Source organism: Hakea prostrata, chromosome 7, assembly GCF_041222555.1.
Source record: "Hakea prostrata isolate BN-2017 chromosome 7, UWA_Hpros_2, whole genome shotgun sequence".
Classification (NCBI taxonomy): Eukaryota; Viridiplantae; Streptophyta; class Magnoliopsida; order Proteales; family Proteaceae; genus Hakea; species Hakea prostrata.
In genome coordinates, this window is record NC_142606.1 from 66,289,343 (window position 1) to 66,361,431 (window position 72,089).

At 38.2% G+C, this 72,089-nt stretch overlaps 3 protein-coding genes across 5 annotated transcripts in view; all 3 read right to left on the reverse strand.

Moving 5' to 3' along the window:
• The window catches only part of LOC149011748 (putative magnesium transporter NIPA9), an 11,417-nt gene extending 8,356 nt beyond the window's left edge, over positions 1-3,061 (reverse strand). For 2 of the 3 annotated variants that reach the window (XM_089160885.1, XM_089160887.1), the window contains exons 1-3: positions 2,817-3,061; positions 2,475-2,573; positions 207-336 (exon numbers count right to left, since the gene is read on the reverse strand). In XM_089160885.1, the coding sequence (XP_089017011.1) occupies positions 207-336; positions 2,475-2,573; positions 2,817-2,927 (340 nt within the window). In that variant the 5' untranslated portion in view covers positions 2,928-3,061. Of the gene's footprint in view, positions 1-201; positions 337-2,474; positions 2,574-2,816 lie in introns of all 3 variants that reach the window. The other variant, XM_089160886.1, reaches the window with a different exon arrangement.
• A 2,306-nt stretch (positions 3,062-5,367) lies between these two features.
• LOC149011749 (uncharacterized) lies at positions 5,368-10,079 on the reverse strand. Its single transcript, XM_089164068.1, has 2 exons — positions 9,446-10,079; positions 5,368-6,659 (listed from the first exon to the last, which is right to left on the reverse strand). Exon 1 carries the CDS (start codon positions 9,773-9,775, stop codon positions 9,452-9,454), a length of 324 nt encoding a protein of 107 aa, XP_089020194.1. The 5' UTR covers positions 9,776-10,079; the 3' UTR covers positions 5,368-6,659; positions 9,446-9,451.
• A 22,308-nt stretch (positions 10,080-32,387) lies between these two features.
• LOC149011750 (disease resistance protein RPV1-like) lies at positions 32,388-52,087 on the reverse strand. The gene is made up of 4 exons (XM_089161203.1): positions 51,477-52,087; positions 35,043-36,114; positions 34,646-34,921; positions 32,388-34,505 (listed from the first exon to the last, which is right to left on the reverse strand). The coding sequence occupies exons 1-4, from the start codon at positions 51,629-51,631 to the stop codon at positions 32,886-32,888; spliced, it is 3,123 nt and encodes a 1,040-aa protein (XP_089017329.1). The 5' UTR covers positions 51,632-52,087; the 3' UTR covers positions 32,388-32,885.
• Between the last annotated feature and the right edge of the window lie 20,002 nt (positions 52,088-72,089).

Here is a 72,089-nt window from a genome sequence, read left to right on the forward strand (position 1 = left end):
TTGCTAAGGATCTTATAAGGGAGGTGTCTAGCCTGATCAAAACTACAGCACTAGGATGACCTTATCCTCAACAACATCCTTCATACAAGATGAGCATGTCACAGAGAGAAAGAGAGAAACAGAACTAAGGGAGAAATAAAAGATCAAATTGGGCCATTATTTCAGGTTAAGGAATAATTAAAACTAAAAAAATCAACTTACATTACCTATTGTGCCAACACCTGCAAAAGCAATCCCCACCCAGTCAACAATATTCATGACCTCCTTTAGATAAAAATGGGAGAAAATGGAAAGTATAGCCAGACCACAGCCAGACACCGGTTGTATTATAGATACCTGTCAAATGTACACTAGTTGAGGTCACCAGGGTGCAATAGCCAACTATATAATCAACCATAATTTAAATTTAATTCTCAAATATTCGAAGATCATGTAAAGAAAAATTATGAATTGAAGTTTAAAAGATAGTATAATGTAGAATTGTAGATATCAAACCCAACATTTAACAGCATGCCAAATTTAACAGTTAATACATTCAAGAAAATTGAACTTAGACACTGCAGAACTTGTCATACTAGGCAGAAAGTAGGAGAAAATATTGAGGATTTGATGTAGCTCATAAGCCCATATGTACCCATGGAAACAAGCCCTCAACCAGCAAAGCAAAGTTGTGGGATGCAAATGCTGGAAGGGGCAGTCTGGTCTAATGACATGGTGGGTTTTTGTTGGTTCAATGGAGCATCGCATAACAAGTCATACCACCACATAGAAGCATGGGTAAAGAACAAAAAATTACCAAAACACTTTCACATAAACAGAGTCACAGCCCCATATTTGGCTTTGTAGAAGTATTCCTTAAAGATCTATGGGGCACGAGATCAAATTACATGAGGATTTTATTTTAGAAACATTTAGAAGCTTACTTTGGTATCTATTTTGGATATTTATGCATGTGGCTGAATTCTAAAGCTTAGTATTTTCTAATTCTCGATCGTCTCTATTTTCGCTGAGATTATATTGTCACTAGTTACTCTATTTTCCATGAGATTATATTGTCACTAGTTATAAGTTATTAGTTTATATTTTCAGTTTTAAGAAGTTCCTATTCATTATATATCTTTAACCAAGCTATAAATAGGTCCTTTCATTACAATAGAAGATTAGACTAAAGGGCACACAGGAGCGAACAGAGGGGGCCAGGGCGGGCCCGCCCCATTAGTTAAGACAATGCCATACGGAGACCGGGCAGCGACCAGGATCCAGTAGCCACGAATGGAGCGTCCCACCAGTAATATCTAAAGATGGGCTATTAGGGAACAAATTGGGAAGGTTCCCAGACCACCACTGACCGGCAAACCATCCTCCAACCCAAACCACCAGAAACAAATTAAAATAATAATAATAATAAATAAAAAAATAAAAAATGGGTAGTTCAAGTTTTCTGACCCTAGTATTTGACTAAACAGATCTTGAAGGGAATTAAAGCATAAGAACCCTCTTCACCATCAATTATATAATCTTCAAGTTGGGTTTATGGGATATTTCAGGTTCTCTAGACCATCCATGAAACTCCTCTCACCTCATGAAAACCACCATTTCAATTGATAGTCATCAATTTCTGTTCATGTCCTTAGAATTGTGACCTAATTGCATATTCCATCTGAATACACACCACTTTTTTAATCTTTTCTAACTTCAGCACTCGGGCACCCAGAGTCTTCGTCCATTCCATTACCTCACTGCTAGAAACAATTTTATTGGCATCAACCAACCAGCATTTGGTTTATGGCGATCACAAACACAGTTCGGCTAGGACCAATCCATGCTGAACTGGATTGGGGTTGCTGAGGACTGATCTGATCCTCAATCTCAGTCCTTTGAATTGATACTAAAGTTCCAAGAATCAGTAGGATGCTCAACAAACAGACTAATGTTGAACTAGGGCTTGGTAAGCCCTGTCGTTAACTTTGTTCCAATGGGCATTAACCGAAGCAGACAGCTTAAGGTTGATACTAATAACAATCAAATTCATTTTCTGTAGCATGGTCTAAGTTTATCACTGGAAAAGCTGTCAGTTTCATGCAACAGATGAACATGTTGTAACTTGTCGAGTATAACCAAGCCCTTAAATTTGACCATTTCTACTACTAATGAACTGACGAGCTCCTAATTTCCACTGACTTGACAAACCTGTGTCCTACACATGAAGTAACACATATCAGACCACATTTTTCTTCTCATAAATGTCCCTCTTTGTCGTTTATTTTCTCTCCCCCGGTTAGAAACAGAAGAAACTTTTATTATCTTTTCATTACCCCCAGTTATTCATTATCTACTTTGTAACAAAATGTATACACGAAAGATATGATTGTGGGTATCAGACAGCCAAAAAAAAGGGTGATTCCATAAGCATTAGAAGATGATAAAACCAAATCATAATGGATATTTAATAGAATCATATCAACTAGACATACCGGAGATTGAGATAGCGCCTTCAACATTAACAGAGCTCCAAATATATCCATAACAAAACCAATAACCCAAGTCTTGTTGAATGCATATGCCCTGACTACCTGAAATACAAAAATCAATGATCATTTACACACTTAAATTGTTGTTTTGAAACAAATCAGAGCAAAAAATGCCCATAAGTTTGTGCAAAATGAAGGAATTAACGTAAAGCCTTGAGATTTGAATGCACCAATCATTAATAACTATAGGGGGAAAAAAATATATAGAAAATCTATAGAAGGAATTGCTACAATATTTCATGAACAACCCAAAGACTGAAATGGAATGAAGAGAAAAAGAGAAACCTTAAACTTGAGGGAGAGTGGAGGAAGGATGACAGTTCCTTTCTTCTGCAACACTTTGCCAATGTTATTACCAGCGGTAGCCGCTAAGGTTAGACAGATGGATTCCCACATGACTCTTCAACTCTCTCTGCTTCAAGATCAATTCTGAGCAATCCTTGCAATTCCTTCTGAAAGGTAATTTATAGCTACTGGAGCACGTCGATTGATAATGGTTCGTTCGTCTCTGCAAGATCTCCAATTTGGCTTCTCTGCTGTTGTTCCTTCTTTTTAAATTACTATTGGTTTAATGGGGCCCGCATGTCTTGCCCAACGTTTGTTCCATTTTCATTTTCCATCCCCTGACCCTGGATTTGAGGACTTTCGTGTGGGCAAACTGGAAAGTGGACGTACGAGAAGGAATATTTTGTTTTTGGAAGAAAGATTCTCTTAACATATTTCATGTGAAAAATATTATTTTTTTTCGGTTATCATGTAGGGTTGGTTGGGCTGTCTCAAAATTTTTAAATTTTGGTTCAGACGTTTGGTTAAAAAGTATGTATGTGAGTCATATAAGTACCATTCTTAACATTGATACATTTTAGTGAAGAGATCATGAGTTTAACTCTCATGGTTTATATGGTATCCCATGACTTTTTCTATGTAAGGAGTGCCCTTGTACCTCTCAAAAAATACCCAAAAAAATCATTTAAGGGATATGGGCACATTTTTTTATGGATAGTGCATGATGCTACAATATAATACTGGACTAAGATCTATCTTGAAAAGCGTTAGAGGTGGGAGTTTGGGACAACTCAAAAAGTGTTGATCGAGAAATTAATGACACAAGGAGGTGGTTCATGGTGGTGTGGGGTTACTATACCACAAACCTATGGTTTCTTCAATAGATGGAAACTATAGGTTGATTCATAGTTGTTGCAGAGGTCTTAAGGTGGCTCAAGCCATAGAAGGGTAGACATTGGCTAAACGGGATGAATGGCAATTGGTGGGGAGTAGGAAGATACAATGCGATAGGAAGGGACAACAATGGGAAGTAGGCGTTTGCAATCATGGATAGGGCGAGCAACGAGCCAATGATGCAATTTTATCATGTCTATTTTTGACAAAGAAATAGACTACTCATGTCACTTTAGATGGAATGACAAATGTCCATCAGTCACATCCAAAGGTTGAGGTAAGATTTAAAAGATAGATTTTTTTTTTTTTTTAAATTTAATCTAAAACTTTGGATGTGACTGATAAACATATATCCTTCATTCAGAGGAAAATGGATAATTTATTTATGATAAAATTCCAACCCACGATATGTGCTTCCTGAACTAATGGCAAATTGGCAATTGATGCAGGGTTCAGGAAGGCGAAAATGTTGGATCTACAACCCATCTAGTAGAGATTGGACTTCAAGACAACATTTCAGATGATCAAAGTGGTGTATCGGATTCCTTGGCATGTAAGTGAGTTGGTGAGCAACATTCAAGACCGTGCAATGGTTGTCAATGTTGTACCTTTAATCACCATGTTAAAGAGCACGCTTAATGATTATGCAAATTTTCCCGGCTCGATATTTACAGTGCACACAAGAGAATCATTTTCATCCTTCTTTTCCTCCAGTAGTTCTTGCTGCTATAGAGGAAGATGATCTGTATGGGAAGAGATATTATAGAATTTAATACTACAGATGTGTGATGTAAAGAGGAGGGGCCCACCAGGAAAAACACTTTTTGAAAAAAATTTAAAAAAAAAAGACTTTTTCACCAGTGGGACCCATTGGTTTTTGTGGTCGAAGCCCTGTTCCCCGGGACGGGGAGAAGATCCGGTCAGAGCTAGCGTGTACTTCACGAGTCCGGGTCCCCGCCCAAGGGAGCGCCCCCGCTCCCCAACGGGTTTTCCACCACAAAAACATGTGGGGCCCTTAACATCCTTCATGTTGAGCTTAAAGCAATTGTTGTTGGCCTGCTAAAAGCTCGCAATTTGGGGCACAACAGAGTCCAAATACGATCCGATTCTGAGTCAGCTATTAAGATGATACAGAAGATTTATCAGGTTCCATGGCATGAGGTTGATCTTGTGCAACAAATTCTTGAGCTGGCTAGGGACTTTATTGCATGTTCTTTTGAATATATTGTGCATGAAGTGAACTCTTGTGTGGACTTCCTAGGCTGGATTCTCGCAATCCACCCAAGAATTCCACCTTCACCCCCCTTTATCTCCCTAAAGCTCTTTCCTGTCTTATTAGGAATGATGCTAATGGAAAAAAATACTATCGTCTGTAAACCCTTGATTTTTTAAAATTTTAATATAAAGCTACATTTCTCCAAAAACATGTGGGGCCCACAGGGTAAAAATTATAAAATATTAACAAAAATCACCAATCCCTGTGGGTCCCACATGTTTTTGTGGTGGAAAACCCGTCGGGGAGCAGAGAGCGCTTCCCTTACGGGGTGCAGATCCGGACTCGTACTTCACTTCCTTGAAAAGAAACAACCCCAACTCTTGAATAATATAATGCCTCCATTTTCAGGCTATGAAGCTTTTTGTTTTTTGGCAGAATTAGATCGTGAAGATAGAGTACCAAGGTTTAAAAGATCCCACGTTACCATACTAGTTCATATGTATCTATATTGGATACAATCGATCCATCTCTTTATTGTGCACTAAAATACATTAGTCAGTACAATAAAATACTTGATACAGACAGTACGTCTTTTAAAATCACCTAATCAATACAATACTCAATATCGATACTTTAAATCTTGAGATAGACCATTAATGATTCAATGATCGATGTAATTCGGGATCAAATTGAACCAGAGCAGTATCACATTGGTAGACAAATAGTTACATTTAAAATCTATGAAGTCCTCTACCAAAATTATTTTTTGGATATATATATTTAATACATTGTGTTGTTAGATTTGGATTTGTGAATAAGAGAATGATTATCATTAATAATAAAAGACCACTAACGACGCATTGCAGAGTGAGGCATCAGGCAGCCCAGCATTCCGTGAAACCTGCCCAGACAGAACGCCACTAATGTAGCCATGTAGGAGTGCCTGTGAACCACCAGACAACCAAAAAGACCCACTCCACTCCACCATGTTGCCTGCAATTGCAACCCAACCATTTCAATCTGTTCAGGGCCAACACCTTTTTAAAGCAAACACCTCTCCAAAATGATGCTTCATTGGATCCTTCCTTGCCACCGTAATGTAACAATCAACCAACCACCCACCTCTCTGACATTGCCATTATTCCCAAGGCCCATAATCTGGAAAACTTAACTTCTTTTTTTCAGACTTTTTGTTACTGAACTGAAATCACATAGAAACTCACCTTCAGTTCCTTCAGTTCAGGTTCTCCATGTGAAATCTCACATTTTTGTAGAACCCTAGAAATTCCACATCATCTGAGCTTGTTTCATAGAATACATGTTTCATTTGACACCAAGCTGGAATATAGAACCACAACAAATCGCATCACCAAGTTAGCTGCTTGATTTGGTCAAACTGGGTTTCTAAGTTATTAAAAGTAGGGTTCAAATTCACTTGATACCAGAAGATAAACATTGCCCTATATAATCAGATTCATTATATGTATATATATATATTCTGCAGTACGGAATAATCAGTATGTACAGATTACAATATTTGAATTTTCCAATGCATGAACAAGATGCACATGGAGCATCAGGGTCTTGCAGATGAATCAAAGAAGAGTCAAACAAGAAAAAGGATAACTCATTTATTAATTTAAAACTTGGACTTCTATCAAGACTCTATATCCAAATTTCATTTCCTTGAGATCCAATCACCTTTACTCAGGCTTTAGCCGAAAACCCAGATCCTGCAATTAACTTTGACAAATCAGAATTACCACAATATGAGTAATGAATCAAACTTCACTGAAACAGGAACTGATAATAACTTGATTACCAGATTCTGCCAAAGCACCCAATCTCTATAGCATGACTTAATCTTTCTAAAGCAAGTAACCTTAACTTAGAAAAACTTCGAGAAAATGGAAAACAAGTATTGAGCAAATCACGGTGTCACAACTTTTTTACTGATGGATGAACACCACTTCCCATCTCATGATTTTCAGTTTAACTAGAGGTACTACAAATCCTTGATAAATGCTTTACCCCTATTATTGATTTGTCGGGCAATAACCCTTCAGGTAAAAGTTAAGCAAACAAAACTAAAACTGTCAACTCTCACTTAATCCAGCAAGAGAAAAAGGGAAAAAAGTATACTGCATATTTCTGTAACTCTAGAACAGTTGAAAATGGATCCAAACTTTCAGACTTTAATAGTTATCAGAATATCCAAAATAACTTCGATCTACATTTTTCATAAACAAATCAAATGAAGAAGTAATGCTTAGAGGGGTTTTAGGCAGTAGAAGATATTAGATTAAAATGCCATCAAGCCTTAATGTAAGCTTCAGTGCAGAGGCCGTGGATGGCAAAATAGCTTCAGTCATGCACATTTAATGCGCATGATGGTCAAACAAAATTTCGGACTGTTGGATCTGAAATTTCAACCAAGATCTCGATCCAACGGACCGAAATGTACCGCATGACGGTCCTGCACATTAAATGTGCAGGACTAAAGCAATGTTCATGGATGGAGAGGTTGTCAGAGTCCATCCCTCAGAGTCCATCCCCAGTTTTGACTAAATGCTTGGTCAAAAAAAACTGCAAGCCTTTGTCCCCGGTGGAATCAGGACAACAGAGCCCCAAATTTTGAAAATAGATAACAGGAGGCAAACTGTACTTAATTTAAGCATCTCTCTTCAAACAAAGAAATTTTACAAGTTGCTCTTTCCATTTAAGAAGAAGAAATCTATTGAAGAAAAAAGTAAAAAAATATAATGCTCAGCAAAACAGTAATCAGATAGTCACATAAACAGGTGGGATCATGTCTGGCATGCATATCAAGTAAATAATATATTTCCAACCTTCAGAAGTCGATGATCTACGTGCAAGTGCATGCATAAAGATAGAGAAGCCTGCTCGATGTGGGAATAGCCAATATCCAAAATTGAGAGAAAGGATGAACTGCAGGCTTCCCTCCACAATCTCCTACTCGGCTTTGTCATCTAATTAACCTTATGACAGCTACTTGGAGTTGGCAAATGCATCATTTCCCTCCATTTGACATAAATTAGTCCAAAAAAGAGAAGAAATCCAACTCTTTTAGTATGATAAATCATCTAATGACCTCAATCCATGAATTTAGGTAGTGGCTTCAGTAGGGTTGATTGGTAACCATTCTCAATTATTATCTTCTAAATGGATGTATCCCCATGGTCATCATGCTCCTGGAACACTATGAGTAAAGGATTGGATTTCCTACACAGCTCCTTTAGTTAGGAAACCTGCTTGGTCCTCTACTGATCTCACAAATTCAACAGAGGCTACACCACTATCCTGTATTTATCTAGCTTTTCCTTTCTGGTTTTTTCTGGGTTCTTTTTTTTTTGGGGCCGGGGGAGGGGGGGGGGGAATTGTAAAGAACTGTCCCTGTGTGAGTTGTAATTAACCTTATCATAAGAGCCTGACCATCATATATACTAGAAAGCAGTTACCAATCTTTTCCAATCTGATCTAATGTAGGGGTTTCTTCTGTTAACTCTTAAGATACATCAATGCCTATAAAAGAGTGAAGAAGACATGTTCATCAATTCAGATTCTTCAGGAAAACTACTGGCTGTGACAACAAACATATCTCTCTTTAGTCTGAGGCATGACCACGGGAAAATCATCAATCAAAACCATACATATAATTCAAGCCTTCTACCTAAAATTAATCTGCAAACTGTAGGATGCACACAATGAATCAGGACAACAAATATGAGTGTCACAGAACACAGGATGAATCACCACTGGTATCAGTGAAAAGGAAAATAGAGATTGACTGCTAACAGATAAGAATAAGATATCATATCCCATCCTTTAGAACTTTTCTTATAGAAAAGCTGAGAACCAGCCAGACCCTGGCCTTATGCTTGTGTAATACAAAATTTCAACCAAAAAAAGGGTCTTTTGCAGGAATTGATTAACTTAACTCAAAGAACAGATGTGAGACATGAGACTTACCAGAAGCCAAATCCAAACAAATGCAGCTCTAGTAGAGAGGGTTGAACAAATGATGTTAAAAAGGATTATAACTAATTCAATATGGAACCAATACCCTCCAAAATAAGAGGGAAGCAGAACCACTAGAGAGAATTTCTGGCCTGCACAACTAATTCCAGACTGACAAGTGAAAATATCCCCAAACCAACCCGGAAAAAATAAATACAGAGACAAAACTTCGCAGTAGCCAATTTTAGTGGAACAAGCAATGAAATCAAGCAACAACAGACAAGCTTCGAAAAGAATACCCATATTGTAGATACAACTTTGAATTACAAACAATAATGAGTAGATATCCCTACAAGAATCATAGTAGTTTCAGTACTAAATTTACAAAGCAAGAAGTTCATTAACAAGTAAAACTCATCAATAATTAATTGAAATGCCCTTGAATCGAGCATTCTGATGATTTCAGGCTCAGATCCTCAAGACATACAGAAGCTACAAAACCCAAAACACATAATAAAGAGAAACAGACTCGGAGAAATACCAACAATCACCACCATCCATTAACTACTTGGGTGTATCTTTCCTTGAGCCATCTAAAGCTCTTTTTGAAGGACCCCTTCGCTTTCCCCTCCACAGAATACACCTTGTAGCTAGCAACCCTTTTCTTCCTCTGCAGTTCAGGATCAGTAAAACTCCAATTCTTTGAGAACCCAGCAGTACTTTTCGCTTTCTTTAACTTGGGCTCTTTGCCCATCTGGGTTTGAGGTGCAGAAGAAGGCATAAGATGTACTGTAACATCTAAAACCATGCATACCATTAGCATCCGAAGTGGGTCTGCCTCCATTGTAGCTTTCCATTTGACTCCTACCATCCGCACATGAATTAGATCGAAAACCTTCCATGAAACTCAGACAGAAAGATAGAAAGATGGGAAGGAATTCCGTGTTCTGAACAGCAGCGGCGCAATAAGAGGAAGGAGAGAAGGGCAAAGACGATAAAAACGAAGCAAATTAAGACCACTAACCAGAATGTAATGAGCAGCTCTATATGATCCCTTGTAACGCTTTTATTTTGCAAGTCATGTATGAACTGCTGATCTGACGTTTTCTAAGGCCTTCACTTTCACTTTGCAAGTCATTTATGAACTGCTGACCTGAAAGAACTAATGAAGTGGGTGGATGGACGGATGAAACGGAGATTAGTTAAAAGTTGTGAAGGGTTGGATTTGGATTCTGGATTGACTTCTCTGCATTGTAGGAACAAGCAACCTTCACAAAATTTTCACAATCCAAAGGATTTTCGTATTGACCAACTAATCTGTCCTTTTCTTTTCTCAATCTTTCTAATACAATATAATATATTTTTTCAATGATTCTGATAATTTGATCTTACACAAGTTTTTTTTTTTGGTAAAACATAACCCTTTTTTTTTTTTGGTAAGGTAAAATATAACCTTTATTAAAAGGAAAAGATTATCTTTGATCTTACACAAGTTGATAATGATAATTTACCCAAATTTTATTTGCTAATGATAATGATTAGTTACTCCAAATAAAAGTGATGATGATTTTTCATTTTCAAATTTCATTTTAAACTTGTTTCCGGGATTTATATATTTTATTCCTTTTTATATGATCTTATTTTAGATAATTCTTTTATTTATAAAAAGATAAGTAGTATTGTATTATGCATGAATGTAAAATGAATCTGGATCACTTATCCCTAGGAGAACAATATATGCTCTCCTAATAGTTTTTCACCACACACTCTTATGGGAGCCATGTAAGTCCACTTAGGAGTCCCACTGGAGGTGGTCCAGACTCGAATCAGCGTGTGTGTGTAGGTTTACACACTTCTCTTTTGTAAGTAAGAGTATCAGTAATACCTTGTTAACCAAAACTTGTTCAAACCCCTCTTAAGCCCCTTCTTGATATTTCAACTTGAAGGGTGGATTAAGGTTTCAAACTAGTTGGTCTTGGTAGGGTTTGATTAGAGGCCCTACTCATCCTATGTTAATATAATTAATCTAGATTTAAACAAAATGATTTACCTAATTAAACAAGTAACCTTAAAGGGCTGAATGTATTCCCTGATACTTCAATTGCCATTAGTTCATCAATCTCGTCGACTTCAAAACTCCAAGTCTCTTTGACTACTATTAAAGAAAACGAGTGGTCTTATGTCAATAAAGATGACCCAAGAATGTGGGTCAGTATTAGATTCAATAAAGACCAACCCAGTGTTACTCGGCCGAAATCTTAGTCAATTAGGGTTTGTTCAAGCTTGAAAATACAGTGGCATGGTATGGTTTGGGCTGATGATCTTAGGCAAAAAAAAAGAAGAAGAAGGTTGAGTAAGGTTGACACCCCTAGTATATAAGAGTCTACTGGAAGCAATCCTCCAATATTTGTTCCTTTTTAGAGCATTGGCCTGGGGGAACCTAAGGTTTGGGTACAAGTCTTCTTCTTTTCTTTTTTTGTGCGGGTAAGGCATCATAGCCACTTTACGCTCCTTGATCATATCCTTAGGGGGTAATCTTTACATATAATTTAAATATAAGGTGGGGTTTTAGCCCTAGACATGAAGAGGTTGAAGTCTTAATCTCATACTATGCGGTGTAGGTCTTTTGTCAACTAAGCAATCCCTGAAGGTCATGTATTTTTTTCTTTGTTGGATCGAGGTTGAGGTGCGCCCATGCGTCTTTTATTAATTTGCCAACTAAGCAATCCTTGAAAGTCATGTATTTTTTTGTTTTATGCTAGAGAAGGCGTCTTACTGATGGTTGGATTAGTGGGAAACACCTTAATTGTTCATTGGTATTGTCCTACGTGACTTACAATCTACTTCCCCTCCTTCCCCCTTGCCTCTCCCCCCCCCTTCTCCCTCTTTTTTTTTTTTTTTTCATTGAAATCTCACATCTATCACTAGATGATTAATAGTACTACAATTGTAGCTAGAGATCAAGGTATCTAAGTTGTCTTTCAATAAAAATTGTTAATCTAGGGCTGCATAGAAAAAGTACTCCCCGAACTCTGGTAGTACGAAAGTCTTCAACATCAAATTCACCCTTTATAAATAACAACCCCAGCAATCATAGGACTAGGTCATTCCTTGCCCCCCCCCCCCCCCCCCCAACGCTCTCTCTTTTTTACTTAAATTTTGTTTTTATAGTTTGAGCAAACTTCACATGCTTCCTATGAAAAAATTGAAAAATCAAGTCAAACAAATATTAGATTTAGATAAATTTCACATGGTTCATGCTAATATTACTCAACTTATAGGTTGACCCCTTCCATTGGGTCATATATGGATGATTACTTATTTCATGTATTATATTAATTTTTTGAATAGAAGATAAGCTTTGGATATTGGATTCCTACCTAACGGGACCTACGCAGTTACGTAGTGAAAGTAACGCATGATTATGTATATTATGACCATTTCAAACTCATAATGGTGGAAACCTCATGTAGTAAATTAATCTATCTATGTTATTATTTATTAATATGAGAGATTAAATAATAAACACTATCACATGAGTCCAATAAATTATAGTTTTTTTTTTCCTCATAACAAGTAAATGGTAGATTTCAAAATTAAGTGAAAACTACTCATTTGAATAAATTTTCGTGTTCATTCGAAGTAATTAACCCATTTTTTCTTGGAACCGCTAGTGATTGATGGTGTTCTAGATCATGAACCTTTACTTAGAATAGAAGCAAGGCATTTATATTTTAAAGCACTATACTTAGTAAATCTACTTTCTTGACATTATTTTATTTGTGGTTCATTCAAACTAGTTTGCACATGCCTCGATTACATTTTTAGATAGTTTTTATACATGGTTTAAATATATGAGACGAGACTTTGCCCCTCATTCCATGGAGATTCATATATAGTATGGTTGATGTAAAATAAACATATGGTTGGGTTTGGTTTGCCCAACCAAGGTCAACCTAAGGGTCCGTAGGGAAATGACTTGGTCTCAATCGGCCCAACCATGATAATCCGGTATACACGTTTGACAGCTAGGTTTGTGCCGCCCTCATCCCGATGAACAGTCCAAGTAAGAGCCCTCGTCATGGGAAAGTCATGGAAGACTGGGACAAGTCCCCATGAGCATCGTGGATCCAAACTTCGTAACCCAATAGGAGTCTATCTGCCCAATGCGGACCAGACGATTGAGAAAGAAGCATGCCGATTATATCTGACAACTACCAATCACTCAGATGAGACTATATAAACCCTAGACCTACATAGGGAAAAGGTAATTGATCCCAACCTAGGTATTTGCTATTCTTGAGGCTTTGCAACTACGTAGAGTTTCCTTCTTCTTGTTGTGGGAGTACTGATTTGATCATCAGAGGTGGCCCTCAACCTCTCGAGGTCGGCTTGTTGTGTGAAACCCGGCCCTAACCTTAACCCGGATATTCTTTTGTTTGTAGGTCCGAAGACCCGAAGTAGAAGTGAAAGTCAACTATGGGCCATATCAGTAGAAGACATGGTGTTCGACTCCAAACCCATGGAGATTGATGATGATGCTCCATACTTGAAGACCTTGTTGGATTTGGAAAAGAGACTACATCTTGATGAAGAGAAGATTGGTTGATGACCTTAAAGCTTGGTTGGGCATGATTCGAAGGCATTTCTCCATGCTAGGTGAGTTATAGTTCATGTTGTGAAAAGCTCATTTGATTCCGATAAGAGTTAGGCTCTCAATTCCTTGATTCAGGCTTTGCTGTCAGCCTGGGTCAATGGGCCAATCGACCTAGCCAATCGACCCAAGGAGACAAAATCTGTGCAAGATCTTCTGTTTAGGTCTATGTTGCTATATTTATATGGGACTTCGTAGTTTTAGTTTCCCTTGCCTCCAAAACACCTAGAGAACGAAAGGAACTCCTCTCCAAGCCTCCAATAGTGTGGAAGAAGATCAGCTCTTGCAACTTTCAAGTTTCCTCTCTTGTTCTTCAATCAAAGGTTAGTAATCACTCTTGTATGGTATTGATCTACTCTTACTATGATTTATTCTTTAAACTGAGATTATGAAGAAGATGCTACAACCTTGCAAACATCTCTTTTAGAATCTCCATTCATTCTTTCATGCTATGATCTTCATATTCAATCCTAAACATGATTCTTATGATTTTCTTCATGAAACTATGATCATATTTTATTATGATTTCTCTAGCATTATAGATGCATCTTCATGATTATTCATACCCTTGATTTACTGTATTAATCTACTAGAATGAGATCTCATCATCTCTAGTTCTTCTCTTGAATTCATAGCTTGTTTTCATTGAAAACTATGTTTTCTACCAAATTAAAAAGTATGATTCTAAATTAGTAAGTATTGATTTTTATCGTTGTTTGATGTCTAATCTATGCTGATAGTCTTAGATTACTGTGTTAGACATTCTTTCCAAGATTCGTAGCATTCCGGATATTGTAGAATAGGTTTCAGATAAAAAATTAGATTTTGGATACATACTGTTCACTGGATCGACTGCTTGGGATTTCTTCGTCCGTTTCGATTCATTTGATGCTTATTCTTTTAGGATTGCTTCCTAATGATTGTATGATGCTTATCTAAGGTTTGTTTGTTAACTTTGGATCCATTCTCTTGTTCGTCCGGAATATCTTCGAATCTATTTAAGGTAAGGACAGTTGTTACCATATTAACATAGATTGCGTGAATCCTAGTTTCTAAATTGGGAATCACCTAGATTTTCTACTAATGTTGTAGTTTCTATTAAGATATGAATGCTGAAAGTACAGTAGGATTTTACTTTCATATTCCCTTTATGTACTTGATCATGTATGGACATTTACTCATGTATGTTGCTTATTCAATTGATCTTGTCTTTATGTATCCTTTCATATGATGTGATATCAGTTGTGCCCGTTATGACTGAATTGGGATTGTCATTGATTAGGTATGATTTGGGATTGGGGAATGTCCTTTTGACATTTCTATCCTTGGACATCAGTGGGAATAGTATGGGATATTTTTGATGGTGCCCTTTGACGCTTTCTTGGATTATTGGTTGTCATACCTAGGGCTATCTAGTGGTGTATGGTTAGAATGTCCTGTTATATCAAACTCGATTCGGAAGGGTATTGAGACTGAACGACCCGTGGTAGCAATGATAATTTGTGGGCGCTCAAGACCGGTAGCCAACCCGTGAGAGGACATGAATCACATTGTGGGGGCCATTCATTGGTAGGGTCGCGTTTAGTGGACTTGGGCTCACGGGCGCTCAAGACCAGTAGCCAATCCGTGAGAGGACATGAGAGCTTCCCGTCTACTATTTGTGGATGACCAATAAGGTTGATGAGTCCGTAGTCCGGGACTATGCTGACTCTAATGTGAAGGATACTAGAAAGGATCGCCCGGGGAAAGGAATGGACGTATATGGATCTGAGTTGATATAACCAAGTAGATGACTTGCATTAGGCTAGGCTTTATCCTGACATGCGCCAATACTTGACCAAATGGTGATGTGAGAGAGAGGTGACCTAAACCCCAACCATGGAATGTCTAAGAGGGATGCAAGACCCAACTACCATCGGCAGAGCCCAAGATACCAAGATGGTTGAGGGAGAGTGAATGACCTTCCCAAAGAAGTATGGTGCTATGACTTAAAACATGTCTGCCTATAGAGATCAGCATACATAGAGTTAGAATCATACATGCATTATCTATCTCATATCATATTGCATCATGCTATGTTTCTGCTATCATGTTATTTATGTTGTTATGGAATAACTTGCCTTGCTGAGTTCTCTTGAACTCACTCCTTTTGTGCAAATATCTTTTGTTAGATTATCCTACAGGTATAGATGACTATGATGGCCAATACGAGGATCTTTTGTGCAAATATCTTTTGTTAGATTATCCTACAGGTATAAATGACTATGATGGCCAATACGAGGAAGCACAAGCTGAAGAAGCGTACTACACGCAAGGTGTTGGCAGTTATGAAGATATCGGTGATGATCCTTCGTGTGATCATGCTACGTACCATGATTAGCCCTACCATGGAGTGGGAGCGTCCGAGCTTAATTTTTGAAGTCTATGTTTATGAAGATGTTCTTTATAAAGTAGAATAAACTCTAGCTTAGTTTGATTACTTATTTCTTTCTTTTCTTTTGGAACCAATTGTAATCTTCTTTTGACTTTCGAGCTACATTCCGCTGTGTCTATGGAGTGAGATTCCGCCTCACTCTACATTTTGATTATATATATATTGGTATCATTTCCGCACTCTGATGTTATTTCATTACTTTGCTTTGATTTATTAATTAATATTATTAACCTTGATTTAGTCTTGTTCTTGATTATATTATTGTGAATGTGGGAGGTTGATTTCCTCGATAATGATCTTCGGGGCTGTGGATCACACACTCGGGTATGTCAAGTAGGGTACCGGCTGGGTGGATGTGACATGTTGTCTTGGAGGTTCAAAGAATTTCCTCGTTATATCCTACGATGGTTGGCTGATTATCATAGACAAGTTGTCTCTTGGGCTCTTCAATCCTTTCACCAAAGCTCACACAATCCTTCCATCCTTTCATTGTACCCAAATTGTCATTTTGGTACAAATGCTCTATTAGTCTATCTTGTGAGCAAGTCCATCATCTTTTGATTTCGTGGTAGTTGCCTTGCTCGGTTATCTTCGTTTGTTAATATGCAAATGGAGATAGGCATGGACTGTAATTGAAGAATGATCTAAACTGCAATAATAGATGTCATATTCTATAAGGAATAGATTGTTACAATAACAGCCTACGGAGAAGTTTTCATATGAGAAGTTGTTGGTGGTCATAGAGATTCTAATATTGAGATCAATACTAAGCAGATATTGCAACTTCCATCATTCTATGTCGGCACATTGTTAAACGTGCATATTGGTTGTAATTGGCATATGTTATTACAATACCTTAAGAAGTATATATACAAGATATACACAAGTGTCTATCTAAAATGAAATGTACAAAGAATGTGTCTACCTAAAATGAAATATCCAAATAAGGAATTTACAATCAATTAGAAAGTATAGGATAAATCAATTAGCTAGCTAGCATAAATGATCTTTTGACTATCAATCAAATGGCTAGCAATTGGAGGGAGCAAATAAGGTAGATTACTTTTGACTATCAATCAATTAGTTAGCAGATTGGAGGGGGAAAATAAGATAGACAGTGACACGAGTTTTCATGCTAAGACTCCCCCTCAAGTTAGAGCGTGGAGATTTCGAACACCCAACTTGGACATAAGCTGGTCTAAATGTTCATGCCTAGGTGATCTAGTAAAAACATCAAAGATTTGTTGAGTCGTGGCAATTTTGATCGGCTGAATAAGACCCTCTTGGAGCTTCTCTCGTACAACATGGCAATCAATCTCGATGTGCTTTGTACGCTCATGAAAATAGGGTTTGCAGCGATGTGGAGAGCTGCTTGATTGTCACAATGTAAAGGAATCGGATGGATAATAGGCAATCCAATGTCACATAATAGATAAGATAACCAAGTTAGTTCAAATGTGGCAACAACCATTGCCTGATATTCAACCTTAGCAAAAGAACATGATACTGTATGCTGCGTTTTTGTCTTCCACAAAACAAGGCTAGATCCAAGGAAGAAACAGCAGCTAGTTGTGGATCGACGCGTCATTGGACAAGTGGCCAATATGAATCAAAAAATGCTTGAGGGGTAAAGTATTGACTCTGCAAAAAAGAACAAACCTTGACTTGGGGTAGCCTTAAGATAACGTAAAAGTCGATGAACAACATCTAAATGAGGTTGACGTGGTTGGTGCATAAATTGACTGAGACTGTTTACGACATACACAATGTCAGGCTAAAACAGTTAGATATATTAATCGACCAACCAAGCATCCATAAGTGCTAGGGTCAGCGAGAATGTCACTTGTTGAATCTGTCAATTGAAGATTTTGCTCCATCGGTGAATCGGCGGGACGAGAGCAAAAAACCCACAATTAGATAAGATGTCGAGGACATATTTATGTTGACAAAGATAAAGTCCCTTGGTAGAACGGGTAACCTCAATACCCAAAAAATACTTGAGCGTACCAAGATCCTTAATGTGAAAACGTTGGTGAAGCATGGGTTGGACAAATTGAATCAAAGTATTGCTAGAACCGGTGATGACAATGTCATCAACATGTAAAAGAACATGCACAATATCCTCATGAAGTCGCAGTGTGAATCAGGAATGGTTTGCTTGAGAGTGAGAGAATCTAAATTCATGTAATGTAGTGGAGAATTAACAAACCATTATCTAGAGGCTTGTTTAAGTCCATATAAAAACTTATGTAGGCGACACACTAAGCTCTCCCCCTTTCAAAGATAACCTGGTGGGGAACCATGTAAACCTCCTCATCAAGATCTCCTTCGAGGAACGCATTGTGAACTTCCATTTAGTGTAAAGCCCAAACACGTGCAGTAGCAAGAGCAAGGACACATACAGTTACAAGTTTCGCCACAAGGGCAAATGTGTCATGATAATCTACACCTTCAATTTGATTATATCTTTTGGCCACCAAATGAGCTTTGTAGTGCTCAGTGGTGCCATCTGAATTTTGCTTAATCCGATAAACCCATTTAGAGCCAATAGGCTTTTTGCCAAGTGGTAATGGAACAAATGACCAAGTGTCATTATTGGAGAGGGCTGAAATTTAAGATTGCATAGCATCACCCGATCTTGGCTTTTCATTGCTTTAGCAAATGTTGTAGGTTCAATAGCATCTGAAAGTGAAGTTAGGAAAGAAAACATGGGGTGGGGGAAAACAAGAATAATTTAAAAAATAAACCAAGATTACTTAGATTCAAGGTTTCCTTTGGGTCTCATATCTTCACACCCAAAGAAAGAAATTTCGTTCATTTTGCCCGGTTCGCTGCCCAGTGAACCGGGTGAAATGGCGAAATATCACTGAACTTCAGTTTCATTCCACATTTCTTTCTCATTAACTTCAGAGTTTTTCAGGTTTAGAGGTCGACGCCGCTGCTGAGAGTTCGCTGCTGCAACCCAAATCTGGCTCACAGTGTTTCTTTCTCTTTCTCTCTTTCTTTCTTTCTTCTTCTCCTTCAACAATCCGGCAAAAATAGCTTGTATGCTTGCAGAACAGAGGAACACACAATCCAGATGATCGACTGATATGAAATCGTAACAGTAGCTAGCTCCCTGAACTAGTCAGTCAGTCACCCATTACCTAGGTTTATTCCTCAAGAATTCTCAAAGGAAAGATGTCGACATAGACTCTACTTGTGAAGACGGTCCCCGAACTGAAAGACAGATTTGAAAGGTGTGTGAAAAGGGTTACAGCCACTGGTGATACTACTCCTGTGTATTTCTCTTTCTCTCTTTCTTTCTTCTTCTTCTCCTTCTCCTTCAACATCCGGCAAAAACAACACTAAATCCGGCGATTTTCGTTTGATTATAGTGATTTTCAGGCGATTTTCATTTGGTTCCGGCGATTTTCGCTGGTTTGCCCCCTGGTTTCAAAGAGTTTCGTTTCGCCCCCTGGTTTCGGTTCGCCGGGGGGCGAAATCACCGAATTTCAGCGATATTTAGCCGAAATTCAGCGAAAGTAAGTTCCTGTTCACACCCATCTCGTATCTCGTGTATGGGCCTTGTTATTTTCTTATACGACATATATTTCCTTTAGATTTATTGAAGGGATAATTATATTAAAATACTTGAATCACTTGCTACTAAAAGCCATTTGATTTGCTTTATCCCTTCACCATCTAGTCTTTTCATTCGAAGAGTGTTTCTCCACCTAGACCAAATAAAACTAGTCACACATCTATATTGTATTTGAAATATCATGAAATAACAACAGATGACTCTTCCACCTTCATGTATTTGAACTCATATCTTGTCACATGGGATGCACATCTATTTCCATTCATAAATCAATCTCCATCCCAACAGAGAATTACCAGGTCTCAACTTCAGATTCAATAGCCATGTCTTCAAATTCTCTCCTCCTACTTGTGCATCAATGGATTTTTCTAAGTTTTGCAGCAGCCTCGTCCTTCTCATTGTCCTCTCATACTCTTCTATATTCATCAATAACCCAATGGACAATGGACTTTGGCCCTTTGAACCTTCTCCAGGCCACTTAGTGTCTTTGACTGCGGGGGAATACATTTCAACTCCCCATATGCAGTTCTAAGGCCCCAGTCTCCCAAAGAGGTCTCTCCTTTCTTCCTTCAGCAAAGCCACAGTTGCAGCAAGAAGAGTTGGACATTCCATCAATGGCCAAGCTCAAGCCCCAAATGGCATTGTTGTTGAAATAGATTTACTTCCTACTTCTATTGAACAACAAAGCCATTTGGGGCTTGAGCCTGGCCATTGATGGAATGTCCAGCTTCTCTTGCTGCAACTGTGGCTTTGCTGAAAACCAGAAGCATTGTTGAGAACGAGGGAGATCTCTTTGGGAGACTGGGGCGTTAGAACTGCTGAAGAGTACTACATTCTTGGAAATAGAAATAAATATAAAAAAAAAACAAAGGCAATGCAATTCATTCATGTAAAAGAAGATGATCTAAAGAAATGTGGAAATCAGACACAGAGTTGAGGAAGCATACAGGAGAAGGTATCACCAAACTTCTTATCATGACTAAGCTGAATCATCTGAATAATTGAACAAGGTTTGAATAATTGATCAACGTCAAGCCCCACTGAGTGGGCTGTGTAACTGTGTAAATGATGTTGAATACCCCCACTGGATCACAAATGTTGTACCATAACCATACATCTCATTCGCAACACAAATAACAGGCAAGAGACTTTAAATGATTTGAACAACTTCCAATATCAAATAATTATGGAGTTCCAATGGTAACTAATTACCGATCCCATATTAATTCCAAAATGAAACAGGATAACATAATCCAAACGTAAATAGCAAAAGAATTTTTAATTAACGTTATCTTCAGATACTATCAAATTCCTAGTCCACTGGATGAGTTTCATATGAGCATAAATAGCAAGCACATAGGGTACCATGATCAGCATCCAATTGCTCGGCAGCTCTGTACCGCCATCCACTCCGCAATCCTGAGTAACATGTGCAGGGACTGCTACACCTATGCCATCATCTAAAAAGAAAGAACAACCACGAGTAAGCTGAGCAAACACATCCAAATGCATGAGCAAGCTGCAACCTGCATGCCATTACAATATATGCACAATAGTGTCTAACTATGGCAAACATATATGCTTGTTGGTTAATAGTCCATATAACTCAATTTGATAATTGAAGGGGAAATATCCTTACCTGGATTTGCTTTCCCAAATAGTATAGAAATCTACAGTAGATGTAATTTGGATCCATGTCCTCGTTCCTTCTCAATTCCGTTCCCGGTTTGATTCCACAATCTCTAGGAAAGGGAATAAAATTCACAGCCCAAATGCTTGGAGGATGGAAGAAAATAGAGATCAAACGTGGGGAGAAAATTCACACAGAACTTTCTGGAGAGGGAGGGAGGGAGAGAGAGCGAGAGAGAGAGAGAGAGAGAGAGAGAGAGAGAGAGAGAGAGAGAGAGAGAGAGAGAGAGAGAGAGAGAGAGAGAGAGAGAGAGAGAGAGTGAGGGAGCCGCCTTTAATTCTTTGGAAAAACTCAAGTATGAATAATCTCGTCTCTCTTCAGTGATACGGTGGGTACAAATATATAACCCTATATTTTGTAACCGCCCTAATAGTGACTTCCAATTTTGCCCTTGGGTATAAAATTAAATTAATAATTATTAAAACCCAACATCTCCCACTTGCACAAGGGCAAATGTTAATCTCTCTGTCACAGTGTGTCCCAGACACACATGTATATCCCAGATATACACATTCAATCTCTCTATCACATTGTGTCCCAGACACACATGTATATCCCAGATATACATATTTTGATCTCTCTATTTTGTATCCTAGATACATAAACCTCTTGTGTCCTAAACACTAACATCCACAAGTCATATTGACAAATGGGTTGTGTGACCGGTGATATACCTACACATGTGAGCCCCAAACTAGAAACCTTCCCAGAAGGCCAGAATGACACATCACTCAAAGAAACACATCAAATAAGCATTAGTATACCAGTGTCCTAGGTTTATTCAAACTCACCAGACTAAAGGTATCTCGATCCCTCTGAGAGATCATCTTCTTGTCCTTAAAATGTTCACTACTGTAACACATACAGTTGGCGTCAGCAAACACTTTTAGGGTGCAGTTGAATCAAATCTTTCCTTTCGCCCCAGACCATCACTACACTTAGGATTGACTCCTTTCCCGGTAATGCCCCTTTAGGTCGAATCAATCATGACCATAGATAACACCTCAAAGTAGCCACACCAACCCTTCGTTTCATGATGTCGTCGAAAGTCACTAAGAACACTAATGGACCATAAGGTCCAGGACTCACACAATGAAAGGAGCAGGGATCCATCCTCTCATTTCCAATGATTGCTAAGCACACATAGTATGATATACGGCTATGGTGGAGCATTCTATACACAATAGAATATATGTCCCTCTCAACACCATACAGGTCTTAGTTTAGTCCCAACCTCTTGCACCTAATCTGAGTTTCTTTATTGTCGCCACCTTAGTGCCATAGAAAGTACTTGCACCTGGCTCCTATAGGCAACATAATAGTGGGAGCATTCATGTCGATTCTCTTCACAATAGAGAAACTCATCTTGATTCCAAATCAAGGCAACATCATGATTATGAATTGACCTACACAAAGTCATTCACAATCCATCTCATCTCTGCTAGCCTCTAAGGCGCTAGAGGCGAATGTTAGTGTGAGTGAGCCATTCTCTTGCTTGTTGACATATCTTGTTTTATGCTAAAAGAACAATCACACAGAAAGTGGAAAAATAAATGCTGAAATGAACTCGTATTACTCAATAATAAGAAAGTTTCAGTACAAAAGTAAGTCACAATCTACGCAAGCCCAAGGATTTTTTACATGAAAAATAAAATATCTTGGCTATAGGTTTGGTAAAAGGGTCAGCTACCATCTGACTAGTAGATATGTGCTTAAGTACAACTTTTTTCCTTGATATAATGTCTCTTGCAACTTTCTTCCTTGATATAATGTCTCTCACAAAATGATATCTTAACTGTATATGTTTGGTCTTCCCATGATACTTGGGGTCCTTGACATAGCTAAGAGCTGTCGTACTATCACAGTTGATAAGGGCAGCCTCTTTGGATGTCATCACAATCCCAGTATGTCGAAGGAATCTCCTCAACCAAACAGCCTCTTGAACCGCAGCTGAGCATGCCACATACTCTGCTTCCATGGTCGAGAGGATATACAAGCCTGCTTCTTGCTACACCACGAAATGGCCCCGCCATTCAGCAAGAAAGCATATGTAGAGGTTGATTTGCGCTCATCAATGTCTCCAGCCCAATCAGCATCACTATAGCCAACTAACTGCAAATCCGATCCTTGGTAACACAGCATGTAGTTACTCGTTCCTCTGAGATATCTCAATATCCTCTTGAATGCTTTCCAGTGCTCTATGCCTAGGTTTGATTGGTACCGACTAACCAAACCCACTACATAACAAATATCCGACCTAGTACACATCATAGTGTACATAAGGCTACCCACTGCCTTGGAATATGGAACTCTTTCCATCTTGGTTTTCTCCTCTGGAGTCTTAGGACTGATATCAAGGCTCAAATGCAAACCCTTCTCTACTGGATTATCAATTGGTTTGCAATTGTGCATCTGGTATCTCGTCAAGACATTGTCAATATAGGTCTTCTGAGATAAACCCAGTAATCTCTCTTGCCTATTTCTGACAATCTTGACATCAAGCACATAGCTTGCTTCACCCATGTTCTTCATATCAAATACAGAGGGCAACCATTTCTTAATGGTTTCCAATAGCTCCTTGCTATTACTAGCCATGAGTATGTCATCTACATACAGTGTTAGAATGACATAATTACTATCATATCTCTTGGTGTAAGCATAATGGTCTTCCTCAAGCATGGAAAACCCATTTTCCATCATAGCTTGGTTGAAGCGCACATTCCACTATTTAGATGCTTGCTTTAAGCCATATATGGACTTCTTAAGCTTGCACACTTTGCGCTCAAGTCCATTAGCTTCAAAGCCTTGAGGTTGATCCATATAGATCTCTTCCTCAAGTTCTCCATTGAGAAAAGCAGTTTTTACATCCATCTGTTAAAGCTCCAAGTCCAATTGAGCAACAATGGCTAGTATGAGGCATGTGGAGGCAAACCTAGCCACAGGGGAAAAAGTTTCCTCATAATCAACGCCCTCTCACTGAGTGTAGCCCTTAGCCACTAAACGAGCCTTGATTCTCTCAATAGATCCATCCACCTCTCTCTTGATCTTGAAAACTCACTTGTTCCCAATTGCCTTTCATCCTGGTGGTAAGTCAACCAAGTCACAGACATGATTCACTTTCATTGACTCCAACTCTTCCTCTATTGCTTTCAACCATTCCTTTGAGCTTGTCCCCGCAAGAGCTTCCTACACGCTCTTCGGTTCATGCTCATCTATTGGAGCCATCTCACAATCTATCTCTTCAGGAGTTACCATGTAGGCTTCATCCTCTATGTCGAGACGTCGACGAGGAACTAGCCCGCGCCCACTATGGTGCAAGTGCATGTTAGATTGCTCACTCTCTGAGGTAGCTATCACATTTGCATTCCCACTCCCACTAGGATCTTATGGATGAACCCCAGGTTCATTATATAGAGTCTGAATCCCTGAAGTGACAAGATCACTATCTTATATCTCAAAGAATTCTGATGATTCTTTGTTAACTCTTGAAAGAGATGGAAAATCATTCTCCAAGAATGTTGCATCACTAGACTCAAGTTTCGTTATCCTGTTACTCTCATCTAGTCCAATGAAGACATGGCCCTTTGAGAGTTCAGAATATCTTACAAAGATACACTTTCTTCTGCTGGGTCCAAGCTTTCCATATTGGTGAGAAGTAGAGTGAACATATGCTGCACATCCCCATGTGCACAAGTAACTCAAATTTGGCTTCCTTCCGGTCCACAACTCATATGGTGTGGAAGGAACCGGTTTGGCTGGAACTCTGTTGAGGATATAGGTTGCAGTTAGCAAAACATCTCCCCAATAAGAGATGGGTAGGTTTGCCTGCGCCATCATGGATCTCATCATGTCTGACAAGGTTCTGTTCCTCCTCTCAGCAACCCCATTTTGCTGTGGAGTCCATGGAATAGTAAGTTGCCTAGATATCCCCTTTTCATCACACAACCTTTTCAACATATCGGAGAGATACTCTCTACCTCTATCCGTTCTAAGAGTTTTGATCCTTTTATTTAACTGATACTCAACTAAGCTCATGAATTTCTTAAAACATTCTAGAGCTTCTGACTTATGAGAAATTAGATAAATATGATCATACCGTGTATAATCATCTATGAATGTGATGAAATAAGTCTATCCTTTTCTAGCATGCACATTCATGGGTCCACATACATCTGAATGAATAAGTTGTAGAGGAAGAAAGGCTCTCAAAGACTTTTTGAATGGTTTTCTAATTGCTTTTCCTGCTAGACATAACTCACAGATTGGCAAATCGAATAGTGAACCTTGACCTAAGAGACCTTCTCTTTCCAACCTGTTCATCCTATCTCAGCCAAATGTCATAGTCTAGCATGCCACATATTAGAATCAATACACACAATATTTTGGAAAACAAAAGCATTACTAGGATTAGATAAATTATCAATTGTATCCACTACAATAAAACCATTATGAAGAAAACCATAACCATAAAATGTATTACCTAGATACAAAACCAAAGAATTGTTCTCAAATACAACTCTAAAACCATGTCTTAAAAGAAAAATAATAGAAACAAGATTTTGCCGAATGTCTGGAGCATACAGCACGTCATGGAGTAACAGCGCTCGGCTACCTCACAAAACTAATTTGCATGTGCCACTGCCATAAACCTCCACACTTGAGCTGTTCCCCATCGTTATTCTCCTACTTCCTCTTGGAACATGACAATATTCCATGAAACTTGAGCGTTCCCTTGTTATGTGTTGTGTTGCACCTGAATCAACAATCCACAAAGGACTTGATTCAGCAAGCATAGTAGAACTTGTTACATAACAAGATGAGGTATAACACACAGTACATACCTCCTGCTCAGTGCAATCATGAGCAAAATGACCAGGCTTTCGGCAGTTGAAGCAAATCAAAGGTGATTTCTTCTTGCCAGCTCTAGTCCCCTTTGAAAGCTTGGAGCCACTCTTGTTTCTGTTCCCGCCTTGGTTACTTTGCCTGGACCGCTGAGGTTGAGCTTTCTCTCTCTTGTGCTTAGAGCGTGCACCTTACTAGTGCTAGCTTTAGCGGCAAGTACTTCAGTGTGAGGGGCATCAGCCAACATCCGATCCTCCTCTAGCTCAAGGTGCTTGGCAGCTAGATCAAAAGTCTTGACATCATCAGCATGAGTCAAGAAGATCTTTATATACTCCCAAGTCTTAGGCAATGACCTAATGACTATAGAGACTTGTTCCTCATCAGTCTTTTGGCACCCACATGCGCTCAACTCTCTAATCATGTTGGACATGATGGTTATATGCTGCCTTATGGTGTGACCTGGTGCATCTTATAACCGTCAAAAGTGAGTCCAAGTTGGCGGCCTCTAGTGGTGGAAGTCCCTTCATACTAGAACTTCATTGCCTCCCACAAAGACTTTGCAGTCCTATGCTTCTCAAACCGAAGCATCAGGTCATTCCTCATTGAGCTTAGGATAGTAATCCTAGCTACCCGGTCTTTCCTCTTTCAGGCATTGTAAAGCTCAAGATCCATGCAATGCTGTGCAGTGGTACCTTCCTCAGGTGGGGACATGGTTTGGTTTATGGTTTCCAGCATGTCCTACTCTTCCAGAAGATACTGCACCTTTCGGTGCCAGATGTCATAATTCCTCTCGTTCAATTTATCTCCTTTCGTGAGGTCAACAACTATGCTCTTTGTAGCAGCTATTATATTAGAGACAATATATACAAAGATGAGTTCAACTATTCTAGCATAAAACACAACAAATCACACTAACATAATCAACCTATGGGATAAACATTTAAACCAAAGAGATGCTAACAAACATTCAATCAAATTCTCATGCAAACCCACATAGACTTATACACTAGTTTCATTCTGTGCAAGAAACATGAGTAATAGACCCATAATTAAAATAGTTTTAATAAAATAAAACATCCAATCATGTTTATGCTATGAGGTGGTTCACACAGAATGCTTCTACCATACTAGCTCCCACTAGGCCCCATTAGGCCCTCAATGCCCAAACATGACATTGATTGTCAGGCCACTAGTGTTCAGTAAGTTAGAAATATATTTGAACTGGACAGACCAAAAATCTCAAAAAATCCATCTCCTAGACGGACTGTTGTCTAGCTAGACGGAAAGTCCGTTTGGTACAAACTGACAATCTGTCCTTCCACTGTGATTAGACGGACGTCTATCTGGTCCTCAGTGACCAAATGGCGTTTCCCTTGAACGATTTTTTTTTTCAAAAAATGGAAAATCACATTTTTTCTTCAAAAAAATTTCCCAAAAACACCTGAAAAATCCAACAATCATTAAACAAAAAAAATGCATTCTCATGGATTATTAATTCATGCAAAAAGTTTTTCATAAGGGAAATTCACAAGGATCCTCCTACTTGGATCCAAACAAACAATAAGAGTTTCTTAAAACTCTCTCAATTCTCCTATGGGTTTCCTATTAAACCTTAGATCCTCCCATTGGGTCCATTCAAAAAAAATTAAACAATAGGGAGGAACCAAGAATCGTGGGAACCATGGCTCTAATACCAATGTTGGTTATACTCCATATAAATCAATTCGATAATTGAAGGGGAAATATCCTTACATGTATTCGCTTTCCCAAATAATATAGAATATCCACAGCAGAAGTAATTTGGATCCACGTCCTCATTCCTCCTCAATCCTGTCACCTATTTGATTCCACAATCTTTAGGAAAGCGAATAAACTCCACAACCCAAATGCTTGGAGGATGGAAGAAAACAGAGATCAAAAGTGGGGAGAAAATTCACACAGAACTTTCTAGAGAGGGAGAGAGAGAGAGAGAGAGTGAGGGAGCTGCCTTTCTCTGGAAAAACTCACGTATAAATAATCTCGTCTCTCTTCAGTGATGTGATGGTTACAAATATATAACCCTATATTTTGTAACCACCCTAATAGTGAGTCTCCAATTTTGCCCTTGGGCATATAATTAAATTAATAATTATTAAAACCCAACAATGCTTTTATGGGACCAGCCCCTTGGGAGTCTGTCTTCCTTCATCATCTCATATCACATCAGTCGGGGGTATGGGATCCAGTCTCCACTATTGGGGCCAGTCTGTTCAATGCTTCAATTAATGTAAATCAATGGGTGATTTAGGAATTCAGTTTGCACTCTTGCACACATCAACCGGTAGGCACAAGGGTTTGGTCTACACTCTCACTCACATCAAACGATAGGTTCAAGCAATTTGCTCGGCTCGTGCTCATAACAACAGAAAAGTAAATCAACTAGGGGTTTGGGACTAGCACGTTTTAGGGGTCTCTCTTAGCCATGCTTTTTATACGGGTTATGCATCCATCATGATCAAATGCAACAAAGTGTGTGGATATGTGAGTTTGTAGTCTACTTCCCCCATCCCCTTACATGAACATATCCAACAAATTTTAATTCACATGTCAATTCTTACCTTCACATCCATAACCAGCTCCTTGATCAAAATATAAAGTTGATCATACTGGAATTCGATAGAGGGGATATAACTTGTTTAAATACAACCATCCTTGTAAATTCATACCTACATGTGTTTCAATGCATGCATGCGTAGAGCATAATTAAATCAAAGTTTTTATCACTGTAATCATTAGTAACAAATATAAAACTTCACAAGAGAGCATAAACATAATTCTAGCACACAACCTCTCACTTGTGGCAATAGTCTGTGTACGTTAGGTTTCAAGTGTCCAATATTGTTGAAGAGATGAAAAATGATCACAGTATTTGAGCTGGAACTTCTAGGTGCGTTACAACGTCGCTTTCCTTAAGACGTAATTCGCCCTCACACCAAGGTGCTATGAGGTATTGCGAACCGTCTCCCAGGATACAAAGAAGCCCAACTTCGAGTTGAATCTCTTGAGTTTTGCTGAGCACTCGCAAAACTTAAGAACAGAGAAGACTTCGGGATTTTCTCTCTTCTACTGCTGTTGTGAAGCTAGACGTATATATAGGCATTGAGGTGCCTCTACTGAACAGTTCATGACTCTGTTCGTATGGGTGCACCTCTCTGTAGGGATACGAATGCTGACGTTCAGATATGAGCCGTCGGATCATTCGGCCGCACGATCTAACGGTCCATATTGAACCATCAAAACAATATTTATGGATCTACTTCTATCGCCCTAGATCTACCGTTGATCACAACACACGGTTTAGATCTGATCTCGCTCGAAGCGATGCAAGCGTGCTAAGTGCGTGCGCCACAAACGCCCACAGCCCACGCCGCGCGTGCGCGCTCGGATGGTATACCGTCCTCACTCATACACTGCACACACACTGGCGTGTCTCATTATTATAAGTTAGAGTTAATAGGTGGTACCTATTAATTAACCTGGATTCCGACACCTCGGTTTCCAATGTGGGACTATATAATAATACACTTTCCTAAAATAACTAAAGGAAAGTTTTCCGCACTTACAGATCCAACACATTTTATTATATTAAAAATAATACAACAAATATCACCCTACAATTAAAACCTTGGACATATTAAATGCATCAAACCTTAACAAACTTGTAGTAGAAATCTATTTCACAATTCCGGTTCATAGATTCTACCCTATTCTGCAAACCAAAACCATAAAATATGTATTGATGAATATGTCCTGGATTCAAATACATCTAAACTAGTATCAGTTATGCTAGAGTTTTAAATACACAATCCCTCAAAAGTTAGGTTTCAGATTCCCTAAACTACATTGTCTTGATTCATTCAAATTTTGCACCGAGTAGAAAGACAACTCCAGGACCTATACTTTGACGATTTTTCATATTTTTTTTGCTTGATTTATCACAGACTGTATACTTGCTTAAAGACTCAACATAAGAAGTTCAGATTAAAACGCATTACATAACTTTAGACATGATTTTTACAAATACCACGTTTGGAATACAATTTCAGGTCATTAATCTGGTTTTTGATAACTTTTTATCCTATCAAACGAGATTAGAAGGATCCAAATTTGGTGGAGATCCTCTTCTCTAAGTCTTATTCAAAATGTTTCAGATAATTAATCCATGTGAATTTGGAGATATACTTGTTCTCTCTTGATTTGACAAAACCATTCCCCTAACCTTACAGGAATTTCGAAATAATCCAAATCATCTGAAGCATTTTGTTCCCACAAAACAACTTCTCAGTTTGGACATGGGTATTGCAATCCATTTCCAATATAGGTGATAAACATGAATGCATGTGAACCATGTCATAGTGTATGTAGTACCGAACAAAACCAAGAGATGCAAGACTTAATGGATCTAGAGCCATGCAGCATGACAAATTTCCTATGCTGAAATTTGATTTGGTCCTAGTTCGATTAGGTTTTTGTATTGGAAGTGTTTTTGGCATAGTGGTGGCAGCTTCCTATGTAGAGGCAGTAGGAAGACCAAGAAGTTTTTGGTCCAAATCTACGTCCCTCCACACCTTCCCTTCCCTACCCCTCCCCTTCCCCTCCTATCTTATGGGTCTCCAGTCCTTGTGACTCATTTGATGATGACCCCAAAAAAAAAAAAAAAATAAAAAAGGAAGTAAAGTAATGAAATAAGTTTGTAAGGATTTTTCTTGGCAGTAGTGCCTACGTGGCACTGTTCCAAGCAGCGAAAGGTCAGGATTAAAAGTTGGGTTTTTGATTAAATCCACACCGTGGATTATTAGCACGTGCAACAAAAAACTTTTTAAGTGGTACTAACTCGGTTTAATTGCCTTAACAATTGCTTTAACCCGGACTGTGGGACCAGCTCGGTTCAAACCAAACCAAATATTAAAAATCCTCTTCTCTGGTTAATTGCTCCAAAGCAAAATCCAATTGAGCATTAGCTAAACGATTTTCATCGTAGGGGATTAATTTGGTTGGTTTGACCGAGCTGACCCGATCCGGGTTAAGCTTTTTTTGGATCTATGGCTAACGATTTCTCTGGGAAGAAGCAATGAAATTGGAAGAGGGAAGAAAACCCATGAAGGTCATTATATATATTTTGGTAAACAACACTTCATTTAGATAACTAAAAAAAGTACACAGACATGTGCATGAGTACACAAGGTTCGAAACGAACCAAGGAGCGACAGATGACCAAACTGTCGTACATGCAATAGACAGGGCCAGCCAGGGTAAGGGTTGGGTCAAACCCAAAATGGATCGCGTCCACAAAACCCTTAGAACAAAGACACCAGAAAACCACCAACACCCACAAAGGGGGACATACATACACCCACATAGGGGGACATACAAAACGCCTCAAGGGCGGACACAAAATCCTACAGTTGTGGCGATGGTAGCAATGAAAGTGCGGAGAAGGTTTGGACCTGCCATCCGGCTCTGCCGTATAGGCGTACCTGTCAAGCTCGACGCAGAAGAACTTGTACCCAAAGTTGGAGTTGTTCTCGCGTGTGCACCAAAGAAAAGCTGCAACCAAAGGAGCTGTTATGTGAAAAAAGAAAAAAGAAAGAAAAAGCAAAGTACTACAACCAAAACAACAAAACAAACAAACATAACTAAGGGGAAACCCTAGATCTGGTTATTTAAGCGGAGAAGGGAAAGAGGGAGAAGACGGAAAAGAGGAGGAAACGGAGACGGGAAAGAGGATTCCACCGAATGGGAAAAAGAGAATACAGATAGATAGAGAGAAAGAGAGACTGGGAGATTTTTTCCCCCCCCTCTCTAAACCGGTCGGTCACGGGAGAGAGGGAGGTGAGGAGCAGAACATGGTGGGGGTGTAGGTCGAGATAGCGAAACTGAGAGGTGGAGAGGTTGCGGGAGACAAAGAGAGAGAGAGACGGAGAGAATGAGAAACTTGAGAGTTTTTTTTTTTTTTTTTTCCGGAACCGATCACGGGAGAGAGGCGGAGGGAAAGTGGGAGGTGTGGAGCAGAATAGAGAGGCGGAGAGGGAAAGAGGAGTAGAGGTGGAGAAACAGAGGGAAGTGTGGAGCAGAATAGAGAGGCGAAGAGGGAGAGAGGAGTAGAGGTATCAGGTGGAGGTGGAGAAACATAGGGAAGTGTGGAGAACAGAGAGGCAAAGAGGGAGAGAGGAGGAGAAGCAGGTGGAGGTGGAGGCTCTCCACCTCAAATCGCGGCGGCAACGAACAGTGTCTTCAGAGCATCGCTAGGGTTGCAGAGAATGGTTTCGTGAGGTTCCTGTTTGTGAATATAAGATAAACCATTTAGAGTAGGTTCAGGTTGGCAGTTGAATGCGGTAAATCTGTGAAACAGAGAGCTGAACTAAGCATTCCTTTTTTTGAAATGCAAGCAACATCTTGGAGAAGGGTACTTGGCACAAAAACAGCCATCAAGATAGAGCTCAACTAGCAGCTTTGCGCTGACTAGTCTCTCTTTCCTGTCCTTTTCCAAACGAAAACTTTTCAAGGATCTGCTTTCCGTAAGACATTTTAAAGACTTCTTTTAAGATAACAAGGGGCCAGAATGCCAGATTTTACCGAGAAAGCAAAAGTAAAGGATGTTGAAGCTACTGAAATCGAAAACCAGAATTAAAAAGCCTCTGAGTCATCATCCAAAATCAACGCTTAATCAGACAAATAAACAATAATAGCTGAGAGAGAATTACCTTATATAAATACTTCGTCAACAGTTGCAACAAGTCTAAAACAAATCTCTGGATGCATGAGCCAAGAAATCCTCTTGTGATCTAAAATCTTTTGCATACCAACCATTTAGCTCGACCAATTTCTTTGACTGTGTCAAATCTGGTAATGTTACCAAGGATGTACACCCTCCAATATTCAAGATCTGCAAAGACTCCCACAATCCATTACCAGCTTGAATCTCAGTCAGTTTCTCCAGGTATCTGATTGATAGATTCTCCAAATATTGAAAATTTGAGAGATCCGGTAATCTTTCCAAGGACATGCATCCACAAGTATTCAGAGTCTGTAAGAATTCCAGTTCGTGCACACCATGAATCTCGGCTAGATTCTCGCAATCAACAATCGATAGACGCTTTAAGTTTTTTAAGTTGGACAGATGAGGTAATCTTTCCAGAGATCCACAGTCAATGATATCCAATGCCTCTATGAATTCCAACCCGTCAAAACCATGAATCTCAGTTAGATTCATGCAGCGTTGGATCTTTAGATAACTCAACTTGTTGGACAGATCGGATAATCTTGAAATGAGTGGGCATCTTGCTATCACCAATTCTCGTAGGGACTCCAATCTGCTGAGGCCTGGAATGTGGGTTAAATTCCCACAGTCACTAATCTCCAATGTCCGCAACTCTTTCAACCTTGAAAGATCAGCAGGTAATCTCTCTAATGATGTGGCGTCAATTATCCGTAACTCTTGTAAGCATTCATAGTACTCAAGGAGCTCAATCTCGGATAGTAAAGGACATCCAATGATCTTTAATTTCCTCAACATTTTTGAATCTCGCAGATGTGGTATTTTTCTCAATGAATTGCAGTTCCGTACCTCCAACACCTCCAGAGACTCCATCCCCTTGGCTTCAAATATTTCAAAGCCACTAATCCGTAAGTCCACCAAGGAATTGAACTTCTTGTTCAAGCTTCCTGGTGTAGTTGATGGTGTTAGTGTTACCAATGACGGGCAATTGTAGGCCCAAACTGCAGTCAAACTCGATGGAAGAGGACCTGAGATGCCTCGAACTGAAGCACAATTGCACATATCAAGGTATAATAGACCTTGGGGAAGAGTTGGAACCCATTCAAGGTTACTGCAGTCTTCAAGCGTCAACAGTTCGAGATGTTTTAGGCTTGAAAGCGTTGGGAGTGATGTTAATGATTCACAACCAGAAGCATCTACATGTTTCAGACTTGAAGGAAGATTTGGAAGTGATTCAATTTGGCGGCAATAACTTGTATCAAGCTTCGTCAAGTAGGTCATGCAACCCAATTTCTCCGGCAGCTTTTGTAGTCTGTAGCATTTATGTAATTCAAGACTTTCGAGAGAAGTCAACCGATAAAGTTCATTGGGGAGCTCCACCAGACTCTCGCACCATCTTAAATCGAGCCTTTTGAGTGATGTCAACTGGAAAATTTCACTCGGCAGATCTTTTAGTTTCCAACAGTTACTCATGTCTAATATGATTAAGTTCCTGAGACAACAAATGGATTTGTCAATCTCCTCCAATTTGTAACAGTCTTTAAGAATCAATACCTCCAGCAGTAAGTTTGTTGAGACATCAAGAGTTCTAGTTAATTTATCACAAAACGTGAGATCTAGAACTTTCAGATTGACAGCTGCCTACAAAATTGAATTTATGTATTAATTAGTATAATTAACTCGTGCAGGACAAAATAGAGAATTTCTGTTATTTTTTTCCCTTCCCACAAGATTTTACTATTAACGAATTAAATGAAGTAGAAAGTTTTGTTCTTCCAAACCTTAATGTGCTTCCAGCCAATCCATTTGTCTGAAATCTGACTGCTGTTTAGATCAAGAATGACCAATTTTTCTGGAGAGAAATTGGGGAGTGGATAACTTTCAAAAGGGAATTCATTCCATCTAAGCCATCTTAGCTTTGAAAAAGAATTAGTGATGTTCCCAGATAAATCTACATGATCAAGATGCAGTAACCTTAGTTCTGTCATTGCAGCAAATCCTTCACCCATCAGACATTTATGGTGTTTAACATGAAGTCCTTCAACAGTACTTCTTCCCTACAAAATGACAACCTCAATTAAGTATATTTTCCAAAGTTAACTTGAAAGACCAACGCTAAAAGAATACCTAATTGACAAACCTCCTCACAAACAATAAAAAAAATTATTCAATACCTACCATCTGTTTATTGAGTACTTCAGCGGCTTCCTCTTCAGACCATATCCGAGAACGCTTTCCCGCTTCATCTTTGTTTTCTTGATAAACAATATACCTTCCAAAATCTCGAAGCTGATCATGCATCTTTAGCTCATTATGTTCATTGATTGTTAGCATTGACCTTGCACAGAGAGTATCAAGCTCCTCTTGAGCAAGGAAACCATTCTTTTCCCAAAAATAACATGCAATGGCTTTATCCTCTCCAATTAAAAGACAAGCAACATCAAGAAAAATCTGTTTCTTCTCATCATCTAACTCACCATAACTTACTTTCAAGCTTTTCATGACATCAGTATTGGGAAATTTTTGCAATTTCTTTAACACGTTTTCCCATTTTGATTTTTTCTGTAAATATAAAGATGACCCTATAAGTTGAAGAGCCAAGGGAAGTCCTCCAGTAGTTTTCACAATCTCTGTTGACAGATCCCAATAATCAGTTGGAGGTTGGTCAGTTCTAAATGCATGGTGGCTAAAAAGGACAAGTGAATCATTTGAATTCATTTCATGGGGTCCATAAGTTATTTGGTTTGGGGCAACCATGGCATTTCTACTTGTGATAATGACCCTACTTCGAATACTAAATGATTCACCATCTCCAACCAAAAACTTTACTTGATCACTATCACTGACATCATCAAGTACAATGAGGACTTTTTTGTTGTGGAAGCTTTGCTTGATCAATTCAAATCCCTCTAACTTGCTAGTAATATTATGTTTTTCTTTGATGAGTTGGTTTTGCAAATATTCAATCCCATGTTTTTGAGCCTTGTCACGAACATCTTCAATGAATCTATGCTCTTCAAAATGACTGAAGACTTTACTGCAAACAGCTCTAGCAATTGTTGTTTTTCCAATACCACCAAGACCATGGACCACTATAATTCTTCGGTCATTAGATTCTATGTCTAAAAGCTTCAGCATCTTTTCAATATGAGATTGAATTCCAACTAGGTTGTTAGGAATAATGGAACGTCTTCTTTGCAATTCAATCCGAACTGTTTTAACAACTTCTTGAATTAACTTCCCTTCATACCTGCATAGTCGAAATAAAACTTAATAATGATAAAATGGTTTAGGTGATGAATGGATGAAGAATCCTTAATAGGGAAAAAACATTAAGTGGATTAATATTTGGGTCTCATTTGTATGCTTTTATTTTTGCATGAATTTTCCATCAAAATTGTCCATAATGTTCCAGTTATAGCATTTTATCAAGGGCTGCAGTAGGCTAAAGTTCTCCATCTAGTTGTCAATTCTGTTGTTTCAGGCTACCAGCTTTGGGTCAGTTAATCCCATCTCCTACTAGGTCATGGCTGATATATTTTGAGTCTCTTTTGTTGACAACATCTACCTTCAGTTCCTTTTTGTATTTACCGTAAGTTTGTTATCCAATTACCTATCTTGGAGGAGATTGATATCAATTGTAACCCAAGACAAAGAGAGATGTATAAATCTGTACTGAAATTCTCTTGTGGTTTTTTCTCTTTCAACAAAAAAAAAATGAAAAAGGAAATAAAGTTCATAATGAGAAAATAGAATGCAAGCAAGCAAAGCAAATAAACAATATCCCATATGTCAAATTTTGAGGGACCTTCACTGAATATATATATTTAACATGATAAAAATTCATATCAGCAAAGAAAGGGGAACTGGATAACACAATTACTTCTCTTTTAGTACATAAAAGAAATTGAAATTGATGTTATTTATTTAAAAGTATATATAATGAAAAACTTGGATGTTGATCCTACTTTGTCATGGCCCTTAAGATGATACTGGTTTTCCTCTTCTAATTATCTTTCACTTTTTATTGTTGGGCAAAACTCTTTTTGGTGTTAGTTATTATTCTTTTCTTTGCCTATTTAAAAAATCTAATAATAACCATTTTCATTCAAAAATGAAAAGCAGTTTTTTTTATAAATTTTTTGTAGAAAAATGAAAAGCAATTCGATAATAATAAAAATAAGAGATTATAAAATAAAAAATAACTTTTGATTTTGAATACCAAAGAATGGTTTTATAATTTTTTCTGAAGAAAAAAATCCTAAAATTAATGTTTGAAGTATTAGCATCGAGTATCGTATAGGTATGTGATCTTGAGAGACGATGCGTCGTATCAATTATTTTATTGTACCAGTCAATACATTTTGATGAAATCCTATAAAGTGCCCTTTATAGATGTATTATATTGACCATATCTAAATGAGTACACATCCTATCATGGGATAATTTTAAATTATGCCTAAAACCCCTAATAATTTTAAGAGTAAATATCACTTATCTCCCCTATTAGCTGGCAAAGATATCAAACACCTCCCTTCTCATAAGTTTTTTGGTTAAATTTTACTTTTAGCATTCAATAATTTTTTTAATCCCAAATTGCTCTCAACTAAAAAGATGTTTTAACTTAGAGCATATTGCACTGGCACCCTAAAATGGAGGTCTTAAAGCATTGACACCCCTCTTTATGTTTAAAAAGCACAAAGACCCCAAAATTGAATTTTCGCTAGATATATTTGTCAAAATTATCACTGAAAACAGTTAAATAACTATTTATTCTCAAAAGTATCCATATAATAAACAGTGTTTGAAAGGTTTTCAGTTACCAATTGGACAAACATATCCAATGAAAATCTAATTTTGGGGTCTCTGTACTTTTTAAACATAAGTGGGGTGTTAGTGCTTTAAGGCTTCCATTTTGGGGTGCCACTAGTGCAATTTGCTCTTTAACTTAAACTCCAAATTATTCTCAATTGCCCTAATAGTTAAAACCAAGGTTTGACATTTCGGGTGTAGGGGTACGTGCCTATTGACACCACCGACCCCGAATTGTCGCTGAAATTTTGATGACAATTGCAAGGATTTCGGTCTAAGTTTCTTTTTTATTTTTATTTTTATAAATAATAATTAAATTAGAAGGAGATATAAATATTATCTTATGATTTGATTTCTAATTATAAATTTACAGATTTAGCCCAATTTTACTTTATAATTTTAATTTTTTTTTTCCAGTTATAATTTCAATCAACCTTACAAAATTTCAGTTACTTCTTTATTTTAAGGTATAACAATTGGGATAATTACTATTGCCCCCTTATACTTTGGTTTTATTACTAATCAAACCCCCTTCTTTGTGAAATTACTATTGCCCCCTCATTTCTAATGGTGTTAAGTGGCTGTTAACATCAAATTTGAAATGTCTATTTTGCCCTTAAAATTAAAAAGTAAAAATATGGCATTACCCTCATTTATAGAAAATATATTGCATGTCAATTATATTCTTAAAATCTTATATTTTAGAATTAGTTTTGGATTTGGTGGGACCACATACTTATGATTGTGAAACTTTCACGTTCCACTTAAATTTTTCATAATCACCATGATGGAAGTTTTACAAACAAATTAGCATATAAGATCTAATTGATAGAAAATTTGGTAACATACATAATGGTCAGCATATATTTGGTGATTTTCAACTTTCAGCTTTGAATTAAATTTGATATTTCTTAATATTTTAGTTTCTATTTAATTACATCTTTTCTTTATTTGGTGATTTATTTTTAGAGAAAGAAAATCACATCTTTCCTTTATTGGGTGGTTTCTTTTTAAAAAGAAAAGTGAAATTAAAGTTAGTTTTTTCCTATTAAGGGTAGTACTATAACTTAAAAAAAGAGCAAATAAGTAAAAAGATAATTGCAGGGTTATTTTTGGGATTTTGAAAAAATATATAGATGCCACATCGAGGAGAACACGAGCTTAACGGTAGGGGGCATTAGTAATTGTAGACAAAGTTAAAGGTTGGAATAGTAATTTTAAAAAGTACAGGGGATAAAGTAGTAATAAAATAAAAGTATAAGGGGACAACAATAATTATCCCATAACAATTTTACATAATTTCAATTACATCTTTGTTTCTAATTGATTTCAGCGACATTTGTAGGGGTATCAGTCCATTTCTTTTAATAAATAGTAATTATATGAGAAAAATATACAAAGATTACCTTATGATTTGATTTCTAATTATAAATTTATAGATTCAGTCAACCTTATTTTATAATTTCAATTACATCTTTGTTTCCAATTATAACAACTTTACATAATTTCAATTACATCTTTGTTTCCAACTATAATTTCAATCAACCTTACATTTACAATTTGGTTTTCAATTATAATTTTCATCAAACTTATTGAACCTTACCATACTTTATATATTTTAGTGAATCAACTTTACCTTTCACCTTAACTTCGTAATAAATGACAAAAAATGGCCGAAAAATTTGTTTGACAAAAAAAAAAAAGGACGAAAAATTGACCGTTGATGATATATCGGCAACTTTTGGCAAAACTCATGATGGCCATGGGTTTCGTGTTGGGGGGGGGGTTCATCCGATATGGCGATATATCGTCGACTTTTTCTACAATGGTTAAAATCCTAAAGTACCGACAATTTTTTTACATGACACCCCCTATTATTGGGGTGAAACTAGTGTCCACTATCATGGCCTAAATTACATGGTACCCACTTCCAGGATTACAAGTTAGACACAATTAAGATTTTTTATTAAGTGGGTGTAAAATGACATAAATGCCCTTTGGGCAGTAAAATGACTTAGGTGCTCTCATACCCAACCCTTAGGTGATCCCTTCACCCATCTTCTTCATATACCTTGCTGGAAACCACTCACCTTTTCTAGAAACCACCACACCCCCTCCCTGCACCACCGGGCACCCCTCTCTCTCTCTCTCTCTCTAAAGAACCGACGGCGATGTTACCATCAGTCTCTCTCTCTCTCTCTCTCTAAAAAGAACTGACAGCGATGTTACCATCATTAAGTTTCCCCAAATCTCTTGAAGTATTATTTCCCTTTGTGATTAGTTAAATATTTATTCTTCTTGTTTTTCTTTTGCGTTTCCTTTTTTTTTATTGCAATGCAGTAAGGTTTATGATTCTATGCTTTGCAACTTCAATTAAGTGTAATGCAACTTCAATTAAGTTGTTACACTTCTAGAATGCATTTTCCCCCCTTCCCTTTTAGGCTTTGATGTGACTGTTACGGTCATGGTTCGTTTGATCATAATTGCTCTACTTCTTTGTATTGTATATGATATTTTGATCCTATATCTTTGGGTTAGAAATTTTAATTTGAGGTCAAGTGATAGCGTCGCATTTAATGTAAGCATGATAACATTTTATCTTGTGCTTATCATTGCTTGATCTACTCTTTGTTCTACACCTACATTATGATGTGATGCATCCAAAAATTGATCAATCCTCGGGTTCCTTCAAAACAATGTCAAATTTGGGCTGACTTAGCGGTCAGGAAGCCACCTCCAAAGGTTAAGTCAATAAGTGAATCACCATAGAGCTCCAGTGAGTTGCGGAGCTTAATTGAAAGATGAGAGTGGAGGGAAACGATTCAGTTACCTTTCCTTCATGTTGTGCGCAGTGGCGGAGCCACGTTGGGACCGGAGGGGGCCATGGTCCCCCCCGGATTTTTTGAAATTGTAAATATCCTTGTTTTTTTTCCTTATTTCTCTATATTTAAATGTGAAATACCACTATTTGGCCCCCTCCAAAAATTAAAAATAAAAATTTAAGATAAAGATGATGGGTACAAATGTCATTCATAATCTCTATCTAATGGTTATCATTCAATCCCTAGTTTTAAGGAATAAAATGTTAAATTCTAATAAAAAACTAACTCACGATCCATGAATTTCTCCTTATATATTCTCTCCTATTTTCATTTCTATTTATTCTCTTGTGAATCTCCTATTTTATTCCTCTTTTTTTTCTTTTTTTTTTCCTCAACGTCTCACAAAATATTGAAGTAGTTAGCAAATTTTGGAATTTTCTTAAATCTTCTCCACATCAGGTATTCACTGTCTCTTTCTCAAATTATTCATTACTCTCTCTCACACTCACGAATTTTCTATTAATTTACCTAATTTTTAATGTAGACTCTACATTAAAATATAATAATATATTCTGAGATGGGACCTACAGTGGGTCCCACATTGCCCACATACATTCGGCCCCCCTCCATGTTCAATCCTGGCTCCGCCCCTGGTTGTGCGTTAGTTTATATAAGGTTTACCTCCTATTTGTGCTGTGCTTCTTCTAAAAACGTATAATCTATATGATATTATGGATGGATCCTCTCTTTGCCCACCCTCTACCATCACTGATAATAACAATGTTGCAATTTTCAAGACAAAACCTGACTACCAAAAGTGAAATTGCTAGGATCAACTATTGATATGTTGGCTAGGATCAACTATTGATATGTTGGCTAATTGCTTCCCTCACTGAATTTGTTCGTATTCAAATTGTTGGATGCACTACACCTCGAGATGTATGGTTGTAGCTTAAGTGAATCTATTATGTTTCTTCACCGGCCACATTATGCAACTTCACCTTTAGATTCAAAATGTTAGAAGAGGTAACAGCAGTATCCATGATTAACTCCTTCGAATCAAAACTATTTCTGATCAACTTGCAACCACGGGAGAGCCCATGAAGAACTTGTGTCTCCACATTTTGAATGGTTTTGGAGTTGAATAATCTTCAATCGACATTCCCCCATCTCATATGGTGAACTACAAGGTATGTTATTAACTCAAGAAATTCATTTGAAAGATAATTGTCTAGTGCTGATGCATCTCAGCCTATGGCAAATCTGGCCAGTAGCCAACCTTATGGAATTCAACCTCCAAGACAGCCCTATAGAATGCTTTTTCTCAAAGGGGTAGATTTGGTCGTGGACACTTCCCTTCTAATTGTCCCTCTCAGTTAGCTTAGTCACCTTTTCAGGTTGGTGGCACTAGACCAAGAATCATCTGTTAGACCTGTAGTTGTCTTAGCCATAAAGCCAAGGACTATTATCAACACTTCAACCATGCAATTCAAGGTACCAAAAAAGCACATCCTTCTAGGAATATTTCTGAAATTTCTAGTGCATCTATTCTAGAAAATATTGGAGCCTTGATTCTAGAGCAACTTATCACATTATCAATGCTCTTGACATCCTTCATGTTGCTCAACCCTCATTGGGTTAGATTGTGTTTTGCCTACTAGTAAGACTGGTAACATCTCTATTGGTACAAGTTCCTCTCCGATATATCCGAATTCAATTATTTATATGCCCTCTTTTTGCAACAATTTATTATCATCTCAAAATTCACAAGGGATAACAACGTTATGTTTGAAATTCACCCTAATATCTTTTATGTGAAAGATCATACGATGGGGAGATGTCTCCTTCAAGGCAGCATTAAGATTGGATAGTATCAACTTCACTTGGGAAAATCCTCTTCTCTTGCAATAACCCCCGTGTTTCTAACTCGGAATCGGTATTGCAGGTCTGAGTACCGAAAGCTCCAGCTGGAAGAAGCCGTGGGCAACACGAATGGAAGCCCGTGGATCTGGATAGCTGGTGCAGAACTTTCCTTACTGGAAACCCAAAGAAGATCCAGTCTGAACCCAGATGGACTAGACAGATGGATTTTCAGCATGAGACAGGCTGAGTTGGAAGAAGCCTGTGAATAAGGTAAGAGCCCCCCACATGTTGGTTTAAGTTGAAATGGTGTTAGGGATCAATTGGGAGAGCAAAGCACCCATGTACTGAAAAGTAATATAGGGCGGTTGCTTGAGGCAGTTGATTGGCTACCCAACCACCCCAAGCGCTCGGTTGGTTGGACTGCGGGATTTAAACCCTTTTTTGCCTTTGACACCCTATAAATAGCCATCCACGACATAATTTTGAATTATTATATTCGTGGAGGCTGTTGTGGACCAAGTAAAGGCTGTATACATGTTGTTTGTGGTGAAGAACTCTCGATTTGCGAAGAAAGCTTGAATCTTACTTTGACTTTCAGATCTTTTAGAGGTTAGTTAAGCACTCTCTTACTTCACTTGCATTTTTTATTTTTAGAGAGTAGTTTCTTCCTCTAAATTCCTATAGTGGTGAGTTGGAGTGATTAGACCTTTTTCCATCGATGATCTTGATTAGATCATGCTAGGAGATGGATTTTTATATCTGAAACATGGGCTGATCTTTGTTGAAGAAGATGATGTGGATTCAAATTATTCTTCTTCTGTGATCTGATGTGTGGTGACCTTTTTGGAGTCCTAGGGATGAAATTCGGATTTAGATCAAGCCAAAATGAGAGCGAGGATGGGTGATCAAAAGTCTGAATTTCAAACTTGGAATTCCATTCAAGAGTGGAGCGGTTGCTTAGGCGGTTGATTGACCCAACCAATCGCCTTAAGCAACTAGCCTACTTCCAGAGGCTCTATTGATGTTGTTCTCGCTCTGTTTGGATCCCGACCTTGATGAAACTTCTTAATCCTAGGTGATCTTTGAGGTCTGTTGGAATGGTTATTTGAGAGATTGTTACGCTTTTCCGTAATATTTTTGCTAAGACAGGTAAGGTTGCAATTGCATGTATGACTAAATGTATGATATGATGATCTAATTTCTTTTCTAAGCATGATCATACTTTTATTACTTGTTGTGGTTAGTGTTGTACATGTCTATATATGAGTTTATTGTCATGAGTATTGATTGAAGCATTGTATCATTTTGCTTATGTGAATGATTTGCTTGTGAGTGACTATGATTAAGGGTTATCCGTGCTGTGTACTCCTAGCTTGGGATATTAGGGGCTGTGGTATGGGACACTGTCCTCTAATACCCCTAGAATTTTCATAGTTGTTGTCCTACATACCTAGGAGGTCTAGAGTGCATGGTTAGGTACCCCCACATGCTACTACCTTTCGATAAGAGTATTGAAGCCGAATAACCTGTGATGACAATGACGTGACTCTGTTTCATCCAACATCGGTAGTCAGTCCGTGCAGAGAATCAATGGTTCACTATTGGTCATGCAATGGAAGGTTTGCATATGTTAGGGTTGGGATCATGGTCATCCAAGAGACGGCTTGAGTGTTTTGAGGAGACATGAAACAATATGTGGATGACTATAGGGCTAAGGAATGGAGTCTAATAGAAGTAAGCAGTCCTTGAGGATTTTCATTCCTAGGTGGAAAAGGATATTATCGAGTTGGTTGGTGCCATAAGGGAGATATCTGGACCACATGTAGTTTGTTACCATAGGACCTTGCGTTGGGCTAAAATCCCTGACATGCACCAGTACTCATGCCAATGGTCGTGGTGAAAGAGTGTTGAACTAAACCCCAACCATGGTTGATTGATGAGAACTATACCCCCTTGCCTGGCTTCCCAACAGAGGTAGCCAGTCCATGAGAGATCAAAGTTACAAGACCTACCCAGAGGAGGACTGGTGTTCTAACTTGAAGCATGTCTACTTGAATAGAGACTTACATAGTTAGCTAATAGGTGCATCCATATTTCAGTAGATTAATGTTCCATCATTACTTATCATGTGATCGTGATATCGAAGCATATATGGGATTATTGCCTTATTGAGTTCGTTAGAACTCATTCTTGTGGATTATTTCTATTTTTCTTCAGATCACTATAAAGAAACAAAAGAAGTTCTATATGACTGAGAGAACTCCAATGAAGACCTTGAGGAGACGCCAATGGGAGTTGGTGTTGCACAACACGAAGCTTCTTGTGGGTGCATGGAGTGCTCTTATGGCACCTACTGATAGGAAGAGGTTCCAAGTGGTTCGTCATTTGGATAAGTCGATTATGACCCCATTTATTGAGAAATTAGTGTTAGTCATGAGAAAACAAGAACAAGAGTTAACTATGATGCTTTCCCTTTTTTTTTTTTTTTGCTTCTGCTAATACATTCTTTTTATTATTCCTTTGATTTCATTTACTGCTTTATTGAGTTTTGGAACTCTTTACCCCTTATATTAATGATTAAATTGTTCCTTGCTAATGATTATGGTATTGTGTGGATTTATTATTACTGACCGTGTTACTATGGATCACACCCATGGGTCATCGAGCGGGTGGGGTGTGACATCTCCTAAAGCATTGGTTGGAGAAAAGACTTCTTTTTTGAATTGGCATTCGTGTTTAAGGCATTCTAACTCTAAAGTCATTAAAAGTTTGATTTGAAGTTTTGATTTATCGATTAGTTCAGAAAATTTTGTTTTTTATGTGATGCTTATCAAGAAGGAAAAGTCACAAACTCCACTTTCACCCTTCTAATTCTATTTCTTATGGACCCTTAGATTTAGTATTTTTGGATGTGTGGGGACCTCCGCCCATTGAGTCTATTGATGGTTATCACTATTATGTTAGTTTTGTAGATGATTCAGCAAGTATATATAAGTTTTATCCTATGACTGTCAAATCTAAACTTGTTGAAATTTTTAAAAGGTTCAAGTTGCTTGTTGAGAACCTATTTTCTAGACGTACTAAACGTTTTCATAGTGACTGGGGAGAAGAGTATAGAATTGTCTCTACCTTCCTTTAACATATTGGAACTAAACATAGACTTTCTTGCCCTCACACACTTGAACAAAATTGGGCTGTTAAGCGTTGTCATTGACATTTGTAGAGACTTTGTCATAGAAAATTTTGGGTGTGTGCCTTTGAAACTGCTTTGTTTCTAATAAATAGATTACCCACCAAAGTTTTAGAAAATGTTTCTCCCAATTTCAAATTGTTCAAAGTAAGGCCTGATTATGATTCTATGAGGATTTTTGGATGTGCATGCTATCCTTGCTCAATATCATATGATAAAGACAAGTTGGAATTTAGGTATGCATTACATATTTTTATGGGATATAGTTCCGGCCACCAAAGATATAATTGGTTTAACCCTAGCACTAGGAAAATTATTATTATTGCTATGTTGCGTTTGATGGAAGGTGTTTCTCTTTCTCTGCCAGTGAGGTAAACCCCACACCAACCCAACCATTTCCCACAATTTTAGGACCACCACCTCTCTTGGGAACCCACCAAGGCCGAACTCCCCTCCTAGGGTTTCTCTTGCTGACTCTTACTTCCCCACACCACCTACTGAGTCCCACACTTCCAAACCTAGGCTTCCTCTCCTAGCCCCCATAATTCTATAGTTTCCTCTAACCCTTGGGCCAAATCAACTTGACCCCATGATTCAGCTGGTTGTTGATCTCTCTTATGAGACTCAGGAAACCCTACTCACCACCACCACCCAACACTCATTCGACACCCACCCCATCATCACTCGATCTAAGGCCAGTCCTAGGGCTCTCATCATTTCTATCATCAATATTAACCCTATCCAAGTTGAGCTACTTCCTTAATCACTTCAAATAAATTTCCTCATTGGCGGAAAGCTATAGATGAAGAGTTCACTGCTCTCTAAAAAAATGTTACTTTTCATGATCTTTTTTACGTCTCTATTTGAGCTAGTTTTTTCTAAACTTCTTTCTTGTTGGTTTAAATTTCATATCATCTCTATCTTTATCCTAGTCTATGCTTATTCTAGATTGTTTTGGCTTTCTATGTAGTGTTTTTATGCTTCTAACACGTTATCTCTTATTTGTGTGCTCCTTTGTTGCTGTTCCTACTTCTTGTTTCTTTGAAATTGTGTATTTCTATTTGTGCTTATGTCCCTATATTTGTGATTTTTGTACCCCTTCATTGATTATTGAAGGAAAGGCTTTTTGGCATGTTTCATTTTTACCCATCATGAAGTTTCTTTCATGGAATGTCTGGGGTTCAAAAAAGAAAATTTACAGTATGTAGGATGCTAAATTAATCTAACACAAGGATCCTGATGTCCTTTTTCTGTGTGAAACTAAGTGTGCCTTTCACTCTAATCTTATGGATTTTATAAATCACGCTTTTTTGCACGGGTCTCTGTGTTTGAATATGCTAGTTCAAGCAGTTTTAAATTTTGAATGTGTTTGAATGTGCTAGCTCAAGGGTCTAGGGGGGCTTTGGTCCTTGCAAAGTCTTGTATTAAATTTTCAGTTATTTCTCACCATTTTTCTTTCGTTGCTGTAAAACTCTATGACTTACATTTTGAATAGATCTCTATGTTTGTTTGTGGCCCCCCTCAGTATTGTCCTAGGAAAGATGCGCGGGTTTCTTTGCATTCCCTCATTTCTCTCCCCTCTTCCTTTCTTTTTGCGTGGAGACTCTACAACTCTGCTATGCTTCTGAAAAAATTGGAAGCCCCTTTTGCCTTCTCCTGCTTTACCTTATTACTTGAATGTTTGTTTGACTTCAACCTCGTTGGAATTGCTTTGCCCTGGCAAGAATTTCACCTAATCTAATAAGAAACCTCCCCCCTCATTTAGTGTGTGAACGTTTGGATAAATTTTTTCTGAGACATGATTCCCTCTGTCTCTTTCCTAATTCATCCCTATCCTACCTTCCAGCCATTGAGTGTGACCATAATCCTCTACTCTTAAAAACTAACCCTAATTTGATGATAGGAAAGAAACTCTACCACTATCAAGCAACTTGGCATCTCTACCTAGAGTTCTTTAAGGTAGTAAGTTTTTATTGAATTCCCTATGTTGAGTATGGCCTGGAAGGGAAGTTAGCAAATCTTTATCGTTTTCTTTGCAAATGGAATTGTGAATCTTTTGGTAATATTAATAATCTTTGTATGCAAATTGAATCTGAACCTGAAGCTATCCATGAATCCCCTACCCCCAGTTGGAGTGCTTACAATGCAAAAAAAGATAGTTTATCTTAGATTTACATTGCTGAAGAGTTCTTTTGGTCTCAGACTCTAGACATAAGTACATTTCTCAATGAGATAGAAACACAAAATTTTAACATTATATTGCTAAAACAATGTTTGCCCCTAGTAGAATTAATTTCTTAATGGATATGATGATGTTGTTGTTTCTAGCCATGTACAATAGCTGCTTTATTTGCAGACTTTATGTGTTCTCTTTACACATCATCTTCACCCCTTGACTCTTTTTTTTGTAGAATGTTTATTCCCAACACTTCAACCATTGTTTCATTTTCAACCTTGACTGAACCGCTGAATATAGATGAGATAAGAAGGGTTGTGTTCTCCCTGTGGGCTTGTAAAGCCCCTGGTTTAGATGGGTTTCAAGCCATTTTTTCCCCAAAAGTTCTGCAATACTATCTATAATGATCTCAATGTTTTTGTGAAGAATTTTTCTGGCAGATTTGCCATCAATCACACTCTTTTATGTTTCATTCCCAAGAAAAATGATGCAGTTTGTGTACAGGATTTTGAACTCATAAGTCTATGTAATGTAGTTTATAAAATTATTGCAAACTTGCATGCTTTATGGCTTAAGCATTTTTGTCAGGTATTATCTCTCCCATGCAAGGTGCTTTTGTGCCATATAAATGAGTCATTGATAATATTTATATTCGACATGAGATTTTTCATTACGTGTGAATTCACCTTGTGCTAAGTCTGGCAATGTTGATTTAAAGTAAGACATGTCTAAGGCCTATGACAACGTTGAATGTGAAATCATCCCTCGGGTAATGTCTTTTTTAGGTTTCAACCCAAAGTGTTATAGCCTAGTTGAGCATCTTATCTCCTCTGCATCTTTCTCCACCAAGCTTAATGGATTGCTTTATCAAGGTTCTCTGGGACGAGGGCCGTAGGCATGGATGCCCTCTTAGCCCTAACGTATTCCTTCTAGCCATGGAGGTCTTTTCCAGACACTTGGTAAAGTAAATGACTAAACATGTTCAAAGGGATCAAGGTAGCTAAGCAAGCTCTAGAGGTAACCCATCTATTCTTTATTGATGACTCCTTCCTTTTCTGTTATGCCACCTATGATGATATGTTGGCTGTTAAAGCTGTAATTGATTTGTTCTCTAGTCTAACTCACCAAGTTATCAATCTTGAGAAAAGTGAGGCTCTTTTCAACAGAAATGTGTCTATAGAGGACAAACAAAGGGTTCTTAGAATTCTAGGGTTTAGGGAAATGTAGAAGAATGTTGTCTATTTAGGAACACCCTTGTTCTCCTTTAGGGCTAGGTCTAGAGACTTTCAACCCCTACTTAATAAGATATGTAGGAAACTCTATGTTTGTAAATCTAGATCCCTATCCTTTGTAGGAAGGGGAGTTCTTGTTTAATCTGTGATTTAATCTCTTCCGCTACAACATATGAACCATTTGACTTTTCCTAAGGTTACTTGCCTACACAAGTACCCAATCTGTTTCACAAGAAGGGAAGAAATTGACCCTTGTTGTGTGGAACAAATGCTATCTACCTAAGAGACTGGGTGGTTTGGGTTTCAAGAAGATGAAGGAGTTCAACAAAACTCTGTTGCTACATAGGGGCTGGTGACAAATCCACCTGCGCTATGGTGCCAGATTCTATGTGCAAAATATTTTCCATCTTCTTCCTTGTTTGATCCTAAGGTTGCTAGAAAATCTAGTTCTAAAACCTAGAAAAGCTTATGTTCAATACTAAATTTGCTCAAAAGAATGGTGCTTAAATGTGTGGGGGATGGCAAGAACACCTCTTTCCAGTTTTGACCCTTGGGTCTACTACACCCCGGATCAAAAGATTGGTGTGATTGATTGCCATCTTCACTCCCCCTTTAGTCCAACTATGGCTAAATTAGTCTCTTCCATCTCTTTGTACCCTTCCTATAATTATTGGAAATCTGTTATCTCATCTTTTACCTCTAGACTTGTTGGCCAAGCAATTTTCTTATTAAAGCATAATTCTATGAGCAATGAATTTACTTCATGGTGGAATTTTTTTGGAAGTTAAATATTCATCCTAAATTCAAACTATTCTTTTGGCATCTTCCGAATGCAGGTATACCAGTTTGCTCTACATTATCCCACTGCATCCCAATTCAATTAACTTCTATTCTATATCATGGTGGTTCAAAGTCCCAGTGGCACCTTTTTCTATCTTGTGAATGGAGCAATCGTATATGGGCAGCAGGACCTCTAGGGTTGAGGGAAATTTTTTTTTTCCATGGAGATCTTTTCTTCACCTGTGCAAATCTATCTTTTCAGATTCTAATCTTAATAAAGCTCCCCTGAAATGGATGTTTTGTGTTCATTTGAATCAGTATGTTTCAAAAACAGTACCCCCAACCCTATTAAAAATATGCAATCTAATTCTTCCTATATTTCTAAGCTTCACATACCCCCCACCCCTCCCGAGCTTCATGAGGACTTTTCCCAAGAGACTCCCTATGATTGGATTCCATCTTGTAATGCAATATATTTGGTCTAGCTCTTGAAAACCCTCTCTTAATGTGTGCAGGTATCTTTAGTCAAACACTTATGAAGATCAGTTGGTGCTTTTGTGTGTATTGGAATCATAAATTCCAACACATTGAATTAGGAATAGGGGTTGAGGGGATGTTCTTCCCTGACATGCTTCTTTGTGCTTAGAAGGGATTATCCTATTTTAGTGGATCTCTACCTGCATCGACCAATGTGTGGTACATGCTCGAATCCTGATAATGTCCTAATGTTCATCATCCTCTTTCACACCCTTGGCCACTAGACACATCTATACTATGCTTCGCATAAAAGAATTGATAGGTTGGGTTGCCCTTGTGATGTTTCATAATTCGACTCTTTTAAAATGGTTTGCTAGTCTAGCCAAGTGGGCCCTCTACATGCAAGGCCCCATGACGCTGTTCAAAATTATACATCAACATCTTTGTACTTGTTCAGTTTTTGACTAATTCATTAGAAGTTCTTCTTTTTGTAACCAAAAAAAATATATCATATGACAATCAATATTTTTAAGCAGAACGCCAAATAGAGTGTTTCGAGATCGGTGCCATATTCTGTGAAAAGGAAGACCCACAGCAAGAAAAAGGAGAAACAAAATATATAATGTAAAAAGAGCTTAAGGATCTTCTCATTTGCACAAAACCTATTAAAAATATTAGTTAAAGTGACAAACTTTCTTGAAACCTACTAAATTGAAAAGATCCAAAACAAATCGGTGCAAAATTAAAATCAGCCTCATTTTTTTTCTTATATAATGGAAAAAAAATATAAAAAAAAAAAACCTCTATTGTGCATAGTAATGCACTTTTTATACCAAATAACTAGCTTAGATTTAAAGCTTGATTTCAAATTTAAAAAGTCTAAAATAGCCTTGTAGTTTCATTGCTTTCTCAGCCAATTATTTAGTATATATGTGCACTGTTGTGATAGCAGATGATGTTTTTCCATAATAGATCTAGTCAATTTTACTTAATTTAAATAAAAAAAATCTATAAATAAAAATCCGTTTAAGCTAGGTTAGGAACATAAAATAAAGATAATGTTGAAATGCGGTAAGTAGAAACTTATAAAAGAAATAAAAAGTGTTTTAAATTTTAACTTGCCCATAAATAAAGTTGAGTTGTAGTTATTTATTTTCTTTTCTAGTAGATCTGATTTTGTGACTTAAATTAAAAGAAGAGATTACGTACAAACTATAATATTATGGATCCAATAAAATAGAAGTGTTGTGTTGGACTTACATGTGCTCCTTCAAATGCCATCCAACGAGTTCTCCAACATTTTTTACAGCTTTTTTCCATCCCTGTATGATCGTCTCTTCATTATTCTTCTGGTAATCTTCCAAGACTTCAGCATATATTTCTACTAAATGCTTTTGGTATTTATCGAGGCACATATTGTATTCCAGGGGGGCATTCGCATCGAATTCTTCCTCGTTTCGTACATCCCTTGGTTCAATTTTGTAGAAAATGGGAAAGATGACCTGATTCTTTGACTCTTTGCATTTGAATATCTCAACCAATTCATTGAGACACCACTTGGTAGAAGTATAACCCTTTGAAAAGATGGGAATGGAGATTTTTGACTCTTGAATTGCAGTGTTTAGCTGATGACCAATCTTGTTTCCCTTGGTGAGTTCATTCTCATCCCTGTAAGTTTGAATTCCAGCTTCAACCAAAGCATGATAGAGGCAATCAGCAAAACCAGTACGAACATCTTTACCACAAAAGCTCAAGAACACATCATATCGCCAACCTTGAGACGATGATTAAGAAGAAAAAGAAGAAGAAGAAGAGGAGAAGGATGCCATTCAATCAAATTGCTTGATAATCAATCGACGGATTCTTTGAGATGTGAATGCTGGGTTTTCTGAAATCTGAAGTGTTAGAATCTATTTCACCTCTTTATATTTGTGAAGTCAATTCCCTCTTCGTTTCCTAGCAAGTGGCTCATTTTTATATTTTAATAAAAAAGATTGAAAATTTAAAAAGAAATCAAAGAAAAGCAAAACCACACTAACACGCGAATTGGCAAAAAGGAATATTTAGAAAACGACAAAATCATTACAACTGTGAGCTTTTGTCTTAAACTATTAGAAAACGACAAAATCATTACCGCTGTGAGCTTATTGTCTTAAACCATTGAAGAACCAAACACAAAATTGCATTAAAACTTTCAAACGCAAAGATGAAAAGAAAGAAAAATTACATAGACGCCCCTCCGTTTCCATTAACACTATGGAATATCCCTCAAAACCAAAAAACCTGAAAAAACCCCCTTCCACAAACGGTTTATAATCATTAAAAATCAAATGATTTCTGTTATATGATCTTATTACACCCTACAGGAGTAGAAAATCTCTTATACGTAACGTACCCCTTTAGTTTTGTATATACTCAAATTATAATTCCTCTTTTTATGTTGGCCAATGTTAACTGCTAATATTTACTAATTTTTCTCGTAGTTTTAATTTTAAATAAGTTTATTTTCCATTGAAGGGTTTAGTGAGTAATAACTGACACCTCTTGAAAAGGTTATACATTCGATGCTCCTTGTGGTTTATTAATCAGAGATTATCTTAGAATTAAATATAATCAAACTAATGGTTAATGGAAACCACTAATGGACTAGACTAATGTGTCCATCATAAGTTCAATTTCCCTAGGGGGGGGGGCCCCCGGGGCGGGGCTAAAAAAAAAAAAAAAAAAACCCCCGGGGGAGGAAATATGGGGGGGGGGGGGGCGCCGGGAACACCACCCCCAAAAAAAAAAAAAAAAAAAAAAAAAAAAAAATGCCCATGGCTGACTATGTGTCCATCATAAGTTCAATTTTTGGATATCTGTGTTTTATTTATTTTTTATTTTTAGAAAAATGTCTATGTTTATGAAACATATTCTAAAAAAATGCTTATGAAATATAAAGAGGAACGTTAATACGTTAAGGCAACGGAGTGTATGAGTAATTTTTTTTAATTAATATATTAAAAATGTCTAATTGATATTTTGGGTTTATATTTTGGGATGACACGAATATTAAGAGTAGCTCTCCTAGAGTACCAATGTTAACTTCTCCAAAAAAAAAAAAAAACTGCATAGAAGCATCAAGGACAATTGATTGTGACTTTTAATGTCATTTAGCGTAATATTTAAATGTGAATATTATTCAATTCACTATCTATGTGTCTAGGGCTCATCACTGTGTATTTTTCTTTTCCATCTTGCATGTGAAAGGGTGCAAAAGATTCCTCAGTCACTTTTGAAAAGTATTTTATTAATTGGAAATCTAATAATGGGATGTATTGTACAATTAAAACTAAATAATAAATTACAAGTTCAGCGCACTAGTTTCAAACTTTATTGGATAAAAAAAATAAAATAAATAAAAACTCCTATATTTTCAAGCCTTTGACCGTGAAAGCCGAAGCTAATCGATGATAGTAAAGATTAAATTACATACAGATCCTCTTATAATTAATTATATTTATTATTCTTAAATAAAATATAAGAAACAAATTACATATAGACCTTATGACTTTGAGTCAATTATGTCTATTACCCTTGTAAGTAAATTAATTACTAATACCTCTTTACTTTTCATGATTGAAGTTAAATATTATTACTTGACAAATATTTAAAATATCAATTTTGCCCTTCTTTGTTAAGTATTTTTCAAAGTTTCAATTGTACCTTCGTCCCTTATTCTATTCTCTTTCCTTTCCTCTCTCGACTCTTGTTTCTTGACTCCAACAACATTGGCTTAATGGTTCCCAAAGTTTACCTCTTATTTCCAACCGTTGGATCAACTCATCAATCCTGCTTGTAGCTGTCCGATCATAGAGTTTTTCTCCCTCAATCTGGGTTAGTTATGGTTTCCATATGGGGCACGATTGCCTATCTCGAGTTTGGCAGGATCACGTTTCTTTCTATAATTGCCAAGTTCCTTCATATGCTCAATGCATCAATTGGTTACCTTTTGGAACCGGTCCCGACCAGGTCGGTCGAATAGACCGTGGTTCAACCCGTTTATTATTATTAACTTATCATCCCCCATTAGCCACCACATACTTTGACCATGCAATTTTAAGCACACTATTATGAGGGAAGAGGGTGGTGCCGAAGACATTATTGTGGCCGAGTCCATAATCGGATGCCGTAAAGGATAGAAACCCTCATCTAAATGTAGAAGTGTAGAGTACACCTGAACTGGTGGAGGCGTTGAAGGCATAAACATGGCGGATAGTTTGAAGAAAATTGCGTAGCACTTGCAGCTAACGGTCGAAATCAAGGGTTCTTAAGATGGGTTTCTCCATTATACAAGGATGTTCACCTAAAGCTTTCAACTTTTCTTGATAGCAGGCAGGGTAAGGCTAATATGGTAATTTCATATATAATAAGAGATAATTTTAGAATTAAAATAATCAAAATAATGGTTTAATGGAAACCACTAATGGACTAGACTAATATGTCCGTCATAAGTTCAATTTTAAGATGTATATGTTTATTTTATTTATTTATTTTTGAAAAGATGTCTATGTTTATGAAACATATTCTAAAAAAATACTTATGAAATATGGGGGATGTTAATACATTAAGGCATTGGGGTGTTTGAGCAATTTTGTTTTTAACAAATGTATTAAAAGGGTCCAATGGATATTTTGGTTTATATTTTGGGATGAAATAAATATTAAGAGTAGTTCTTAGAGCAGCAATGTTAACTTCTCAGAAAATAGAAACTCCTTAGAAGCATCAAGGCCAATTGACTGTGACCCTTAATGTCATTTAGTGTATAATATTTAAATGTGAATATTATTCAATTTACTATCCATGTGCCTAGGGTTCATCGCCATGTACGTTTCTTCTTCATCTTGTGTGTGAAAGGTGCAAAATATTCCTCCGTCATTTTTGAAAAGTATTTTATTAATTGAAAAATAATGAGATGTATTGTACAATTAAAACTAAATAATATATTACAGGTTCGGTGCACTAGTTTCGAGCTTTATTGGATTGAAAAAACTCCTAAATTTAAGTGAATGAATACGGTGTGGGTTAGCTCTGTGAGTGGTTGCTTTGTTTCTCACTTCTTTTTCTCCTTAACTTTCTTCTTTCTACGTTGTCTTTTAACTTTCTTCTTTCTATTTTGTCTTTTTCAATACTTTATAGCTTATCTCTGTGGAGGCTGGTTGCTTTTACCTCTTTCTTATCACTACCTCTTTATTCTTCTCACTAACCTAATAGTTGTCTTCTTGCAATGTAGGTCCTACTAATATATATATATATTTTATGCTAAATAAATAATATATTATATTAGTTAAAGCAACAACTACATATTTTGGTTGAATCTATTACAAAGAAATACTTTTCTTTCTTTGTAAAGTAATTTTACAAGGTGACTTTGTCAAGTTCCTGGTCCACCGATGAGCCTTTCCTTTTGATTTATCTATTCTCGATGCTTTTTACTGGCAAAGACATCACATAACAAAAACACAAAAGGATTGGACTTTTGGACTATGGCTTGTGAAAACCATCTATTTCTTCTTCAGCAGCTGGATCTTGATATCCTTGTTGAAGATGTAAGGTTTGAGAAGTTTGAAATATGGGTTCATGCTATGAATTTCCCTGCAAGTATACAAACAGAAAAAAATTGCTAGACTTAATAGGGAAAAGATTGGGTCAATTCAGGAGTACAAAATTCCCTAAATCTTTGAGGTACTTTGGAAAACCTCCTGCTATTTAGGTGGAGAGGAGAATTCTTGAGCCTATTAAACTTGGACTGAGGTTTCCATGTCCTAATAAGGCTCTATTTTGGATTGTGATACTGGATGCCCCGCATATTTTTTTTTATTGTTATTTTATTATTGTGTGAGAATGTTTCAATTCTCAAGATTGTTAAAGGATTATGGTGGTTGGCTCATGTGTCAATGATTTAACCAAATGGTTTGAGTGTAATTAAATGATACTTTAAATGGAACTAGATTCTAATTAATATTTTGATCAAGATCAGACATCACTTGTGGGTACCATACGGTAGAATTAGACTGAATTGTAAACAATGAAATGGTCAGCATAATTTTTTGAACCTGGAGGTATTAATATATCCTTGTGTGGGCTCGGCGTAATGAAATAGAGTGGGCCCACAAGCCCATAAAAAAACCCACTATATATATATACTAGTAATGACACACGTGCATATGCATGTGTGATGTGTGGAATTTAAAATTCTATATTTTTCATTTGAATTAAGTTTTTTTCGTAAACATTAGTTTGCATATAGGTTTATCTCAGCTTGAGTGTTCACGACGAAGAAGGCACGTCTAACAACAGGTTCATTAAGAGGTTGCCCTCCAATTAAGACGAACCTGACAGGCTTAGTAGATTTGTTCCATACATTCACACCATCCCCTAGACCCAATACCAGGATATGATGAGCACTCACTGATGCTGAACCCAAAGACACCCTCTCCTTCAATCACATACACAAAGGAGTTCCAAGATACTGGAATACTTTGGTACCATCAGCTTCAGGTTTTAGGATGAAATCAAGATACATTGCAGGAGTTCTAGCTAGTGAATACTGCAGACTGGATTCCCATGGCTTCTCCTACTATCACCTTGACATCAACTCCATCTTTCTCAGCCCTCTTGAAATTCTGTTTGGGTAAGTCTCGGTATGCAAGCTCAAACTTGTTGGTTGGTGTCCGAATTTCCAAAAACACATGAAAAAAATCCAGCAATAAATTTTAAAGAAAAATAATTATCATGAATTATCAATTCATGCAAAACTTCATTAGGGAAATTCACAAGGATCCTCCCACTTGGATCAGGACCCAAAACATAAGGGTTTCCAAAAACCCTATCAATTTCCCATGGTTTCATATTAAACCCTGGATTCTCTGCGGGTTTCCATAAACCCTCGATCCTCCCATTGGATCCATACAATGAAATTAAATAATGGGGAGGAACAAAGAACCGTGGGAACCAATGGCTTTGATGCCAATATTGGTAATACTCCATATATATTCAAATCTATATGATAAGGGAAAGATCCTTACCTGGATTCGCTTTCCCAAATATGAAGTATAAGCAGCGGAAGTAAATCTGGATCTACGTTCTCGTTCCACCACCAAAGCTCTACTGGGGTGATTCCACAATCACTAGGATAGGGAATAATTTACACAACCAAAATGCCGTGTGGAAAAAAGATGGATGAGTGATCTAAAGCAAAGAAATGAAACCTCCAATGAGTTTCTCCTTCCTGCGTTTCTTGGAGAAAAAGAGAGAGAGATGGAACCACCTCTTTTTTGGAAAAAACTCTCGTACGAATGAATCAGTCACTTCTATCGTGTACTCTCAAGTGATGCGATGGTTACAAATATATAACCTATATTCTGTAACCGCTCTAATTATGAGTTTCCAAATTTGCCCTTGGGCATCTAATTTATTAATTATATTAATAAATTCCAACAATTACAATAAGAGCCTATGGAGAAGTTTTCATAAGGGATCGAAGTCATTGGTGGTCATAGAAATTCTACCACTAAGATTAATATTAAGCAGATATTCCAACCTCCATCCCTCTATGTCAGCCACTTTCTAGATGAATATGACGATGACTTGTTAATTATTTGTCAGATGTCATGGTGACGGAATTAAGCATATATATAGAGTTTGACTTATGGTGTCTTTGGTTTATTTAACATGTACTTGTTTCATTTTCCTGTTATGGTGAAATTACATTGTCCTTCTTATTTGATGTTAACCTCATCTTAAGATTGAGAATTATGTCTTGATACTATGTGATAATTATTATTTTTTTCCTACTAACAATGGTGCATTATAGCATACAACATCATCTTGAGAGCAGAATTACAAATTAATTTCGCTTAATACGTGTTTTTCATCCATTCCCATTCTCTCTCAAAGGAGAAAAAAAGTGAAATTCCTACTATAAAAATAGAAGAATTGAATTTGTTAGACGTTGTCGTGGTAATTATGCATTTGGATGTTGTGGCTATCCAGTGCATACTATGGGTTGCATTCAATTAAAGAAAGTGTAATATATGTATGACATCAATCTCTATTTTTCTCATAATAGAAAATTGATGAGTACTACGAAACCAAAATTCATACCTTAGAAAACACATAACTCACTTTGTTTTTTTAATGATGAAAAAAGAAAAAACTTTCATTTAATAAGTTTGAGGATGACATATTAGCAGTGTTACTGATACGGAGAAATTATGATCAGACCGGGTTCATACCTGGTCCGACCTTCGACCCCGGTCGAGACGTAGAGAACCGACTTGCTCCCGAGCGAACCGGATCCAGAAGATGGCTTGCTGAAGAAGAAAGCTTATTCGGCTGCAAGCGTGCCCTAATCCTACTTATGGATTAGGGTAATCACCCTAATGATGGCAGACTCGAATTGACGGCTGCGGATAATCATTATCGAAGGGATAATCATCGCATAACCTAAAGGTTATCTCAGGAGTCCTCTACTAGTCCAAACTAGTAGAAGTCTATTGCTCAACGGATCTAACTGTTAAGATCCAACGACTACCCGAAGAAGGCTCAAGTGCATCCAACGAAGGAGATTCGAAGGTACACTCTATATAAACCTCACTACCATACAAGGTGAGGGGATGGAAAAAGAATACTATCTAAGACTCAGGTTCAGATACATACTGATAGACCTAAACTATCAGCGATCTGCTATCTAGATCACCTTTCCCAGTTCTTCATTCCTTAGCTCGTGCTTCTAGCAGAGCCGTTTGTGATTAAGTTCATCAACTGACTTAGCCTTCGGAGGTGGACTCCCGACCCCAGCGGTCGGGCCACATCTGACGCTTTCGTTTTGCAGGTCATCACGAGGAGATCTAAGGGCTGAGCAGATTTTGGACGCATCAATTGGCGCCGTCTGTGGGAAACAACTTGAAAAGCCATGGTGACTAGATCAACAGCCGCAGCAGCCGCTGCACAACGCAATTCCGGTGTTCGGATCCCTCGAGTGAATAACCCGGATATTCCCCAGAAAGCCAAAATCCTATCGAGGTAGATGGTGGCCGGGGAGGACGTAATCCTCCTCCCCGACACACTCCAAGATCAATTGGATCAGGTAAAGATTCAACTCTTGGAGGTGAGCCAAGCACTCCGCATGCTCACCGGACGAGTGGTTTTACCACAAGAACCCGATCGGCGTGATTCGGGGAGACGTGCATTGCCACGTGACCGAGAGATTGGCTGAAGACCGGAATATCGGTCGAATTTTCGTGAAGGAGATCGAGGACTTAGGAGGATCGATGATCAACCGAGGCGAGACGATCGGTTCGACGAGACCGCAAGAGAGTACAACCGATTCAAATACAAGGTTGGATACGAGGGTAAGAACTCACTCACCCATCGCCAAAAGAACCGTTCGTGATGATCGAGCGATTCGCGACGAGCGGAATGCTCGGGAAGGACGGGCTGTTCGTGATGATCGAGTAGCACGGGATGATCGTGTTAATTGAGGTCGTGATCATATTGTTGAAGATCACCCGACCCAGTTGGTCGGAATTGGCCAACATCAATGAGAAATTAGGGCGTTGGCTAAGGGAAGAATAATCGAAGATATTTACTCGGTCATTCGGAAGACTCCCTTTGCTCGAGCCAATTGCGGGATATTAGTTTCCCCGTAACTTCCGTTTGCCTACCTTTTCAACATTTGATGGCTCCGGAGATCCAACAGCTCACATCGGGCTATTACCAATGGACCATGGCGCTTTAGAGTAATTCGATGAAATTTTATGCGAGGGTTTTTGGTTCATCTCTCACTTGGGAGCGGACACAAAAGTGGTTTTCGAACCTCCCCTCGGAAGGATCGTAAACTTTGACGAATTGGCGCGCCAATTCATAGGGCGATTCCGGAGTGGAATACGGGTCAAGAAAACGGAAGAAACCTTGTTCTTGTCAAACAAGGAAAGAACGAATCAATCGGAGAGTTTCGAAAAGATTCAACAAAGTGACGATGGAGATAGAAAATTTGGATGAACAAGTAGCCAAAACTGCTCTATTCACGGGACTCACTAATCGGAAACTCCTGGAGTTATTACTACGGGATATGCCTGCGACTTATGTTGAGTTGGTACGAGAGATGCCGAAGCGGCTGAAGTCATGGAGATTCTAGATGCGCGCCAAGGAGATAATAAAGTCTCCAATAAGGAACGAGAAGGCTCCCCGAGCGACGAGAAGCCAAAGAAAAATGTCCGTGATCGGGTTGGAAAATCTCGGGCTTGGCGCCAAAGGTCCCCGGTAAAAGTGAGTACACTCCATTGAATGCTCCTCGGGCTGATATTTTAAATATCCTCAAAAGAAAAAATATTTTAAAGTGGCCGCCTAAAATTCTTTTGAAACCCGGGAGAGCAGCGAGGATCGAGAAAAGTATTGCCGATTCCACAAGGACTATGGTCATTATACTAATGATTGTCGTCATTTGAAGGCGAGATATTGAGAGATTGATATCTCGGGGACATCATCCAGTTTCGTTAGCAGAAGAAGGGAGGAGCCATGTGAGCCACGTGCGGCTGCTCCTAAAAGGGATCGTTTGGTTAGTTCGGAACGATCAAGGGAAGCCCCGAAGTCTAAGAAAGGCAAAGAGGTGATTGAAGCTACTCGGTCAACGATCCTTACCATCTTCGGGGGACCAGAGCCCGAATCACTCCGGAGTCTGAAAACAAAATCCAAATTTGTTGGAACCGGAGAGACGCAGAAGCGGAAGAAGCTGAATGGTGAAGATTCTATCACCTTTAGCGAGGAAGACGAAAGAGATGTTTGTTTACCTCATGATGATGCTATAGTCATCAAGGTAGAGATTGCACGACGGGAAGTGCATAGAGTTTTGATTGATACAGGGTCTGCAGCTGACCTAATTTCCTACGAAGTGTATAAAAAATTGAAGGTGGATTAGGACTTGATGAAACCTTCATCCACACATCTATATGGTTTTGCAGGGTCATCTGCAGTGGCGGAAGGATCGGTCCAGTTGGATTTATCCATTGGAAGTTTTCCTAAGGAAACAACCGTTCGAATCAATTTTTTGGTGGTTCGGGAACTGCTAGCTTATAATATGATCCTCGGGCGACCATCTTTATCCAAGATAGGTGCTATTGTTTCGACAAAGCACCTGAAGATAAAATTCTCGACTGATATGGGAATTGGTCAAGTCTCCTCTGACCAGAAGATCTCTCGGCAGTGTTACGTTGCCTATTTAAAAGACAAGGAGGGCCCGAGGAAGGTAACTGCCCTGCCCATAGAAGTTCGAGATGATCGGGAAGAGACAGAGATGCAAAGACCCGAACCAGTGGAGAAGCTAGAACAAATCCAGCTGTGTACCAAGGATGAGAAAAAAATTACTTATATCGGGTCTGAACAGCTGGAAGAATTTAAAGATGAGTTGAAGTTATTTCTTCAACAGAATAAAGATGTATTTGCATGGTCTGCTGAGGACATGCCCGGAATCGATCAGGCCATTGCAGAGCACAAACTCTGGATAGATCCTAAGGCGAAGCCAGTGATACAAAAAAGAAGAAATATCTCCATTGAAAAGTATGAAGCCGTTCGAAGCGAAGTTGAAAAACATAAGAATTCTGGTTTCATAGAACCAATTGAGTGCCCAACTTGGTTGGCCAACGTGGTAATGGTAAAAAAGGCGAATGGGAAGTGGAGGATGTGTACAGACTATACAGATCTTAACAAAGCTTGCCCAAAAGATTGCTACCCGTTGCCTCGGATTGACCTCTTGATAGATGCGACTGCAGGATATGAAACTTTAAGTTTCATGGATGCCTACTCGGGATATAATCAGATCCTTATGAATAAGGAGGACGAGAAGTATACGGCTTTCATGACTGATCGTGAAAGCTATTATTACAAGGTCATGCCTTTTGGCCTGAAGAATGCAGGAGCAACATATCAGAGGGCCGTCAACAAGATTTTCAAAGAGCTGATAGGAAAGAATGTTGAAGCTTATGTTGACGACATGCTAGTGAAAAGCTTTACAAAAGCAAATCATATTACAGATTTGACTGAGGTATTCTCAGTGCTGCGGAAATATCAAATGAAGCTAAACCCAGAAAAATGTGCCTTTGGAGTCTCCTCGGGCAAATTTTTGGGCTTCATGGTATCACAGAGGGGAATTGAAGCTAATCCTGTCAAAATACAAGCTCTGATTGATATGGAGGCTCCCAAAACTGTTCGGGATGTGCAGTGTTTAATGAAATAGAGTGGGCCCACAAGCCCATAAAAAAACCCACTATATATATATACTAGTAATGACACACGTGCATATGCACGTGTGATGTGCCTCTTTTTATAGAATGTGATGTCTGGATTTTAAAATTCTATATTTTTCATTTGAATTAAGTTTTTTCGTAAACATTAGTTTGCATATAGGTTTATCTCAGCTTGAGCGTTCATGACGAAGAAGGCACGTCTAACAACAGGTTCATTAAGAGGTTGCCCTCCAATTAAGACGAACCTGACAGGCTTAGTAGATTTGTTCCATACATTCACACCATCCCCTGGACCCAATACCAGGATATGATGAGCACTCACTGATGCTGAACCCAAAGACACCCTCTCCTTCAATCACATACACAAAGGAGTTCCAAGATACTTGGAATACTTTGGTACCATCACTTCGGGTTTCGGGATGAAATCAAGATACATTGCGGGAGTTCTAGCTAGTGAATACTGCAGACTGGATTCCCATGGCTTCTCCTACTATCACCCTGACATCAACTCCATCTTTCTCAGCCCTCTTGAAATTCTGTTTGGGTAAGTCTCGGTATGCAGGCTCAAACTTGTTGGTTGGTGTCCGAATTTCCAAAAACACATGAAAAAAAATCCAGCAATAAATTTTAAAGAAAAATAATTATCATGAATTATCAATTCATGCAAAACTTCATTAGGGAAATTCACAAGGATCCTCCCACTTGGATCAGGACCCAAAACATAAGGGTTTCCAAAAACCCTATCAATTTCCCATGGTTTCATATTAAACCCTGGATTCTCTGCGGGTTTCCATAAACCCTCGATCCTCCCATTGGATCCATACAATGAAATTAAATAATGGGGAGGAACAAAGAACCGTGGGAACCAATGGCTTTGATGCCAATATTGGTAATACTCCATATATATTCAAATCTATATGATAAGGGAAAGATCCTTACCTGGATTCGCTTTCCCAAATATGAAGTATAAGCAGCGGAAGTAAATCTGGATCTACGTTCTCGTTCCACCACCAAAGCTCTACTGGGGTGATTCCACAATCACTAGGATAGGGAATAATTTACACAACCCAAATGCCGTGTGGAAAAAAGATGGATGAGTGATCTAAAGCAAATTAAGAAAGGAAACCTCCAATGAGTTTCTCCTTCCTGCGTTTCTTGGAGAAAAAGAGAGAGAGATGGAGCCACATCTTTTTTGGAGAAAAAACTCTCGTACGAATGAATCAGTCACTTCTATCGTGTACTCTCAAGTGATGCGATGGTTACAAATATATAACCTATATTCTGTAACCGCTCTAATTATGAGTTTCCAAAATTGCCCTTGGGCATCTAATTTATTAGTTATATTAATAAATTCCAACAGTTACAATAAGAGCCTATGGAGAAGTTTTCATAAGGGATCGAAGTCATTGGTGGTCATAGAAATTCTACCACTAAGATTAATATTAAGCAGATATTCCAACCTCCATTCCTCTATGTCAGCCACTTTCTAGATGAATATGACGATGACTTGTTAATTATTTGTCAGATGTCATGGTGAAGGAATTAAGCATATATATAGAGTTTGACTTATGGTGTCTTTGGTTTGTTTAACATGTACCTGTTTCATTTTCCTGTTGTGATTGGGTGAAATTACATTGTCCGTCTAATTTGATTTTAACCTCATCTTAAGATTGAGAATTATGTATTGATACTGTTCATGTGATAATTATTATTTTTTCCCCACTAACAATGGTGCATTATAGCATACAACATCATCTTGAGAGCAGAATTACAAATTAATTTCGCTTAATACGTGTTTTTCATCCATTCCCATTCTCTCTCAAAGGAGAAAAAAAGTAAAATTCCTACTATAAAAATAGAAGAATTGAATTTGTTAGACGTTGTCGTGGTAATTATGCATTTGGATGTTGTGGCTATCCAGTGCATACTATGGGTTGCATTCAATTAAAGAAAGTGTAATATATGTATGACATCAATCTCTATTTTTCTCATAATAGAAAATTGATGAGTACTACGAAACCAAAATTCATACTTTAGAAAACACATAACTCACTTTGTTTCTTTAATGACGAAAAAAGAAAAACTTTCATTTAGTGAGTTTGAGGATGACATATTAGCAGTGTCACATATATATGAGAGCGGATATAAACAAAGTTACAAAGGGATTGTTTGGGGGAAGGGTGAGACCCTAGCATTTGATAATACACCTATTAATTAACTGTATAAACATTGGGATAAGGTGGAAAGACTAGGAGATCAATGGATGGGTTTGCAATATATTTACAAGAGTTTGTGAGTTAATCCATAAACTAAGGTAATTTTTCGCTGATTTGCTTGCTTTAGTCCTTCCACGATCCCATCCAAAAGATGCTCGAGCTTTGAATCAAAAGTGCAGGAATCTACCATGCCATATACAAGGATGCCATTACAGACCAAAAGAGTGCCCTACTTTCATTTGCTTAGCCCTGTCACTTGAATCCCTGAAACCATCAACACAGAGAGTTCCATATATGGGGATGGAAATGTAATGACCTATCATATGATAATATTTGTGGTGAGGGTAATTCTGAAATTGTGTTAGGGTAGTCCTCCTAAGGTTGAAAGGAGAGAGGTTTAAAGCAGAGATCCAATACTTTGTTGTATATATGAATGATCTCTTTAGGGTTTTATTTTTTTGAGTTGAACATTTATTAGGTTCGGGCTTTTCAAAAATAATAAAATGTTATTGCAAGTATTGAGAAAAGCCAATCCATTTTGGGATGTTCCATATTGGAGTGCTATACTTCAATTTATGCATACTTCAAGTAAAGAAGAGCCTTTAATTAGCTCCGTTTTGAGACCTAGGGGTCCTGTTGCTAAAATGTGTTTTGAAATGTCACGACCAAAAAAGGCATGGCAGGTGGTTTCTTCATGTAGTTTGTAGATAGAGCATACTGTGGGAATAGGACTCCACTTACCAATGTTTGAGCTGGCCATCAGTCCATCGTTTATTTATTTATTTTTTGCTTGGGATGTAATTTAAGGGTGTAATTTATTTATTTATTTATTTTGTTAAAGAAGCACCACTACTTTAGATGTTTGAACTTGGATAGTATTAATAGGTGGAAAAAGATAAAGAGCAGCTATTCTTGATCTGCAAAGGATCACTTAAAAAATTGTGTAATTTTTTTTCTTCAAGGTAGGGTTTGCTTGTATCACTATGTCTAATGGAGTATGATGAGTTACTATTTGCTACATCATGATATGCAGTCTAAATTTACTATCCATATAATTGTTTGTGGTGATAGATGTAAACCCTCCAAGCATGGGTCGAACAATTCGTAGCTTACTGAAGGCCGGGTCGCTCAGTTAGTAAAAACCACCATCTCCAAGTAAGAGGTTAGAGTTTGAATTTCTTCAGGACCAGGGGCTTAGCCTGCCTTATATTATGTAATACCCCATCCCTCGTATATAAAAAATCACCTATTCCCAATAAACAACTCATAACTTATCGTCCCCATGCCATCCATTCCCACCTCTCTGCAATGTTGCAATGTCTTGAGTAATTCGGTTTCATCCACTCTATCCATTCAGCAAGTGTTGAGCGGTTAGAATGTAGTGAAAATTGACTTTTAGATAATCTTATAAATGCTTCTACAACACTTCATCGATAAAAGCTCTTTAAACATCATGTGCTTTCTGAGCAAAACAGCCAACATAACTTTGACAGACACCTTCGTCTCACACCCAAAAGTCTACTCTCTGCAATCCAAAAGAAAAAAACCAAAATGAACAGGTTCTCATAAAAAGATCAACATCTAAAATAAAACCAAGCAAATACCGCAAATATGCATGGGTGGCTTTGTAATAGAATGAATATAGTCTAGGGTTGAGAATTAGAGCTTTAGGGGGTTTTCTAAACTAGTTAGATGTTCAATTTTCTAGTGGTTTTTAAGTTTACTATAATTAAGTCATTAGGTTCTAATACCCCCAATCTCCCTGTAAAGGAGAAGGTTACCAGTTGTCAATGATCGATATTACTTGGATAGTGAACCAAAACATACTAAGGGATTTATCTATATACTATGTAAATAGGTAAAAATTCACCAAAAGCATAATAAGTTGCTGCGAAAAATTATTCAAACATAAATTTAAAATATTGCCATGAATGTCTCAAAGTTCTAATGAAATTCAAAATACTATATCCCAAGAATTACAACCAACAAAATTCTCCAAAATTAAACTATACTAAGAAATAAAATAAACATGATTTCTCTTTATTTTTCTATTTAATCAAATAATAATTTTATACAAAATAAATTAACAACATATATAAAAAATTGTCATAAAATGCTCAATGATATGGATGAGACTTGTGGGGGTGCTTGAGAATGAGAGGTACTTGTGTTTTTTGTATTTGAGAACTTGTACCAAAATGAAGAAGAGAGCAAAGAATTCCACTTCAGGTTTGCTCCTTATATAAGGGAAATTTAATTTGGGAATTTGTGGTTTTGGGTGCTTGAGAGTTATGAGAGGGACTTATCTTTTTTGTATTTGAGAAGGAGAGCTAGGCGAATGGGAGAACTTCCTAGGCGGGAGATCGGTTCGAAGGACCGCAAGGAAGTACGACCGATTCAAATACAAGGTTGGGTGTAGGAGTATGAACTCACTCACCAACCATCAGACGTGCTGCTCGAGAGAATGATCGTGTCGCCGGAGATCGATCCGCACATATTGGTCAAGAATTGGCCAATATCAATCGAAAACTCGGACAATTGACGAGAGGGAGGATAATCGATGATATTTTTTTCTGTTATTCAAAAAACTTCGTTTGCCGGGCCCATAGCCGGATATCAGTTTCCTCACAATTTCCGTTTGCCGACTTTTTCCACGTTCGATGGTTCGAGAGATCCCACCGCTCACATTAGTTATTATCAATAGACTATGGCTGTTGCAGGTAATTCCGATGAAATCCTTTGCAGGGTTTTCGGTTCATCCTTGACTGGAGCAGCTCAGAAATGGTTCTTGAATCTCTCGTCGGGAAAGATCGTGGATTTTGAAGAATTGGCGCACAAATTCATAAGACGATTCCAAAGCGGAATCCAGATCAAAAAGATCGAGGAGACCTTGTTCACTATCAGACAAGGGAAAAGTGAATTGATTCGGGAGTACTTGAAAAGATTCAACAGGGTCACAATGGAGATAGAGAATCTAGATGAACAAGTGGCTAAAACTGCTCTATTCACTGGACTCACTAACCGACGATGCTTGGAGTTATTACTTCAAGACATGCCTACCACTTATGCTGAACTGGTGCAAAGATGCCAAAAGCAAGAGAAGTGACGGAGATCCTAGACGCATGCTAGGGGGACAATAAAGCCTCTACAAGAGAACAAAAGGCCTCTGAGAACAAGCAGAAGCCGAAATAGAATGTTCGTGATTGGGTCGAAAAGCCTCACCAGGCGTGGTGACAAAGATCTCCCGGTAAAAGTGAGTACACTCCTTTAAATACCCCTCGGGCTGATATTTTAAATATTATCAAGAAACATAATATCTTGAAGTGGCCTCCAAAGCTTCCCACCAAACCTGAGGAGCAAGATCGAGAAAGGTATTGCCGTTTCCACAAGGATTACGGTCATTATACCAATGATTGCAAACATCCAAAGGAAGATATCAAAAGATTGATATCTCAAGGGCACTTGTCCAATTTTGTCAGAAGACGAGTGGAACCGCGGGACGTAGTTAACAAAAGGGACTGCTCGGTTAGCCCAGAACAACCGACGGAGGCTGCTAAGTCTAAGAAGGGTAAGGAAGTGATCGATGCCACTCGATCACCAATATTAACAATATTTGGAGGTCCCGAACTTGAGTCGCTCCGGAAGCTGAAAACCAAATCCAAGTTTGATGGGACCGGAGAAACACAGAAGCGTAAAAGGCCGAATGGTGAGGGTTCAATCACCTTCGGCGAGGAAGATGAAAGAGGCGTCTGTTTACCTCATGATGATGCTATAGTCATCAAGGTAGAAATTGCGCGTCGGGAAGTACATAGGGTGTTAGTTGACACCGGGTCTACTGCAGATCTTTTATTTTATGCAGCTTATCAAAAGCTTAAAGTGGATGAAGACTTGATGGAGCCGTCATCCACACATCTATATGGCTTTGCAGGATCGTATGAAATAGCAGAAGGATCAGTACAGTTGGATCTGTCAATTGAAAGCTTCCCCAAAGAGGCTACCATTTGGGTAAACTTCTTGGTGGTTCGAGAGCTTCCAGCTTACAATGTCATCCTTGAAAGGCCACCCTTATCAAAGTTAGGTGCTATCGTTTCAACAAAGAATTTAAAAGTAAAATTCCCGACAGAGATGGGGATCGGTCAAGTCTCATCTAACCAAAGAATCTCTTGCCAACGCTATGTAGCATATTTGAAGGATAAGGAGGTCCCAAGAAAGGTAACTGCATAACCAATAGAAGTACGAGATGATCAAGACGAGGCAGAAATGCGAAGGCACGAGCTGGTGGAAAAGTTGGAACAAATCTAGCTGTATCCTGATGATGAAAAAAGAGTTACTTATATTGGGTCTGAGCAGCTGGAAGAATTCAAAAAGGAGTTGAAGTCTTTTCTTCAACAAAACAGCGATGTGTTCGCATGGTCTGCAGACGATATGCCAGGAATTGATTGGCAAGTTGCAGAGCACAAACTCTGGATAGACCCGAAGGTGAAACCAGTAATTCAAAAGAGGAGAAATTTCTCCATGGAAAAGTATGAAGCCATTCGGGGTGAGGTTGAAAAATTGAGGTTTCATTGAACCCATTGAATGCCCAATCTGGTTGGCCAACGTGGTAATGGTCAAAAAGGCAAATGGAAAGTGGAGAATGTGTATAGATTACACAGATCTTAACAAGGCGTGCCCAAAAGACTGTTATCCGTTGCCCAGAATTGATCTGTTGATAGACGCAACAGCAGGATATGAGACATTGAGTTTCATGGATGTATACTCAGGATACAACCAGATCCTAATGAACAGGGAGGACGGAAAGTTTACCGCTTTCATGACTGATGGTGAGAGTTTTTATTACAAAGTCAAGCCGTTTGGCCTGAAAAATGCAGGGGCTACTTATCAGAGGGCCGTTAACAAAATTTTTAAAGACCTAATCGGGAAGAACGTGGTGTATGTTGACAATATGCTGGTAAAGAGCACTGCGAGGACAAAGCACATTGAGGATTTAGCAGAAGTATTTTCAGTACTACGAAGATATCAAATGAAGCTGAATCCTGAAAAGTGTGCCTTTGGGGTTTCGTCTGGCAAATTTTTAGGCTTTATGGTATCACAAAGAGGTATTGAGGCTAACCCGGCAAAAATACAAGCTTTGATTGATATGGAAGCCCCCAAGACTGTTAGGGATGTGCAATGTTTGACGGGGAGAGTAGCCGTTGAATCGTTTCATCTCACAGTCGGGGGAGAAATGCTTACCTTTTTTCAAAGCACTCAAAGATTTGGGGGGCAATAAGGAGGCAAAGTGGACTGAGGAGTGTCAGAAGGCTTTTGAAGATCTGAAGGAAACACTGGGAAAAACCACCGCTATTGTCCCGACCCGAGAAGGGAGAAGTTTTACAGCTATATTTAGCAGCATCCCCCTCGGCAGTTAGCGCGGTACTTGTTCGGGAAAAGGACAAGAAGCAGTGGCCAATCTATTATGTCAGCCATGTACTACTCGACGCGGAGACACTGTACTCTCAGATCGAGAAGCAGGCTCTGGCTCTTATGATAGCAGCTATAAAACTACGGCCATACTTTCAGGCTCATCCAATTGAGGTATTTACTACTTTTCCCCTTTGTAAAGTTCTTCGTAAACTTGATTTATTTGGAAGAATGGTAGCTTGGTCGGTCAAATTCAGCGAGTTCCAAGTAAGCTTTAAGCCTCGAACGACAATTAAAGCTCAAGCATTGGCTAATTTCGTAGTAGAGACTACTGCACCGATCGAAGAAATTTCCGAACCCACTATTTCAACCGTTTGGGAGGTATACGTGGATGGTTCGAGTAATAAGCAAGGAGCAGGAGCTGGAATTCTTCTGAAGAGTCCAGCAGGTTTTATTATTCGATATGCATTAAGATTCGCATTTGAAGCGAGTAACAATGAGGCAGAGTATGAGGTCCTGATAGCTGGACTTCGATTGTCAAAAGCATTGGCAATAGCAGAGGTGACTATTTTCAGCGACTCACAGCTTATTGTCAATCAAGTACAAGGGGAGTATGGTGTCAAAGAACCCCGATTACAAAAATATCAAGAGATTATGCAAGCATTGCAGAAGGAATTCAAGAATCTGAAAATATGTCAGATCCCGAGAAAGGAAAATACGATGGAAGGCGAGCTATCCAGATTAGCCAATGCCAAGGAAAAGAATTTAGACCCTTCGGTCTACATAGAAGAAATAACATTCCCAAGTTATCGAGAGAAGGAAGTATCCTATATTGAAGTAGAACGATGCTAGATGGATCCGATCGTGGAATATCCCCGAGAAATGATAAACGCGCGGAAGATCCGAAAGAAGCAAGATTAATCAAGGTGCGACCGGCACGATTTATTATGCGAATGGAAGGCTATACTGGAAGATCTTATTCCGGACCCCTCTTGAGATGCTTGGGTCCCGAAGGATCGGAATTAGCTCTCGCCAAAGTACATGAAGGAATTTGTGGTGCTCATATGGGCGGTCGGGCCCTAGCACACAAAATTTTGAGGCGTGGTCTATATTGGGCTAAGCTTCAACAAGCTGCTATGGAATATGTTCGTCGGTATAGCAATTGCCAAATCCATGCTACAGTATCTAAACGTCCAGTTGAAACCTTGACTTCGATTCTTGACCCCATCCCTTTCGCGATGTGGGGAACCGATATCATGGGAAAATTTACCAAGGTGTCGAGCAGAAGAGAATATCTCATAGTGGCGATTGACTACTTCACCAAGTGGGTCGAGGCTAGCGCCCTGGCAACCATCATTGAACGAAAGGTGGAGAAGTTGGGTGCTCGAGTCTATCATATATTGGTTCGGGATGCCAAAAATAATCGTGACCGATCATGCACTCAATTCGATAACCCACAATTTGAACAATTTTGTGGAACTTATTTGATCGAGCATCGTATGTCATCAGTGGCATACCCCCAAAGCAATGGCCAAGTAGAGGTTACAAACCGAATATTACTTGAGGGAATAAAGAGAAACTCGAAGCTGATAAAGCCTTATGGGTTGAAGAATTGCACAACATACTATGGGCTTATCGAACTACGGTTCGAACACCTACGAGAGAAACTCCTTTTAAACCGGCTTATGGATCCGAAGCATTGGCATTTGTTGAAGTAATGGCTGGAACACTACGAGAAAGAGAGTTCGAAGAAAAAGCGAAACGAACAAGGACTGCTAGATAGCCTTGACTTATTAGATGAAGTTCGTGCAAAAGCAATAGCACGAACTCAACATTATCAACGAAGGATAGCGTCACATTATAATTCCCGAGTGAAGAATCGTCGATACATAGCAGGAGACTTGGTATTAAGGAATACCTTAGCTTCAGATCCACGCCATCGGAGGAAATTGGACCCTTCATGGGAAGGC

Excerpts from the sequence above, each read along its gene's own strand:
- LOC149011749 (XM_089164068.1), bottom strand. The coding sequence starts at position 9,775 with ATGGTAGGAGTCAAATGGAAAGCTACAATGGAGGCAGACCCACTTCGG.
- LOC149011750 (XM_089161203.1), bottom strand. The coding sequence starts at position 51,631 with ATGTGCCTCGATAAATACCAAAAGCATTTAGTAGAAATATATGCTGAA. Across the intron at positions 34,922-35,042 it reads AAGTACTCAATAAACAGATG|GGAAGAAGTACTGTTGAAGG; the intron begins GTAGGTATTGAA and ends GTCATTTTGTAG. Across the intron at positions 34,506-34,645 it reads TTGGCTGGAAGCACATTAAG|GCAGCTGTCAATCTGAAAGT; the intron begins GTTTGGAAGAAC and ends TCAATTTTGTAG.